Source organism: Solanum dulcamara, chromosome 5 (genome assembly GCF_947179165.1).
Source record: "Solanum dulcamara chromosome 5, daSolDulc1.2, whole genome shotgun sequence".
Lineage (NCBI taxonomy): Eukaryota > Viridiplantae > Streptophyta > Magnoliopsida > Solanales > Solanaceae > Solanum > Solanum dulcamara.
Window position 1 is genome coordinate 77398039 of NC_077241.1, and position 65609 is coordinate 77463647.

General features: G+C 30.6%; 5 protein-coding genes across 6 annotated transcripts; all 5 read right to left on the reverse strand.

Moving 5' to 3' along the window:
• Positions 1-10560: 10560 nt before the first annotated feature.
• On the reverse strand, positions 10561-13652 carry LOC129890794 (uncharacterized). The gene is made up of 8 exons (XM_055966273.1): positions 13482-13652; positions 13003-13095; positions 12716-12910; positions 12543-12599; positions 12161-12316; positions 11979-12032; positions 11024-11161; positions 10561-10938 (listed from the first exon to the last, which is right to left on the reverse strand). The coding sequence occupies exons 1-8, from the start codon at positions 13650-13652 to the stop codon at positions 10561-10563; spliced, it is 1242 nt and encodes a 413-aa protein (XP_055822248.1).
• Positions 13653-14733: 1081 nt separating this feature from the next.
• On the reverse strand, positions 14734-19434 carry LOC129890795 (uncharacterized). The gene is made up of 9 exons (XM_055966274.1): positions 19427-19434; positions 17799-17994; positions 17229-17321; positions 16948-17142; positions 16718-16771; positions 16192-16347; positions 16010-16063; positions 15209-15349; positions 14734-15111 (listed from the first exon to the last, which is right to left on the reverse strand). The coding sequence occupies exons 1-9, from the start codon at positions 19432-19434 to the stop codon at positions 14734-14736; spliced, it is 1275 nt and encodes a 424-aa protein (XP_055822249.1).
• Positions 19435-19861: 427 nt separating this feature from the next.
• On the reverse strand, positions 19862-22428 carry LOC129890796 (uncharacterized). The gene is made up of 9 exons (XM_055966275.1): positions 22273-22428; positions 21736-21828; positions 21454-21648; positions 21306-21359; positions 20902-21057; positions 20737-20786; positions 20649-20652; positions 20365-20505; positions 19862-20239 (listed from the first exon to the last, which is right to left on the reverse strand). Exons 1-9 carry the CDS (start codon positions 22426-22428, stop codon positions 19862-19864), a joined length of 1227 nt encoding a protein of 408 aa, XP_055822250.1.
• A 3153-nt stretch (positions 22429-25581) lies between these two features.
• LOC129890797 (uncharacterized) lies at positions 25582-26548 on the reverse strand. Its single transcript, XM_055966276.1, has 2 exons — positions 26261-26548; positions 25582-25878 (listed from the first exon to the last, which is right to left on the reverse strand). The coding sequence occupies exons 1-2, from the start codon at positions 26501-26503 to the stop codon at positions 25582-25584; spliced, it is 540 nt and encodes a 179-aa protein (XP_055822251.1). The 5' UTR covers positions 26504-26548.
• Positions 26549-27071: 523 nt separating this feature from the next.
• LOC129890024 (probable LRR receptor-like serine/threonine-protein kinase At1g63430) lies at positions 27072-32185 on the reverse strand. Of its 2 annotated transcripts, XM_055965511.1 has the most exons (13): positions 31482-32181; positions 30958-31096; positions 30731-30802; positions 30489-30632; positions 30242-30391; positions 29446-29562; positions 29223-29287; positions 28791-29039; positions 28439-28644; positions 28197-28329; positions 27958-28115; positions 27626-27841; positions 27072-27541 (listed from the first exon to the last, which is right to left on the reverse strand). In XM_055965511.1, exons 1-13 carry the CDS (start codon positions 31561-31563, stop codon positions 27296-27298), a joined length of 1977 nt encoding a protein of 658 aa, XP_055821486.1. In that variant the 5' UTR covers positions 31564-32181; the 3' UTR covers positions 27072-27295. The 2 variants fall into 2 exon arrangements, with proteins under 2 accessions (XP_055821486.1, XP_055821485.1); XM_055965510.1 differs by having other exon boundaries at positions 27072-27841; positions 31482-32185.
• Between the last annotated feature and the right edge of the window lie 33424 nt (positions 32186-65609).

The window sequence follows — 65609 nt, forward strand, 5'->3', positions numbered from 1 at the left end:
ATATTGGTAAATTAGTTAATTGATGTATGATTGTCAACATCTAAATTAAGTCAAATTTCTCTTTCAAGAATTTTTGTGGCATTAAGATAACTTAATATTAATGCAAAAAGTTTGGAGATGAGTACATACTTGTGAACAAATATGATTGATGATCTTTTTAAGATGGTCCTCTTCAACTTTCTTGTGAGAGATTCTTTTTATCTACTTACTTGCTAATCAACTTTCATTTTTTAAGTACATTTTTATCTTTCTATTTTTTGCTAAAAGGTTAGGTGCATTTTTAGGTAGTAATTATTACTCTATCATTATGTAATACTGACCTAACAAATAATTAAGTAGCATTGATCTACATAGACTTCTGCTAAGCTGAAAGAATTCCTAGTAACAACAGTAATGACAGAGATAGTACTAGTAAGTACTTCAAGAATTTTAGGACCAAAGCTCATAATACGTATGGCTCGTTTTGATCCAATAGACCTTATCGATTTGTTTTTTGGGTTATATCATCATCAAGTTTAAAAGCGTGTGTACTGCGTAAATTTGTGTTATATCTTATAAAATTATTTTTCATTTTTTTTAATATTCTGATGTTGTATTCACTCACATAAAATGTCATATTAATCATTTTCCATGCTAAAATTTTGTCAATCCTTTTCTCTAATCTATTCTTATCGATCCAACCTCTGTCACGAACATCGCCAAAAAAAAATCAAGAAAAGGAAAGAAGTAGATAAAGTAACATACAAATTCAGGATAGGTATATATATATATAACCACTCAAATTTCTGTAAATTTGAAAAGTTATCATATGAGTTAGATCTCAAGTTTCAATAAATTTTAAAAGTTATCATATGATCTTAGGTGTGTATAGCTTCACCGACATCTTCCATTTTTTTTTTATCAAAGATATTTCTACACTATCAGGTCTATTAATTTATACAGATAGTGTATATTTTTTTTATACCATCAAATTTTAAGTTGACTTACGATTAGCAACCAATTCAACTTCACTAAAATTAAAAAAAAATATCAACGACGTATATAATATAGACCTTTTAATATACTAATAAAGATGTTTAATTCTTATAGCAACAATTATTATTCCTATATTCTTTATATGATTAGAATCGGACAATGGAATGTTTCTACAATCATCATATTATAAAATATATAAAGATTATCTTGTCATTATAAGAAAAGAAAAAAAGAACTTCAGAAAATCAAAGAGATATTAATTCCATAATTTACAAGTCATATATATACATTTGGATTATTAAATTCAAGGTTCAGTTTGTTGCTTTCTGTCATGTGATGAGAACTGTTTCACATGACAATTTTTTGTGGAAGTTACAAAAAACTGCAATTTGTATATAATTAAGCTTTGATGATCCTTTTTTTTTTGGTTTAGGACCTTTTAGGATCTATTCACATGTCAATTAAATAAAATGAAAAGTATATTACAAGAGAGAATTAGAATAATAAAGACAGTCATAATAATTAGGTTGTAAAAATAGAACTTTATAGTAACAGGAAGCGTTACGGTTTTATTTTATATTAATCTTGTCATTTTAAATGATGACCTCAAAATAATTATGTTTATTATTCGAATTAAAAACTGAAAATGAATAAAAAAAATATAAAAATATATATGTATCACGCTCGACAAAAGGCTAATTAGTCAATAGATGTTTCACTTTTGGTCACGAGGGGGATGATTGTTTTTTTTAATATACAATAATTACGTTTTATCTTTTTTTTTTCTCTTTTTTTTTTCAATCACATGATCACATGTCATCAAAAGCTTTCATTTTCATTTACTTGTAGAGGAGGTTACCCTAAAGTGAAAAAAAAAGAAGAAGATCAGATATGATAATTTTATTACACAAAAGTAAAATTCATCAAAAGAAAAAGAGAGCAATTTAAGAAGAAAAAGATCATAAAAGACTTTTATTTTATTTTTATCTCTTTAGACAAAAACAAGAATAGAAGATGCAGAATTAATCATTAGATAATGTGCACACAAAGGAGACAACACAAGGTGCTCATGTGATGGTTCCCTACCTTAAACCCCACCTTCATCCCCACCCACCCTCTCCACAACATCGATGAAGTCAAAATTTTCACTAAAAAATAAATACGTAAAAAATTATAAAAGAATTCAAGATCTTATGTTATATATAAATAAAAAATAATCTTAATTAATTTTCTAAACATTATAATAATTTTTAACAAAAAAAAGTCTTGAATAAACCGGCCTTTAGCTTCGTCCATATCCTCTTCCTCAAATACAAAGAGACACACAGTATCACATACTATATGGTGTTGAGACAAGAGAGGAGAGGGGTCCAATGATTTTCAAGAAGACAGCATTAGATTCACAAACACATGACTTGCTTTAGCCTTAATTTGTTGTCCCCATGCATGATGAAAATGGCTCCTTCTCTCCTATAATGTTTTATGTTCTTAAACAGAAGCTGAAAAAGGGGAAAAAGTGTAAAAATGTAAAGATAGATGCAAACATAAGATACATACCAAAAACATAAAAATTGGTTGCGCACCCAATATTCGTATTCGCGACTAAATTTGATATCGTGCATTGAAGGATTTATTTCAAAGTAGTGGCTTCTAACAAGATTTATCCATTCTCAAGATATTAAATTCGAAACTTTTAATTAAGAATGGAGGAATCCCAACTATGCACCACAAATCATATTAATATACCAAAAAAAAGGTTACGCAAACGTATAACAATATATATATTGCAAATATAAAACTAAAAAAAATAATACCATAATACAAACTTTGGTGCAATTATTTTGTGTCATATGTTGCAGGCAAAAAAAATCTTAATCAATCTAGGATATAACGTTAATGATCTAAGGTTACTATGATATATATTATTTTATTTTTCGAAGGGTTACTATGATATGTGACACTTGAAAAAAGATTTAATCCTTAATGTGGGCCTCACTTGTCATATTTAGGCCCAAATATTAGCCATTTGATTGATGGGTCAATGTTGCCAAATTACTGATATTAAGGATTGAGCCCAATCCAAACTAAAACTTCACGTTTTAGCCGAATCTGGAATTTAAACATGATTAACCTAAAATGAGGAACATTTGAACCTCTTTATCATTGGAGTAGGATTTTTCCTTGTGTTAAAAAGGGGGATTCAATAGTTAATATATAGCTAAAAGAGACCATGGTTAAATTATGATTGTTTTGGAGTCGATGAGTTTCAAAATGAGTGTAACATCGAGTTAAGGCAATGAATTCAGTTAAATTGTAATACCATAAGTGAAATCTACAAAGAATACGTGTACGTAGATGAAAAAAATATTTTAGAGCAGTCCAAAAATAGAAAATAACGGAAATAAAAAAGTCACGACAAAACACTAAAGAATGCATGACAAAACATTTTGAAAAAGAACAATAAATTCAATCTAATACAGTAATTGAAGTACAAGTAATAGAAATCAAAGGATAAGAAACAATAATTACAACAAACAATAAATTCAATTTAACACGGTAATTGAAGTAAATAATAGAAATTAAAGGATAAGAAATTACAAGCGTAATACTACTCACTACAAGTAATATGGAAGGAGTCTCCGCCTAAAGCTAAGAAAAGAAAAAAAAATGTAGAAAAATATTTCTCACATACATTGAAATAGTTTTCTGACTGGGAAAAACAAGTAAAACTATAGTTCTATACATTGAATTCAGTAAGTAGTGATTAGACACTAATCAATCAAGATTAAGCAGAAAAGTATGTGAAAACTACATTATTATCCCCAAAAGCAGCAGAATTTGTTTTGCAAATATAGCCACTATTATCCTCCACCAAGTAATTAGAGGATTTTGATGGTTGTCCTTCACCTATTTTTCTTTCTTTTTTACCAGACCGAAATACCTTGCTACCTTTTCCTGTACTACTAATTTTATTAGTAGCAGTAGCAGTAGAAGCAGAAGCAATTTTTTTCTCGAGTCTTCGTTGAATAACGTACTCTTCAGAAATATACACATCCATTATTATTTTTAAAGTGAGAATAAAAAATGTTCACTCAAAAATGAATGCTATCTGTTGAGATTATAGAAGAAAGTATAGAAGGTGCAATTTATACAAAGTGAAAATAAATATTCCATGGGCGTAGGGAACCAATGTTTTGTAGTAAACCAGCAGCAACAATTTTTGCATTTTATGTGCTATGTTGGTATCAAGTATTCCTAGGTGCGCAGAGTACATGTGTTGGTTCTCGAGATTTCTCTTTACATGAAAACATGCTTAAACAAAGTGCAATTTCTTCTTTTTAAAAAAAATATAAAAATAAGAATTGTCGGTGTATTATTGGAAATTGTTCAATTTTATCATCCGTTAAACTTAAAGATGTGTTTTCTACGAAGGAAAATAGACCTTATTTCGGCTTGGTCAGGAATGGAATGAATTTATAATCTAATGGTTGAGTCGATCATGAGATTATATGTTCATAATCCTAGTCCATTTCCATTTTGGACGGAACAAATCTATTAACTCTTCAATTCTAGTTAGTAAGAGGAATATTGAACTAAGAGCTAGACATATTTTTTGGAAAAGAAATTGGTGTATTACTTATTTTTTAATATTTGTTAATCAAACAAAGAAATTATCTCAAAAGCAATATTTGTAATCTAGCAAAATATAATAGGGTGAAAATTAAGTGTAGGTTCGTGGGACTCTATCCAAGACTGAGACAACATAGGCGAGCTAACCCCTGTCCAGTGCCTGGCAGAGCTATTGAATTTCTTCCACCTTCCCTGTATCCCTCAAATCATAGGATTGAAAGCCGATTGCTACTATTCTGGGGTGAGATGAACAAGGAGATGGGTCGGTGGAAAAGAAATAATAAACTTAAGATAATATATCTTTATTTATAGAATTTGTTTTCTCTACTTTCATAAAGAAAATCATTTTCCTCAGTTAGTTAATAAATTCATTTTTCAAGAGAAAATGTTTTTCTCTATTCCAAACACACCCTAAGTTTAGTCATATTTTATATAGGGTCATATTTTTAGTGTCTCGAGTTTATATAGGGTCATTTGCATTTTGCCTCTCTATTTTGTGTTCGCCTTTAATTTACCCACTTTATAGTAAAAAAAATTATTGGACATAAATTTATATTTTTTTATTATAATATTTCACAAGTTATATTCTATTAAGAATAAATTAGACAGGCTTATATAAGAAAAATATTTTGGGCGGGACTAAATTTGATATTTAGATTCCTCTTATGACCGTAGTTGCCACTTTAACTTAGATCAATGAATTATCTTCTGAGAAGTAATGTATTTAATAATAAAATAAAGAAATTGCAAGTTATCGAATTGCAAATTAATCAAGAGTTACACGATTTCTTTTGATACAAAAATAAAAATTGTTATAGTAGTAATTATAAAAGTTACACTTATGCACCCTCACCAGGTCCTCCGTAAAGAAGATAAAAGAAAGACTCTGCACCAATCCATAGAGGTTCAAATAAAGCCTTGTACTGTTGTACATATCAGGATTGTCGACATGTGTGATCGTTTTATCTACTTCAATATTTTTCCTTTCTCGTTTAATACTACAATTTTCTTATAATAAGCATCATAACCAGAGTTTTTAATGGGAAAGAAACTTGAGCCCATGGGAGGTTCAACTACACCTGGTGGACTATATGCAACTCCTCCCCAATTAACGATTTTAACAAAACCTGCCAAGCCACCAATTTCCGTTGTCTCGATCCTTATTTTTGTAAAAAAAAGATAAAAATAAATGTTAATGTCTATATTTACGTGTTTTCTAAATTGTAATCCTTGTACATTGTGGCGGACCAGAATTTCGACTGAGGAGTGTCGAAATATAAAAAAGTTAAATAACGTAGAAGTCAAGAAGTGTTAATATATATATATAATATATATATATATATATATATATATATATATGCATAAAAATTATTTTTATCTAGCTAAACAATGTAATTTTCTGACGAAGGGTGTCGATTGACACTCCTCTCAAGTGTACGGGGCTCCGCCACTGTCGTACAAACTCAAGCAAAATTATAAATAATGAAAAAAAAAAAGATGTATCCTTTCAATGTACATTGTGTCCTCCCATATTGTTCCTCCACGTTGTGAAATATGATCCTCGTATGACACATCAAGAGGTAATTCACTACTTACTTGTATAAAGCCAGGACATAATGTATTAAAGCAATGAATTTTACCTGCCTAAAAATTATATATATATATATATATATATATATATATATATATATATATATATATATATATATATCAAATACAAGAACACTTGTAAATTAAGGAAAATAATTGAACTATAAGACATAAAGTTCTGCTCCCTCCATTTCAAAAAGAATGACTTTCTTTCTTTTTAGTCTATTTTAAAAAGAATGATCCATTTTTTTTTTGTAACACCTTTACAAATGATATGTTTCAAGCCACAAGATTAAAGGGCATTTCTGTATATTTGACATAAATTTAATTTAGAACCACAAAATTGAAAAATCTTTTTTATTTTCTTAAACTCTGTGTCAAGTCAAACCAGATCATTCTTTTTGAAAGAGAGGAAATAGTTTTTATGAAGTCAGAGTGAAAATCCTCAAAGGTACATAAGATATATATAAGTTTACCTGAAAATGTATAAAAAGTCGTGTTTTGGTATCTCTGTATAATACAGGATCAACCTACAATACAAATGGAGATAGATATTATGATAATCGAGCATGAGTGCTGATAAATTTTTCACCTCCTTCCGTGAAGTGATTAAATTAGGAATGAAATTGCAACCTGAATAAATAAATATTTTATATTGACTCATAAGGAGAAATTAAAATTGAAAAAATAAATAATATTGTACATTTGTACTGCCTTATATCCTTGTGAAGCCATGTATCTTTCTTTTGGTTCACTAATATTAATTTGTTGTTGCTCTGCATTAGATGGAAATCAATATACGATGATTAAAGACACAGTTTATTTATATTTGTCAAGAAATAGTTATTTTATTCTTATCTATAAAATATATAAGTGAATACTTTACTTGTTAGAATCTATATATAATAAGTAAAAATAATGAATTCTCAAGTTTAGGTATGGATTGCTCAAGCAATAAGGATAAATTGTTCAAGAATTATCTTAGAGCTGCAAATTGAGCGTCGAATGCGACATTTTCTGGCAGTGGCATACGTTTATGTCTTATAAGATCATCCTTCGTAATTCTCTTAATGGAAGGACACCCTCCATCTTTTGATATTTGTGTCAATGACTTAAGGCACTTGAATTTTGATTTATCCTCAATAAATTAGGTTTCATCTGTTCAATCAAATATTTAATTGTAAGTCAATATACCATATTCGTGTAAAAAAAAAAGTAGAAGGTAAAGAGGGTAGAAATATACCTTAGGATGAAAGTTATGATCCTTATCAAATTCAGGTTGTTTGTAGAAATCTACATAATCGTATATATTTCCATATTTAGTCGGTGAACATAAAAAATTCATCAAAGAAGTTACCTGAGTTATAATAAAAATACATCTTTCTATTCAGTTTGTACTTTTAAATACAAAATAATCTTACAAACAATTACCAGATTTATTGATATTTGACTTTGAAAAGGCAAAATAGGTTTCTATCTAAATCATTGAAATACCTTTTGTCCGAAAATTTGCAAAATAAAATGCAAAAAAATTAGAACATTCAAAAACAAATAGAACATTAGGTCCATTTACCCAATTAAAAAAAAACATGTGAAAGGGGAATTTTTTTTCCCTACAAAAGGGTTATTATTATAAAATAAAAATAGTACTGTCTCAAGAGACTTACAAATATATATATAACGAATCAAAAACAAATACCTTAATTGTTTTTATTGATGGTTTGTTCAAAAGTGTTAATTGTTTCTCTAACTCCATATCTTCTAATTTGGATAGCTTTTTATCTCCTCGTACCTCATTATAACTCAAAAACAAATATAACACCAATAAAGCAGTTTGTTGAACAGTTCTTTGATACATCTTGATCTATTTATTTTTGTAGGCACTAATGTAAGGCCTTTTCAAAAAATCTAAAACTTTCAAACTTGATTAATTAGGATTATGAGATCTATGAGAAGTTGAGGACAACGTTATATAATGGTGAAGAAAATATTGCATTGACTATTATAGCAAGATATTCAATTAATGTAATCGTATGAATCATGATTAGTCAAAATCTACAAAGACCTTTATTTAATAAATGTTGACTGTTCAATTTTAAGGAATAGATTTTTTTAAAGTAAATCTTTTGGTGCTTGGGTCCAACTAGTTAGGGTGAATTCATAAATATACAATAAAGTAATTTTATTTGTATTAAAAAATAGTTAAGTTTTTATTTACATACAAAAAAATAGTTCCAAATTAGTGATACATGCAACAAAAAATATATTTAACAAAATGAGTATATATATATATATATATATATATATATATTATATTATGAATCGATATCGTATAAATAGTGTATATTCATATATAGATGATGTATAACTATATATCAGAGATTATATACGTCAATATACATTGTTGATGCAATAAAACATATACGGTAGATTGATTTTTTTTCAATCCCGACTTACTCAAATCTACTCTAAACAATCTCAAAATTTAGATATGAGCGGCTCCCAATGTTTTGATCAGTCTTGATATATTATTTATTCAAAAATTCACGTTTTCGGCATATTAATTTTTAAAGTTGAGCTTTGAACATGAAAGAAGAAGAAAATAAGAAATAAGGAAGAAGAAGATATTAATGATTGAAAGAAGAAGATAAAAAAAGGCCGAAGAAGAAAGAGGGAATTGCACTTTGCTTGCAATTGAAAAGTGGGAAATGACCATTTTTAGTAAAAATTAATAATTAAATTATTTTAAATATTATTTTTTTTGACTGAATTGACATTTTATATAATTTTTCCATTATAAAATTCACTTTAATGAAAGACAAAAGTGAAGCAAATTGGGACCCAATTGTGTTTGTTAATTTCGTTTATGAAAATCTGAGAAAATTATTTGGACTATATAGTTGAAATTTTAACACTTCTGGAGGAAAACTGGTACTCTTTGCTTCAGACAGTTTGAAATTTCAATATTCCAATTTTTAAATTTTGATTGTGAAATAAAATTATATATTTAAAAATTACATAAATTATATATAAATCACAATAATTAATAATTTAAATTATTTAAAAAACATAAAAAATTCTAATAAAAAAATTATTTAAACTCTCAAAGTTTTAGGTCACATAAATCGAAACGGAAAAAATACTTCTATTGATCAAATTGAGTTAAAACTGATACTAAGAAAAATGGAGTTGGGTCAATTTTTCTAAACTAAGAATTGTGTATTCGATTATGACCCAGTATTTAGTCAATTTAATCTAAGTCTTTTTAGTTTTTTTGATTAATAGAAAAATAATACTAGCCTTTACAAGTTCATCTACTGATCTCCATTTTTTGGACATTTCTTTTTACCAAGTTGGATATCCTCACACTCAAAAAAAAATGGAATTTTTAGCATGTAAAACGAAAAATAATAATTGCAAGTTAAGGTCCGCTAAAAAGGCTATTCAATTATAAATTCATCAAAAAACTCAATATTTTAGTCGACATTTGGACATAAATGTCATTATGTTTGTATTTAACAAAACTCAGTCTGATGCACTTTTATCGAGTTCACCACAAAAAAAAAAATTAAAAGATTTTGATGGTAAAATTGCTTGAATACAACATTGTACAATTTCTAATTCTGATAAGTGCGATTACATTCTCCAATTTGTTCGTAGTTTTCTTTCAATAGAAGCCACCATTTTCCATTGACTAGTTCCATATTTTGAAGGAGATAAAACGTAAGGTTCATTTACCCCAAAAAAACAAACGTGAAAGAGGGCTTTTTTCCCCTTTGTAAGGTGATGTTATCAAATAAAAATAATAGTCCCGTAAGACTTACAAATACTATGAACCTAAAAAAAAAAATACCTTAATTGTTTTGATTGCTGGGTTGTTCAAAAAATTTAGTTGTTTCTCTAACTCCGTGTCCTCCAATTTGGACAACTTTTTTGCTCCTTGTACCCCATTGTAACTCAAAAGAAAATATAATACCAAGCAAAATTTGTTGAACATTTCTTTGATACATCCTAAATTCGTTCATCTTTTTGTAGGCTTGAATAATGTAAGGCTGTTTTTCTAAAAATCAAACTAATTAATATAACGTGAATGCTCTAAACAATTAACTTGATATTATGAGGAAGATGTTTATAAAGTTACAGAAGAGACTAAAGTTGATACGATAGAAGATATTGAATTAATGTAGTCTTCTAAAGTATGGTAAACAAAATCTACTAAAAAAATCGGGATTATTAAGCATGTAAAAAAATGCAAGTTTAAGGTTCAGTTGAAGAACTATTCAAATATCTATTTATCAAGAAAGCTTGATATATATTTATGTAGACATTGAACATAAATATCTTTATAGGAGTAATTAACAAGAATTACACTTGTGGACTATTACCAGGTCCACCATAAAGAACATACGTAAAAGAGTTTGAACCTTCCAAAAGTGTTTTGAATAAAACCTTATATGCAAAAATATTTTCAGTAAGCCAGACTATATTATATATTCCTACCGAATCTCCTTCCTCATTTGAAACTGCAATGCTCCTACAATATGCATCAAAAGTAGAGTTTTCAATGGGAAAATAGCTTGAGCCCATTGGAGGTTCAGGTACACCTGGTGGATTATATGCAACTCCTCCCCAATCAACATTTGTAGCAAAACCTTCCAACTCAGTGAAGATAGCATGCGGCCAAAAACCAACTAGTGTATAGTTTTGTCCCTCTAGAACCCACCAGTTTTTATAGACTTGATCCTTATTTTGAAGAAATTGTCAATGTCAGTATTTATGTCATGATAAAAAAAATATTATAACGCAATAAATAAAAGTATAAAAGTACCTTATAAATGTACAATATGATCTCCCATGTTATCACTCCACGTTGTGAAATGTGATCGAATGAAGTATCAAGAGGTATATCATGGTTTACTTGCACAAAGCCTGGGCATAACACATTGAAACAATGGGTTTTACCTGTCTAGAAAACACAAAAGACATATCTTTAGTGGTGGAACTAAGATTTATACTAAAAGGGTTCAAAACACACGAAGAGGTCAAATAGATTTATACTAAAAAAGGGTTCAAAACACAGGAAGAAGTCAAAGAAAACTCTACACCTATTGTATATACATAATGTTGGGTGTTTGTCCCGATGGTATAATTGGGTTTTCCTTTTCCTAAAAGGAAAACACAAAGTCTCTATATATTTGGCTAGTTATTTTTCTTGTAGGAATAGATTTATGACTCTATAAATAGATTTTCATTCCTTTTAACATGATAGCATTCACAATGTAATCCTAAGGGGTTTTGAGAGTTTTGTGGGGGGGAAGAAACTGTGAGACACAAGTGATACGTTATCACTTGTGTGAACCTCTTTTTATTCCGAGTGAATTATGTGAAGTTATTTCTCTCGATATTTTGCACTCTCATCTTTATAGTGGATTGTTCATCTTCTCTTGTGGATGTAGGTCGATTGACCGAACCACATTAAATGTTTGTATTTTTTTTGGTAGATTTTTAGTTTGTCTTCTTAGTCATGGTCATTCGAGTTTTGCTTTGTTAACTTCCGCATGACACCTAATATTTTCGATCCTAACACATAAAAATAATTTTAGTCGTATATAAATAATGTAATTTTCTGTAGAAGAGGATTCCAATTATCCATACTTGGCTCCGCCCTCTGCATATCTGATACTAAAACTCTTGCACATGAAGGAAAATGTATATCTAAATCAATAGACATAGCAGTTTCATGAACGCGATATTAAAATCATCAAAGTACTAAGACAAGTTACCTGGAAATGCACGAAAAATCTAGTTTTATTATCCCCATATAATGTTGGATCCACCTGAAATATGAAACGATGATATTGTAATAAGCGGGTATGGATTTATATCAAACCCCTATAATTGACATCATAGAGACATTTTTCTATGAAACCATTAAATTATGTATGAAAAAATCAGTTAAACTTACTCTCCAACCAGTTTGTAAGATATCCGATCCTTTTTGAATTCTTAGTCGACAAGCACTATGTTGTTTGCCTTCAACGTGAGGATTATACACACTAGCTGCCATTCCACCTCCCGTAAACTTTGCATTTGGATCTTTTGGAGTTTTAGCCATGGCACGCTGAATATAAAAGAAATTTTTTTATTAACTTTTACATATTATATATCCAAAGTATAGACCTTGACAGGACTATTTGATATTTTGAAAGGGGAAAAAAACTCCAAATTGTAAATTAAACTTATTGCATTTGTTATTTCAAATCCAATAAAAACTAAAGAATTAGAAAAACATTCACAAAAACAAAAACAAAAAATGGAAATATGACAATATTTTCATAGTTATGTACCTTATATCCATAAGAAGGCATGTAGCTTGCTTTTTGCTCAGTAATATTGTTATTGCTCTGCATTAGATGTATTGCAATATATCAGTTTTGCCACAACAATTGGAACTAATTAAACTTGTTTATGAAATGTTAAAACATATATATATATATATATTGTTCATAAATAATCTTACGCCTGCAAATTCGTGGTCGAAGTTGGCAGGTTCTGGCGGTGGCATATCTCTTTGTCTTATAAGATCATTCTTTGTGATTCTCTTAATGGGAACAGTTCCTGAAGGACAACCTCCATCTTTTGACCATATTGTCGATAACCTACTAGTTGTTGAGGCATATGAATTTTGCTTTATCATAGGTAAAGTAGGCTTCATCTGTTCATCCAAATATTTAATATTTAATTATATGTCAACAATATCATATATATGTACAAAAAAATCAAAGTAAAAAGAGAGTAGAGATATGCCTTAGGATGAAATTTATGGTCCTTCAACAATGGATGATCAAACGCATGTTGTTTGTAGAAATCAACACAATCGTATACATCTCCATATTTAGTCTGTGAAAAAAAAATCATAAATAAGATACTTAAATTATAGTAGTTATACATCTTGCTATTCAATATATGTACCTTTTAAATACAAAATAATATATATATCAAAAATAATTGTTCGTTGATCATAACATTACAATTATAAAGAAAAAAAATATTGACATTCGAATTTGAGAAGTCCAAATTGGCTTTTATATACGCCATTGTTATGTCTTTTATCTGCAAATTTGAAAGATTTGTTTTTAAAAAAATAAAGAATTCGATAATGTAGAGGGTTCAATTTTCAGATACAATAAAATTTACTAAACAAAAGACATATACATAACTCGTAAGGTTCATTTATCAATATCTCATGAGATTTATAAATACTATATATGAATTAAAAAAAATACCTTAACTGTTTTGATTGCTGGCTTATTCAAAAGTTTCAATTGTTTCTCTAACTCCATGTCTTCCAATTTGGATAACTTTTTTTCTCCTTGGACTCCATTATAACTCAAAAGTAAACATAACACCAATAAATTTTGTCGAATAATTCTTTGATGCATTCTGAGTTCATTCATCTTTTTGCAAGTATGAGGACTTTGCTACTATGAGAAAGGTGTTATATAAGGCCAGGTATAGAAAAAATTTAAAGTAAATTACTATATTAAATATTGAATTAATGTAATCTTCTCAAACACGGTCAACAAAATGTTCAAAAAGTTATCTTTATTTAATAAAAATAAATGTTGATTGCTCCATTTAAATAGAATCTATTCTTAAATAAAATCTGATTATGTAAATTGGACTCAAGCATATTAAGCCCAAGAAGTAAGAAAACAAATTGCCCTTACTTTAAGTGGGCTTGAAATTGTTATCATACTAGAGGGATTTTGATGTGTCCAAATACATTCAATACATGTATCTCGAGATACACGATGTTAAAATTAGGTGTAGTTTATTCTAGATACATTGTATCCAATATGTAATTTATTCTAGATACATTGTATCAAAACGTTAAGCGGCTTTTTTACTTCACAATATATATACTAGAATTAATATATACATGGTATTGTTTTTCTTCATCGTAATTCCATCTAAATTTTGACAGCAAAGTTAATCTTTTTAATTGATATGGACAGTGTAATCTTTTTCCTGTTACTTCTGGGAATAACTGTGAACTCGAGCCTTATAATAATTTTCATTATTTTTTGTATGTATATACAATTTCCATTGTTTGATCAATTTTAACCCACCTATCTTTTTCGTTTTCAAACGAGCTTTAATTCACTCCCAGCCACTTTGTTTAGATCAAAAAAAAATGAAAATGATTTTTTTCTCCTCTTCCCTTTGTTTTTTTTTTTTTTTGGTTAAAATGTTATCACTCAATGAATGAAAATATAAAAAAAAATATTCATGAAAAGATAACCAATAGAAAAATGAATCTATCCTTTAAAAGTTCTTCTGCCTATATCCATTTCTTGAACAAATTTTTTGACCAAATTGAATATCCTCAAACTACTCTAAAAATAATCGGCATGTAAAAAAATGCAAGTTAAGGTTCAGTAGTAGAAGAACTATTCAAATATATATTCATCAAGAAAGCTTGATATTTCTGTAGACATTGAACATAAATATCTTTATAGGAGTAATTAACAAGAATTACACTCGTGCATTATTACCGGGTCCACCATAAAGAACATAAGTAAAATTATTTAAACCTTCGAAAAGTTGTTTGAATAGAACCTTGTATGCAAAATAATTATCAGTACGCCAGACTATATTATGTATCCCAACTGAATCTCCTTTCTCATTTGAAACTGCAATGCTCCTACAATATGCATCAAAAGTAGAGTTTTCAATAGGAAAATAACTTGAGCCCATTGGAGGTTCAGGTACGCCTGGTGGATTATATACAACTCCTCCCCACTCAACATTTGTAGCAAAATCTGCCAACTCTGTGAAGATAATATGTGGCCAAAAACCAATTTTTTCATAGTTTTGCCCCATTAAAAGCCACCAGTTTCCATCGGCTTGATCCTTATTTTGAAGAAAATATCAATGTCAGTATTTATGTATCTCTCAATTTCTAATATATATATATAAAATAATGCAATAAATAAAAGTATAAAAGTACCCTATAAATGTACATTATCATCTCCCATGTCGTCCCTCCACGTTGTGAAAGATTGTCCTCAAATGACATATCAAGAGGTGTATCGGTGCTTACATGTACAAAGCCTGGGCATAATGTATTGAAACAATGGAATTTACCTGTCTAGAAAAATAAAAGAAATATTCATTGGCAGAACCAAGATTTATACTATAAGGGTTCATAACATGAATGAAGAAATAAAGACACGAAAAAGTTAAAGAAAATTCAACATCTATTATATATATATATAAAGGTTATTTGGGCTTTGTTTATGTAATGATTATAAAAATTGTAGGTTCCATCCATTTGTATTGCTGATATAGATTTTTTAAATGTTTTTAATACTTTTTCAGGCAATATCTTTTTATTTATAAGACAACTTGTACATCATGTATCTACTAATGCTAGAGTTTTATATATATATAAATTATTGTACATATTAATATTTTGTAAACTTACAAAACGCAGGCAATGAGACAACCAAAAAAAGAAAAAGTATGTTATAAATAGGAGATAAGGATGAACTTAAGAAACTTGAGGTAAATGTGTGACTACAATTAGGGTCCACAAAAATAGCCTAAGCAAGCATGTTGACGGCCACCTATGTACTTTTATATATATATATAAATTTAGTCATATATAAATAATGTAATTTTCTAAAGAAAGGGATTCAAATTGTCTCTACCTAGCTCCGCCTTTGCATATTTGATTCTTATACTCTTGTACATTATGAAGGAAAATATATCGCATAGTAGTTTCATGACAAGTAATAAAACAAGTTACCTGGAAATGTACAAAAAGTCTAGTTTTATTATCTCCATATAATGTTGGATCCACCTGAAATATGAAACAACGATATTATAATAAGCGAGTATGGATTTATATTAAACTCTATAATTGACATCTTAAATACATTCTTTCTATGAAACAATTAAACAATATATGGAAAGATTAGTTAAACTTACTCTCCAACCAACTTGTAAGATATCCGATCCTTTTTGAATTTTTAGTCGACAAGCACTATGTTGTTTGCCTTTAACGTGAGGATTGAACAAACTTGTTGCCATTCCAGCTCCAGAAAATTTTGTATTTGAATCTTTTGGAGTTCGAACTATTGCACGCTGAATATAAAAAGAAATTTTTAATTAAATTTTACATTATGACTAACCTAAAAGGCAAATGCATAGACCTTGACAGCACAATTTGATATTTTGAAACGAAAAAAAAACTCCAAATTGTAAATTAAATTTATTGCATTTGTTATTTCAAATCTAACTAAAATAAAAGGATAAGGAATACATTCATAAAAGAAAAAAAATGATAATATGACAATATTTTCATAGTTAATTACCTTATATCCTTAAAAAAAGTCCAAATTGTAAATTAAATTTATTGCATTTGTTATTTCAAATCCAATTAAAATAAAATAATTCGAAACACATTCACAAAACGAAAAAAATGGAAATATGACAATATTTCATAGTTATGTACCTTATATCCATAAGAAGGCATGTACCTTGCTTTTTGCTCACTAGTGTTATTGCTCTGCATTTGATGTATTGCAATATATGAGTTTTGATAATTAAAACTAATTAAACTTTTTCATGAAATCTTATATATATATATATATATATATATGTATGTATGTATAACAATGAATTAGCACATTTATGTACAAATTATTCAAAGAAACGCATTAAATAGTTCATAAATAATTTTACGCCTACAAATTCGTTGTCGAAATTGGCAGGTTCTGGTGGTGGCATATCTCTTTGTCTTATAAGATCATCCTTTGTAGTTCTCTTTATGGGAACAGTTCCAGAAGGGCAACCTCCATCTTTTGACCAAAGTGTCGATAACCTACTATTTGTTGAGGCATATGAATTTGGCTTTATCATAGATAAAGTAGGCTTCATCTGTTCATCCAAATATTTAATTTTATGTCAATATTATCATATATGTGTACAAAAAAAATCAAAGTAAAAAGAGAGTAGAGATATGCCTTAGGATGAAAATTATGATCCTTCAACAACGGATGATCAAATGCATGTTGTTTGTAGAAATCAATACAGTCGTATATATCTCCATATTTAGTCTGTAAACAAAAAAAAATCATAAATAAGATACCTAAATCATAGTAGCTATACATCTTGCTATTCAATAGGTACCTTTTAAATATACAAAACAATATAACAAAAATAATTGTTCGTATATCATAACATTATAAATATAAAAAAATAATTATTGGCATTCGAGTTTGAAAAGTCCAAATTGGTTTTTATATATGCCATTGTTATGCCTTTTGTCTGCAAATTTGCAATATTTTTTTTTAAAAAAAAAAAAAATCTATAATGTAGAGGGTTCAATTTTCAAATACAATAAAATTTACTAAAGACATAAACCTAAGGATAATTTACACAAAAAATCCTCCCACCCCCACCCCCATCCAACCCAACCTCCAACCCGGAGGATAAAGGTGATATTATCAAATAAAAATAATAAATATCTCAAATAAAAATAATAAATATCTCGTGAGATTTACAAATACTATATATGAACAAAAAATAAGTACCTTAACTGTTTTGATTGCTGACTTGTTCAAAATTTTTAATTGTTTCTCTAATTCCATGTCTTGCAGTTTGGATAACTTTTTTTCCCCTTGTACTCCATTATAACTCAAAAGTAAACATAACATAAAAAAAAATTGTCGAACAATTTTTTGATACATCCTGAGTTTATTCATCTTTTTTGCAAGTATGAGGACTTTGCTACTATGAGAAAGGCGTTATATAAGGGCAAGCATAGAAAAGATTTAAAGTAAATTACTATATAAATATTGAATTCAAGTAATTTTAAGGCCTGGTATAGAAAAAATTAAAATAAATTATTATATAAAATATTGAATTAATGTAATTTTAAGACAGAGAGAGAAAAGATTTAAAGTAAATTACTATATAAAATATTGAATTAATGTAATTTTTGTCAGGTATAGAAAAGATTTAAATTAAATTACTATATAAAATATTCAATTAATGTAATTTTTAAGGCCTGGTATAGAAAATATTTAAAGTAATTTATTATATAAAATATTGAATTAACATAAATTTTAAGGCCAGGTATAGAAAAGATTTAAAGTAATTAACTATATAAAATATTGAATTGATTTTATTTCTCATGGCCAACAAAATGCTCAAAAAGTTATCTTTACATAATAATAAAAAAATGTTGATTGCTCCTTTTTAAGTAGAAAGGTGTTATATAAGGGCAAGTATAGAAAAGATTTAAAGTAAATTACTATATAAAATATTGAATTCAAGTAATTTCAAGGCCTAGTATAAAAAATATTAAAATAAATTATTATATAAAATATTGAATCAATGTAATTTTAAGACAAATATAGAAAAAATTTAAAATAAATTACTATATAAAATATTGAATTAAAGTAATTTTAAGATCAGGTATAGAAAAGATTTAAAGTAAATTACTATATAAACTATTGAAATAATGTAATTTTAAGGCCTGGTATAGAAAATATTTAAAATAAATTATTATATAAAATATTAAATTAATATAATTGTAAGGCTATGTATAGAAAAGATTTTAAGTAATTAACTATATAAAATATTGAATTGATGAAATTTTCTCAAGCATGGTCAACAAAATGCTCAAAAAGTTATCTTTACATAATTAAAAAGAAATGTTGATTGCTCCTTTTTAAGTAGAAATCTTAAATAACAATCTAATTATATAAATTGGATTCAAGTATATTAAGCCCAAGAAGTAAGAAGACAAATGACCCTTACTTTAAGAGGAATTGAGATTGTTATTGTAGTATAATGTCAATTATTTAGATACATTTTAGTTTGTGATATTATGAATTTTATTATATTTTGATGCATCTAGAAATGTTTTGATACATATATCTCGTGATACATGGTGTCAAAATTAGGTGTAATTTATTCTAGCTACACTGTATCCAAGTGGATTCGTACGTATCTGAGATACATAACAAATCTCGTTTGCCTCCCTCCCATCTCGTTCGCCACTCTTCTACGTATATGGTATTCCATATACATGTGAAATCACACAAGATACATACAAATACATTTGAATCACACAAAATACATACAAATACATGCATCAAGTGTGTATCTAGTTAATTCACATGTAATTGGATACATGACCATCCCGCTCTCTTACCTCCCCATCTCGCTCGCTTCTCTCCCTATTTATTGTATCTGGTAAAAAAAATACATATCTCTAGGTGTATCTTCCTCAATACATGATAGAAATTTCTTAATTATTGGTACCATACGTAATTATTTGAAAGTATAAATACAATTAATATATATGTTATGGACAAATAAAGTAATTTTTCTAAGTAATAAGCATATTATAAGGAACACTTTTATAAAGGTGCATAATCTTTAAAAGTCTTTATTTAATAGTCATTTTTGAATGTAACAAAATTTACAAAGGGTTTTCAATCGACGATGAATGTGAATTTTCAATTCAAAATGTAAAGCAAATTTTTTACTTTACATTATATATCAATATAATGGATCTTTATCAAGAAAGCTGAATATTTCTGTAGACATTGAACATAAACATCTTTATAGGAGTAATTAACAAGAATTACACTTGTGGACTATTACCAGGTCCACCATAAAGAACATACGTAAAATTATTTGAACCTTCCAAAAGTTGTTTGAATAAAACTTTATATGCAAAAACATTATCAGTACGCCAGACTATATTATGTATTCCAACGGAATCTCCTTCCTCATTTGAAACTGCAATGCTCCTACAATATGCATCAAAAGTAGAGTTTTCAATGGGAAAATAGCTTGAGCCCATTGGAGGTTCAGGTACACCTGGTGGATTATATGCAACTCCTCCCCAATCAACATTTGTGGCAAAATCTGTCAACTCATTGAAGATAATACGTGGCCAAAAACCAATTTGTTCATAGTTTGGTCCCAATAGAACCCACCAGTTTCCATCAGCTTGATCCTTATTTTGAAGAAATTATCAATGTCAGTATTTATGTATCTCTCAATTTCTAATCAATATATACTTGATGTATATATAGTCATGATAAAAAAAAAAATACGCGATAAATAAAAGTATAAAAGTACCCTATAAATGTACATTGCGATCTCCCATTTCGTCACTCCACGTTGTGAAATATGGTCCTCGAATGACATATCAAGAGGTATAGCGGTGTTTATATACACAAAGCCTGGGCATAATGTATTGAAACAATGGAATTTACCTGTCTAGAAAACATAAAAGCATATTTTCAGTAGCGGAACCAAGATTTATACTATAAAGATTCAAAACATGAATGAAGAAATAAAGACATGAAAAAGTCAAAGAAAACTCAACAAATATTGTAGAGAGAGATTCATATTGTCCCTACCTGGCTCCGCCTTTACATATCTGAACCAACAGACATAGTGATTTCATGAATGCTATATTGAAATCAACAAAGTACTAAGACAAGTTACCTGAGTACAAAAAGTCTAGTTTTATTATCTCCATATAATGTTGGATCCACCTGAAATACGAAACAACAATATTATAATGAGTAAGTATGGATATATATTAAACTCTATAATTGACATCTTAAAGAAATAAATTAAATTATGTTTGGAAAGATTAGTTAAACTTACTCTCCAGCCAACTTGTAAGATATCAGATTCTTTTTGAATTTTTAGACGACAAGCACTATGTTGTTTGCCTTCAACGTGAGGATTGAACAAATTAGTTGCCATTCCACCTCCTGAAAACTTTGTATTTGGATCTTTTGGAGTTCGAGCTATTGCACGCTAAATATAAAAAGAATTTTTCTTATTAACTTTTAGATATTATATATCCAAAGTATGGCTAGCCCTAAAAGGCAAATGCATAGACCTTGACAACACAATTTGATCTTTTGAAAGGACAAAAGAACTCCAAATTGTAAATTAAACTTATTGCATTTTGTTATTTCAAATCCAATAAAAATAAAAGGATTAGAAAAAATATTCACAAAACGGAAAAATGGGAATATGACAATATTTTCATAGTTATGTACCTTATATCCATAAGAAGGCAAGTAGCTTGCTTTTTGCTCACTATTGTTATTGCTCTGCATCAGATATATTGTAATATGCAAGTTTTTCCACAATAATTGAAACTAAAACTTGTTTATGAAATGTTAAATTGTATATAAATTATCTTACGCCTGCAAATCCGTCGTCGAAGTTGGCAGGTTCTAGTGGTGGCATATCCCTTTGTCTTATAAGATCTTCCTTTGTAATTCTCTTAATGGGAACAGTTCCAGAAGGACAACCTCCATCTTTTGACCATATTGTCAATAAGCTACTAGTTGTTGAAGCATATGAATTTGGCTTTATCATAGATAAAGTAGGTTTCATCTGTTTATCCAAATATTTAATTGTATGTCAATAATATCATATATGTGTACAAAAAAAAATCAAAGTAAAAAGAGAGTAGAGATATGCCTTAGGATGAAAATTATGATCCTTCAACAACGGATGATCAAATGCATGTTGTTTGTAGAAACCAATACAATCGTATGTATCTCCATATTTAGTCTGTGAACAAAAAAAGTCATAAATAAGATACCTAAATTACAGTAGTTATATATCTTGCTATTCAATATGTACGTTTTAAATACAAAAATAATTGTTCGTAGATCATAACATTACATTTTTAAAAATAAAAAATTGTCATTCGAATTTGAAAAGCCCAAATTGGTTTTTATATACGCCATTCTTATGCCTTTTGTCTGCAAATTTGCAAGATAAAATACATATAAAAAAGAAACGGTAAAGAATACTATAATGTAGAGGATTCAATTTTCAAATACAACAAAATTTACAAAAGAAAAAGACATAAACGTAAAGTTCATTTATCCCCAAAAAATCCATGTGAAAGAGGAATCCCTCACCCCTCCAGTAAAGGTGATATGATCAAATAAAAAATAAAAAATATCTCGTGAGACTTACAAATATTATATATGAATAGAAAACAAATACCTTAACTGTTTTAATTGCTGGCTTGTTCAAAAGTTTCAGTTGTTTCTCTAACTCCATGTTTTCCAATTTGGATAACTTTTTTTCTCCTTGTACTCCATTATAATTCAAAAGTAAACATAACACCAACAAAATTTGTTGAACAATTCTTGAATACATCGTGAGTTCATTCATCTTTTTGTAATTATGAGGACTTTGCTACTATGAGAAAGGTGTTATATAAGGATAGGTATAGAAAAGATTTAAAGTAATTACTATATAAAATTAATATAATCTTGTGAAGCATGGTCAATAAAATGTTTTAAAAATTATCTTTATTTAATAAAAAAATAAATGCTGATTGCACCTTTTTAAGTAGTTTCTTAAATAACAATCTGATTACGTGATTCGGATTCATGTATATTAAGCCCAAAGTGAGAAGGCAAATGGCCCTTACTTTAAGTGGGCTTGAGTATAATATGGGCCGTTAGTCAAGTGCGGGTCGAAAAACTACACAAATTGAACTCATTAGCTAAAGTATTTATCCAAATTGGACCCAACCAAAACTATTTAACCAAATTGGACCCACGGCCCAAACTTTTTACCTGCTTTTTCCCTTGTTCTATTCACTGAACCACTGCTTCTTCATCCTTGATACCATCGGAGTATATATATATACTCTGATGGTATCGATATACTTTGATGATATCAAGCAGTAATACAGGGTATACTCTGATGGTATCAAGCAGTAAACGCAAATTAGAGGTTAAAAATATGGGGGGTATAAAAGTAAGGGATAGGCGTAAATAGTTTCCCTTCTTGTGATACAAGTATTCTTTTTCCGTCGATTATTTGGAAAGTAATGAGCAAATACTCACTTTTAAACCGTTAATAGTAAAGGATAAATATCTTAATACACAATAAAGTAGTTTTATCTATATCAAATATAGCCAAGTTTTCATTTACATAAGGAAATGGCATAAAATTAACAATCTATGTGCAAGCAACAACAATTATTTTCAACAAAATGGTCATTTGTAAATATAATGTATCGATATTGTATAAATATTCTATACTCATGTATTTATGATGTATAACCATATATCATATATTTATATACATTGATATACATTATTGATACAATAAAGTATACATTACAAATCGATTTTTTTTCAATCCCAACCAACTCAAATCTTCTCTAAACAATTCCAAAATTTAGATATGAGCTTCTCTCAATATTTTGATCTTTTGATATATTATCCATTCAAAATGATTTATGTTTGCAGCACTTTAATTTTAAAATTTGAGCATTAAATATGAAAGAAGAAACACAGAAGAAGAAGAAGAAGGAAGAGTAGAAAAGGTCAATAATGGCCGGAAGATCAAAGAAGACGAAGAAGAAAGCACGAATTATACTTGCTTGCAATTGAAAAGTGTTAAATGACCATTTTTGGTAAAAATTGATGATTGGGCTATTTTGAGAAATAAGTTATGTTCGAAGGATCATTTTGCTTAATTATCTCAATAAAATATTATAAACTTTACCTAAATTTCACAGTGAAAAAGCCCAATTACAATGTATCCCTCATTTTTCTTAAATTACGCGATTTCTCTTTTTTTTCAAATTTCTGATATATTATTCACCTTCCTGATACATCAGTTTTTGGGTGTAAAATAATTAATGTTTGTGAGTTATTTATGAATAGTAACGTAATTTAAGTTATTATTGATTGTTTCAATCAATTAGAGTGCTAAATAAGGTAAAGAATCATTTTAAGAACAAAACAGTTATGAAGATCAAGGAAAATTCTAAAAACAGAGCATCAGTGCGGAAAAAAAATTCAATCCAAATTTCAATTTTCATCAAGCGATTCAAGATAAATATCGCGATACTACTGATTACATGTTCTTTACAAGATTAATCATTCAAAATTTCCCAAACCATCTGAAAATAAGAGGGGCAGAAAAAAATACATTTTTTCTAAAAATAATCTGCGAGTCGTGCAAGGATCACAGATGGTATAATTTAAAATGCCTAACAATGTCAATGCTCTATGAGAAGTTATGGTATCAATATCATCAGACCATTTTTGTGATTGTAGGTAATGTCTTCAGAAGTGACGGGGAAGGTCGTCGCACAGTGTGATTGAGCAAAATCATGAATGTTAAAATAGTCAATGCTTCAGCCTGATGAGCAGTTCCTAGAGAAACTAGGACAGCTTTTTACAGTTTTAGAGGTTGTATTTGATACATATTTCAATTAATCAGAATAGTATTTGAATATCAATAATTAATACATGGATGGTTGATAATTATTTTCATTGTAAGTTACTTGGTAGTGATATAAATTCAAGTTCGACAAATGAGGATAGCTGCTACATAATCATTCGACATATTCGACATATAAAGGGTTGATACATTGAAGATTGTTTTATTTTTTTCAACTGAATTGTGGCTGATACATAACATGTATTGATATAGGTTGTATATGTATCAGAATCATTAAATATAGATACATGAAATGCTGATACATAGACAATATGTATCAGAATAATTAATTATTGATACATGATAATCTGATATATAATCAAGATGTATCAGAAGAACGAAATCTTGATACATGAGATTCTGATACATAAACAATATGTATCAGAATAATTAAAGCTTGATTTACGAGATTCTGATACATAAACATGATGTATTAGAATCATTACATTTTGATACATGAGAATTTAATACATAAACAAGATGTATCAGACGCACTAAAGGTTGATACGTGAGGTGTTGATACATAGACAAGATGTATCAGAAACATTAAATATTGATACATGATAATCTGATATATAATCAAGATGAATCAGACTCATTAAAGCTGATAAATGAGATTCTGATACATAAACAAGATGTATCAAAATCACTAAATCTTGATACATATACAATATCAGAAGAATTCAAGTTTGATAAATTATATTCTGATACATATACAATATCAGAAGAATTCAAGTTTGATAAATTAGAATCTGATACATTAACAGTATGTATCAGAAGAAGTCAAGTTTTATACATTAGAATATGATACATTAACAGTATGTATTAGAAGCAGTCAAGTTTTATGAGAAGCAGTCAAGTTTTATGAGAAGCAGTCAAGTTTTATACATTAGAATATGATACATTAATAGTATGTACCAGAATCAAGAAGCAGTCAAATTTGATACATGATAATATGATATATAAACTTTCATTTTATATTAGAGTTTCATACATGAGAAAAACTTAAAATCTGGTAATTGTACATTCTTCTAATATAAAATTCAAAAAAAAACTACTCGACGTCTATCGGTTCTCCTTGACTAGGAGATATGAAATCTCTCTTAGGTTTTTTAGGATCATCGTTATCGCTAACATAACCATCCTTGGCCTTCCGACAACCATAATTCCACAATAGTGTGGCATATCTTGAACGAAAGAATTCGGCATGTAGTCCATTATTTGGAATAGAAATTCCATCCTAAATAACTTTATACCTTCTTCACCTATTGATGATTCAAAATCATCAAGAAAATTAGCCCTATATGCCGTGCCGAATCTCAATGGGTGGGACGAGATCTTCTTGATGACGTATTTCATTTCCTGCATTGACATAAAAAATGGTTAAATACAACTTCAACTTTATAAATAAATACGATGTATCATATGCATTAAAATATTTGATACATGAGATTCTGATACATACAGAAAATGTATCAGAAGTAGTAAGGCTTTATAAATTATAATCTGATACATAAATGTAGATGTATCAGAATCATTAAAACTTGATACAATAGAAACTGACACTTAAACACGATGTATCAGAAGTAGTAAATCTTCAAAAAAAATGGCATTTAAAAAAAACCACTATGTATCAGAAGAGTTAGCGCTTGATACATGATAAGCTGATACATAAACGATATGTATCAGAATCAAAAAACCTTCATAAAAACTTCATTAAAAAAAACCTTAATTGAACCCATACCTTTGGGAGATTAGGGCGTGTTGTAACCCCTTCAATCTTGTTGTCTAGTTCTTTGGGTGCATGTTTAACTGGAGCTTTCGACTTCAATTTCTCACGTAGCTTATCCATCACTGCTGGATCGTTATGATGTTTGGATCTAACCTCGTCGTAACCTTCCCAAGATGAATCAGAACCAGGTGAAACAAGAATTCCTTGATTTTTATTCGACTGTTTGAGACCATGAACGGATTCCATATGTATCATTGAAGATATGAGTTACAAAAACAGAAAGATTTACAGAAGAAAGCAAATGATATCAATTTTAGAAGATTTTTCAAAGATTTACAGAAGAAATCAAACGATACAAATTTTAGGAGAAATCAGATTGAATGAGGATGAAGTGAGATTCCATATAAGGAAAAATTAAAATATACCTTAGTTAGAACCTTGAAATTGAGTAACAGATGTACTCATAAATTTAAAATCTCAAAAACTAATGAAGAAGCGAATTAGGGCGAGGATTTAGGGAGGAAGAGTGATGTATCAGTGAGGGAGAGAGAGTTAAAAGAAAAAGAGAGATTTTGAAAATTTTTTGGTATAATAAGGAATACAAGTAAATATGATATTACAATATATGTAAAAGGATAATTTTTCCTAAAATATTAGCAACAATGGTTCTCTCCCTTTGACGGATATGAAAATCATTTCATTCGTCACATTTGATTTAAACCCAAGATCCATTTAAAATTAAGACTCGAGGAGGACTCAAGTGAGTTCCAGTACATTATGAAATTTGAAAACTGTGGTCATTTTTCTTTCATCTGGTGCCTCATTCACTATGAACACTCAATTCATTTTAATAAGAACCAGTTGTTTACAAAGAATCAACAGTAGCATCTCTTCAACTCTAATTTTATCCTAGAGACTCAAAATTTACATGAACTCAACCATCACTCCTGAACACATTGGGAACGAAATCGAGAGGTCAAAAAAGAAAAAGGAGAACGCGCTAGACAATTACATATTTCGGATATATATACTGTTAGCCTTTGTCAGTTAGGATGAAAGTGCAAGCTCGGCCCACGCCAAAGAAGACGCCTTGAGCTCTGCAGTGATGGAAGTGTCAATGTTGCTCTCCAGAATAGCACACAAGTCCTTCATGGAAGCCCTCCTACTCGTAGTCGGGTGGATGCAAAGGTTGATCACCTCACAAATCACTTTGAGATCTTCCTGTTTGAAATGTTTCAATTCGGGGTCCACAACGTATGATAATACCTCCGGCATTTCAAGAAATTCCTTAGCCTGCACGTAAAAGGTCGAATTCAGGTCCTGCACCGGGAAAGTCATTTCACAGTCGGAAATTTTCACATGAAAAGAAATGCTTACCCAATCTACTAAGCACCCTTTGTCTTTGCAATATGGAGGTCTCCCACTGATTATTTCCAGTAGCAGTACTCCAAATGCATAAATGTTACCCTGGACATCAAGATGACGGCTCTCTAGAGTATTTGGAAGGACACATATTGCTCCTTCACTACTGATAGCACCCGAATTCTTTTCTGATCTGGAAATTATTGACTTCCAACTTTCGAAATCAACAAGCTGCACAAAATGAAATAAACATTGAGAAGATAATAATAATATGCCAAAATTTTTTGTAGACTGCTCAAGAGCATAGCGGGAATAAAAATGGGAAGAATTGTTTTGCACTGTTTTACCTTGGGAGAAAAATCTTCTGTGAGATATACAGAATTTGAATTCAGTTCTGATATAGTAAATGGGGGGTCAAGTTCTGAATGGAAATATGCCAGTCCCTTGGCAATGCCAATAACTATTTTCATCCGGCGTGTCCAAGATAGTTGGCATCCTTCTCCATCTATAATAAGTTCAAAGAGTTAGGAATTCACCTTGAAAACATATACTGAAGTTCATGTGAAAACTAATTCATGTTACTCACAATGAAGGTGTTCATATAATGTTCCATTAGATGCATATTCAAACACCAACATCCTCGTAAAGGGACTACTCTCTCTGCAATAGCCTAGAAGTTTCCCAGTGTTCTCGTGATTTATTCTGGACAATTCTGCCACCTGTAAATTAACAGAAGTTAGAGCTTGGAACTTAAGAGGCAAACTTTAGGTTCTTTTCTATTGCCTATGAGAGCTAAATAGTAATCATGAAGAAAGAATCGAGTCTCGCCTCTTTCTGAAAATAAAGTTCTAGATAGGCTGTCCAGTGCTCTTCTTTGACGCAAAGAGATATTACAGCGATTTCAGGTCCACCTTTCATGGTTCCTTTGTAAACTACGCTATCTGGTGATGATCCAATGATGTTGCTGAAATCTTCACAAGCTACCTCAAGTTCTTGTCTGCTGTATCTTACGACATCTTTCAGCATACCAGTATCTAGAAGGAAACGTCAACAGTTAACAGAAAAGAAGATCAATTTTGAAAGTACTCCCAAGACCCCAACTAGTGGGATTTCACTGGGTATGTTGTTGTTGCTTTTGAAAGTACTACGTGCCCAAGTTCAAGTGCATGATAGTACTAACCAACATAAATCGTCATATTATCTTTCTCACTTCCCGATTTCTTCCAAGGTATAATGGAGGATTTGTTCTTAAGCTTCTGAAGGCCAGTCACAAGACCTACAATGAAAAGAGAACCCACCATAACTCCTGTTACCACTTCTAAAGCCAAAAGCCAAGTGGGCTTGGAAGAAGCCTGATGTCTCGGTTCATCAACAGGCTGGTGCTTATTATTGAATGTTGATGCATGGCTAGTGGGAGGCGGAGTGCCACCTATAATGTGATGTCAACACGACCAGTTCAGTGTTATTATAATAAAAATATATTTGACTGCAACTGTTAAGAAAAATAAATAAATTCAACTAGACTGAGCTGCACAGACAATGCCTTGTGGTAAAAAATGTAATATGAGACTGTTTACTAGCTTCAGAGAAAAGCTCGAGTAGCATTACTTACCACATAGAGAAGCAGAGCGCTGCTTCGGATCTTTGTGTTGAAGGCAGTTTCCTTGAAAGCTAGATCTATGGCAACACAAAATAACAGGCATCAGGAATAGTAATCAGAGTGTTGCTTTGGATATTTGGAATATGGATTTACAGCAATGAAAAAAAAAAAGGCATTCGGGAATAGAGAAGATAAGGTAAAAAACAAGAATTATGGTGCACAATTAAGAACTGACTTTGGAAGGTAACCCAAACACTTTGGAATGCTTCCAATAAGAAAGTTGAATGAGAAATCAGCCACTTTGAGCTGGGATGTGCGACAAAAACCTGTAGCGCTGGCACCAGTGGCATACCTAAAAAGGTAAAACAGGAAAAAAATAAGAAACCAACAGTTAGATAGAGAAACATGCGATGGACATAAGGCTACACCGAACAGGTCTAAAACATAAGGCTAAACCAAACAGGTCTAACTCATTTTTCTTCATAGAAATACAGATCGTTCCCAAGAACATCATCATTAAACTTTTGAAACATACATTCGAACTCTGTAATATTGGTCAATATTAAAGGCTAGGAAAAACCACACTCTATTGGAGTCCCCAAATTCACCCATACACCCATCAAAAAACACTTATTAGTCCCAACTCCCCACACATGAAATCTGTGATGTTTCTATGCTGAAACAGAATGTACTACTCTAGATTCAAGTAAAGAAGCCATGAGTGTCAGTCAATCTGAGGGTAGCATGTGTCAAACAATGCTTCCAAAAACAATAACTTCACCACGTAACTTGTAAGCACTTCACTTCTCCAGACTCTAAACATCCCAGATAATGATTGGCATGATCAGGAGATTGGAAATTAGATTCTTTGATCACTTAATCGTCAAATAACTCACAGAACCCTAGACGAAAAAATGTTCCAAGGACAAACAACAAGTTGATAAACAGAGAATAGTGCATTACTCCTTACTCACATACCGGAAAATTCAAAAGAAAAACGACAAAGTACAAGATGTAGCTAATCAACTCACATTCCATGTACACCGGATGTAAAATCTGATCCATTATTAGCAGGCACTAGCCCTTGGAGTTTGTTCCTGTCCAACCGAAGTTCCTCAAGGTATTTCAAATTACCAAGCTCAGCAGGCAATTTCCCTGTTAATCCGTTAGATTGTAGGTTTCTGCATAAACACATGCAAGCTAGAAAAGTAAGGGAGCTTCAACGAGGATAGGTAAAGGCAAGTACAAACAAACCTACAAAATTCAAGTTAGACTAACATTTTCATAATGTTTGTCAAATTTCCAAGCTCGGGAGGAATTGGTCCTGTTAGCTGGTTAGCACCCAAATCCAAGGCCTTCAGGTTTTTCAATAGGCCAATCTCCTTAGGAATTGTACCAATCAGTACATTTCCATGCAAAATTCTGCATATTGCCGGTGCATAACATAAGCTTTTACAAAACCACTTAAAAGAACAACCAGAACTATGTTATTCTTATAAATCTGTTAGGAAATAACTTACAGTTCTTGCAAAGAGGAGAGTAGATGCAAATTGGGTGAAAGAAAACCCTTCAACGAAGCGCCAGAAATATTACTGTGACACGATCCAGTGGAAATGCGTATTAGAGATTCATTTTCACTAAACTTGAGTCCATAAAAGATCCACTAGATTGCATTTTAGTTGAAAAAAATCATTAACCAAACAACCTATCCATGTATAGCACATAAAATTGAAAACAATTAACTCACATTTTTATGACATGATCTTCAGCCATAGAACAAAAGATTCCAGCCCAACCACAAGGGTCTGAATCTAAACCATTCCAATTTGACAAAACCAGAAGAGGGTCTTCATATATAGCTTCCTTGAATGTATTGAGAGCATAAACTGTATCAACAAAGAGTCCCCAATCAGATTCACTCAGAATAAACTACCTAATCTTTGAATTACAATCTCATAAAATGCAGCAAGTATCTACAACAGCAACGACAACAACACAGTACGCAACCTTACCCTACATTTGTGGGGTAGAGAGACTGTTTCTGATAGGAACTCCACTCGACAGAAAAAGAATAGAATTTGAACCATGGTAGCAAGAAAATATGACAGCAAAATGCAGCAAGTATATCAAAACAATAAATTCCAAGATCTTTCCTAAACAACATTACATAACACGCTTAATTAAAACACTAAATGAGCAATTAAAAGACAAAAATTGAAACTTTGTAGGAGTAACTACATCAAGATCTGAGCTTGAGTTGATAGTACATACCTTCATTTGATGGAAAAGCATCACAGATCCCAAGAGACAGTCCAACAGTAACTAAAACTTGCAATAAAACACAAGTTCTCATCTTTTTTCCCCAAATAATTCCTCACCACTAGAACACACTATACGTTTCTACAAAACCCCAGAACTGAAAGAACCCATCTGAAGAAACAGTTTCCAAGAACTTCAAGAATCAACAAAAAGAAAAAATACCTAGAAAGCAAAAGGTTCAAAAGATAAACCCAAGTCGGTGGATTTTAATAACAGATGAAAACAAACAAAGAAAAGCTGGAAAAAGATAAAGTTGTCTTTTTTAGAAGTGAAGGTAGAAAGATAAACACTAAAGAAAACAGAAACAAAGCTTAAGAGTGAATTCAAGAATCTAAATCTTTAACAACCCCTTTGAGTGGAAACTACTATTAAGTGTCACCAACTTAGTTTTAAAAAAAACCTTGGGTTCAAAGAGAGATTTGGTGCCAGAAACAGAGAGAGTTCAAAGAAGAAGAATTTTGGGTTTAAAAACTATATGTTAAATTAGAAAAATCAAGCAGAAAATGGAGAAGGAGATGATAAAAGATTAGATATAGAAGGAGCGGCGGACTAAAGGAAGTGTGGGCCTTTACAAGCGTGGCCTTGATTGATCAAACTTTGAATATTTTCTCATAAATACAATTCTCTATAGCTACAATAGCTAAACACTAGTAAACTTTTTAAGTGTTTTCTCCAGATTTTCTAAATTTTGGTATTTGCTAGTCTTGATCAAGTTTAAAAGATATTTTCAACCTCGTATTTGATATTAACTAAATTTGAATTCGAATCAGAAAATTTCATGTTAATATTAAAATGATCCCCAATAAAGGGTTGTGGTATATTCGGATAACATATAATAGGATCGAGAGTTGAAAAAAATTCTAAGTACTTTTTAACAAAAATAGTTTATATGAAAAACTTAACAACATACTCACTGTAATCTCACTAGATGTGGTCTGAGATGATAGAATATACGTAAACTTTACTATTACCTCGGAGAGGTAGAAATGATGTTTCTATGGAAAGCTCGAATATAAAAAATTTAATTAAGAATAATGAAATACTTATCAGTTTGTCAGAACGCTTGAAAATTTTTTTTGTTGAAAATCAAATTTGTAATAGTAGTATTGGATGATTGGTGAATCTTTAGAACTTACAAAGCTATTTCAGACCAAAAAAGAAATTAACATGTTAGGAGTTTGTAAGTAATCAAATACTTAATGAAAATGTTGAATCCACGGAGAAGAATAAGGCCTCGTTTGGCTCCAAGTTTTTAAATATTTTTGACAGGTTAATTTTGGGAGAAATTTTGGTAAAATTGCGTCATGCGTTTGGCCCAAGTTTTTTCATGTTTTGGTGAAATTTCAAAAAATAGTATTTTGTAGCCATAAGTTCTAGATATTATTTAAAATACACATAAATTTGTGTTATAATTTTATAATGAACATGCTCCGTTAAAAAAAGTTTATAACATACTCCCTCTATTCCATATTAATTGAATTTTGAGGGATTTTTCATTGTTCAAAATAATTGAATTGCTCAAAATTCAAGATAGATGTTTGAAACTTTTTTCATATTTGCCCTTTCATTTATTGAAGTTTTATATTTTCTAGGAGATAAATCACACTACTTGCAAAGTTATATTTATGATTTTACAAAGAACAATAATGAAAAGTATGGCTCAAATTATGTCTTTGAATGTTTTTCTTAATATATATGAATTGTCTCACAAATTTCTTTAATATGGAATGGAGGGAGTAATTGATAACAATCAACAATAATAAAATAGCATTATAAGCAAGAGCAATATATTAATCTAATTAAAAATAAATTATTATTTTTTTCAAATCTTGTCACTCAAACCATTCTTTTCCGGAAGAGGTGATAAGAAACTATTCTTTTAAAATCTTGGTTGATTATATTAATGGAGTAAATTGATAGATAAATATTTAGTTAAAATTAATAAATGATTGGTATTTTTATAAAATATAAAAATTTGAGGTTATTTTAAAATTTTTAAAACTTTTCAAATTTACAAGTTCTACTTTTTTTTAGAACTTGAAAATTTTGCCAAGTAATAATAAATTATATGAACAAACAAAAAATTTCAAATATTTTTTAATTTTTTTTTTAAAATTATTTGGAGTCAAAGGATATCTAAATGTAAACATGGGATCATTCCTTGAACTTTAATTTTTAACTAATATTATTCTTGTTACGCAAAACTATTTGTCTTAAATAAAAGTTTTATTGCTAATCATTTTATTGGTGAACAGCTAATCATTGTTTTTTGGGGAAAAGTAAATTAGGTAAAGCTAGTTTTCCATTCCATGTGATAGCGACGATCTTTTATTAAATTACTTAATTACCCCTGTATTTCTTTATCCTTTTTGACCTTTTGATTTTTTTTAATGCTTATTTATTTGTTTTTAATTTTCCACCAGGTGATTGATATCAATATTGGACTCGATTAAATTTAAATTTATCTTTAAAAATTTCGCATTAATGATGATTCAAATTGAAAATCTTCAATTAAAAATGAAATAGTATATACCAATCATTTGTCCACTGTCATCTTTGTTGGTTGTTAATGTCAATTTACTCTATTGAGTACTAATTAATTATTACTCCACTGTCATCTATGTTGGTTGTAAACATTGATTTACTCTATTGAGTGGGCACAATAGTAGTACTACTCTCTAATTAATTCCTAATCCCAATTTAGTTGTTTAATTACTCCAGGAGTTTTTCTCTTCTTTGTTTAGTTTTTGCGAGAGGAAAATGCATTAAATGTACAAGAAGTTAATGTACTTTTCTCTTTTTTTTTAAGATTTTTTTTTGTTTTAAAAAAGTGTATTTTTATTAATTTATCTTCAACTCGTTTCAACGTGATTAATATTGTTTACTTTTTAAAATAATTAATTTAACAATTTTTTTGAACCACTTTATTTGTCATTCTTATTAAAAATAAAAAAATTCAAAATATTCTTGTTATTTTAAAAAATCAAGATCACATTCTTCTCATTTTGCCCTTAATAATAATTGTTCTTGAAAGCAATAAATAATGACTAATAAACATAGAAAACCTAAGTGAAGAGCACATACACATATTTGAATATTGTTATTGCTTATATTAACTATCTCTTTATTTGTTCAAGAGAGATTAACATTTTAAATGATCAAAAATAATAAATAAAAGTATGATAGTCAAAAACATAATTTCTTTAGAGGCGTATTGTAAACAAAAAATATGAAAAGTAAAGTGGTCTGAAAGAAGTATTTAATTTTATCTTATATTGTAATATTAAATTTTTTTGACTTTTTTGTGTGTTTCATTTTTCATATTTTGAATTCTCTAGTGATAATTACGTCATTGCATCAAAAATTGTGATAAGATAGTAAGTATCATTCCATCATTTATTAAAACTTTCAAGCTTGAACTATGGGAATGAAATCAGTTTTGATAAAGAACGTTTCACTATAAAGTGGAACTTTCTGATGCAAATTTAAATTTATCAAGGCTCGAGACAGATATCAAACACCGAGCGAAAAATTAGAAAAAAACATTGAGGGGTAAAAAAGGGAAAATGAAGTGTAAAGAGTTATGATGAAGGGCCTTGGAATCATGCGCAAGTAATCATGTGCCTCATTCTCAGCGCATGTTAGAAACAGCACACGCTTAATCAATCACTAGAAGCAGAGACTTGCACGGTTTATGTCTCTATTTTTTAGTGCATTATATAAATAAATTATTATTTTTCTCAACAATTATTTGAATTGCATTGGACTTGTTTTTTGAGAATATTTTAGATAAAATTTAAACAAAATATACATTTTTCCTTCTATATTTTCAAATTTAGAATAAAAAATTACACAATTATTGAGAGGACTTCCAATTTAAAGTATTTTGTAAAATAATAGGTACAACAACAACAACAACAACAATCCAGTGAAATTTCACATCGTGGGGTCTGGGAGGGTAAAGTGTACGCAGATTTGATTTCTACCAATGTAGGACGGCTGTTTTCGAAAGACCCTCGGTTCAATAGAAGCATAGAAAAAGGTCCGACAAGAATATTAAAAGTAGATAAATAAATAATAATAATAGGTACAATAACAATAATATGTTCAGTGTAATTTCACAAGTAAATCTAAGAGGATAAGAATATATATGCACACGTTATCTCTATGTTTGTGGAGATATAAACTAGAGAGGTTATTTTCAATAGAAAAAATGATGAAATCTTCAAAATGATCGATAATGTTATATTAGAAAGTTCAAATTTCTACATTTGAAAAATGAAAATTTGGTTAAGTTTCAAATTTTCTATCATTTTTTAAAATGTCATTGTCTCACTGATAATATTCAAACTTTTCCCCCATTTTTTTTTTTAAAAAAAAGAAGTGTTATAGCTACTTTTTAATTATTTTTGCTATGACTATGAGTTTACCAAACATCAATAAAGTAGTCAAAAAAGCCAACATCAACTTACCTACTCCAATAGAATTCAAAAGAAAATAAAGGAGATCATTTTTTTTTTTATTTACACTTCAAAAAAAAGATTATTTTATTATTACTGCTGCTAATTTGGATAGTAAATGTCAGCCCTCTTTGATTTTTTTAATACATGTGAAATAATATCCAAATTAAAATATTGTAGGTGTGACAGAAAAGACAAGTAGATAGTTTAAACATGAAGGGTCCTCAATGACAGTATTTCCAATCAATACAATACAAAGAAAGTGTACTTTTTTAAATTTTATTATTTAAAGAAAAAACTCAAATCCAAGAGGCACATTATTTTTTGATAGATTTTATCTACTCCATTTTTTTTTATGAGAAACAATTTTTTATTCCGCAAAGATAAATAAAATTTGTGTATATTCATTTTTCTCAAATACTATTTATGAGATTTTACTGAATATATTATTGTTAGTTGTTATTTCTATAACCTTCTTCAACTTGTATATTGTGTAATATGTTGGTGAGCACATTAGCAAAAAAGAAAGAAAAAAAGCAATAGAACCATTTTGGTTGATTTGTATTATGGTTGATAAATATCATGAATGTCAATATGATAGTAATAGATAATTTGTTTTTATTTTTTATATTAAACACAAGACAAGTTGGGTCTTCAAAAGGGGTTTTGTTTTCCACTAAGAGAGCCTTTTTTTTTTCTACTTCACAATTTGAAATTAAAGAAAAGTCAATTGTAATAGTCTTTTTAATTCCCCTATATATTTTGATCATTTCCTTTGTTTTTTCTTTTTCTTTACTAAGCAAAAGTCATGAAAAGGGGTATTTAGATCATTTCTTTGGCTGACTTCTATGGCGGATAAAGATAATAATTTTGAAATAAAACGAGAGATTATTAGAGCGTGTGATATGAGAGTTTAGATCATGTTATGAATTTGAGTTCCATCTACTTAAAGTTTGATATTCTAAAAGAAAAGGATAAAAAAAATGAATCAATTATTCATTGAGTTTTGAATTGGCTCTCAAAAAATGAATTTTTACACAAATAATTGTTTGAATTTATTATATATCTTTTAGTCGATATACATAAATTATATATTGATCATACGTGATTATGCACATATTACACATGAATTTTATATATAAACTAATTTTAATAAAAGTGGTTGAATGGATAACTATTTACATTAATTCTTCCTAAACAATTATCGATCATAAGAAAACACATCTTTTTAGGAATATTGTTAATATGTGGACCAACAAAAAACAAGAAAAGGGAAAAAAAAAAGTAGGCAAGAGATTCAAAATCCCCACTGCCATAGTCTCCTCTTTAAAATATAGTTTGTGCATAAAAATGGTTTAACATTATAAAATATGTTATAATCATGAGGTCTCAGATTTAAATTTAAGTTTAAATGGTTTCTTTTCATTTATTCTAATTTTAATAGACAGAGTTACATAATAGTTATTATTGCTAATAAAAAAAAAAACATATATCTACTAGATGAGATGCGCATAAATTGATCTGGACACTATAATTATAAAAAAAGCCCCTAACTCATGCAAGATGCATAGTTATATATGACCTGTTTTTGTTAAGTGTCATGTGATCCACAGGACATTATAACTCCATAAACTCAAATAAAAGCGCGTTAAATGCATAAATTAATTATAGAACAGTGTATCTTTTTATATACTCCTCTAATGGCAAAATAATTAAAGAATCTTAATGATTAGTTTTACACTAAATGACCATTTAAAAATGGCACCATTGGCTATACTATCCCTTTCATTATTAAAGTAAATTAAACTGCAAGAGACTGGTGAAGAATAAATTAAAAGTAATCAGAAAAGTAAGGGAAGTATATACATGGCTAATAAATTACTACTAGTACTTAATTATTACGTGTAATTTTTTACAAAAAGGAATAATCAAAATAATAATAATAATAATAATAATAATAATAATTAAATTTATGAATCTTCTGTTATTTTTTGTTTAAGGAAAAAGACTAAAATAAGCCATCAAACTTTGAGAAAAGGTTCATTTGTGTCATCCGTTAAAAGTTTGCTCATCTATGCCGTTGCTGTTTGAGAAAAAAAGCTTATCTATGCTATTATTTTTTAACTCCGATTTTGCAAAACCAACCAAACAATTTTTGACGCTTTTCTATTGGAATTTTGAATCAAATATATTCTTTTTGCTTCTTCTTCTCCAAGAACACCCAGAACACATGAATAACACCAAGAACTCCAAATTTTCAACTTTTTAAATTTTTCACGAAATCACTTTAAATTTCAACAGTAGCACACCTCTGAGCTAGATATCAAAATCCAATATAGTTTGAGCTCGAATTCAATCTAACCCAACAAGACATACTTAAAATTTCTTCAAAGTTACAAAACTTTAACCTCCTTTAATAGTGGAATTTTCGACATAACTGAAAAATTCAATCTCCTTTAATGTTAAAGTTCACTATCTCTATGTTCAAAATTTCATGTGATTTGGAGTTTTGGAAAAAATTCTACCATTAAACGAAGTTAAAGTTTTGAAACTTTGAAGAAATTTTAAGTGTCTTGTTGAGTTAGACTGAATTTGAGTTCAAAAGATATTGAATTTTGATATCTAGCTCGGAAAGATGATACTATTGAAATTTGAGATGATTTCGTGAAAAAATAAAAAAGTTGAAAATTTGGAGTTCTTGGTGTTCTTGAAGAAGAAGATTCAAAATGAGTATATTTGATTCAAAATTCCCATTAAAAAGTGTTAAAAGTTGTTTGGATAGTTTTAAAAAATCGGAGTTAAAAAATAATGGCATAAATGAGTTTATTCTCAAACGGCAATGGCATAGATGACCCAAATTTTTAATGGATGACATAAATGAACCTTTTTTCAAATTTCAATGACATATTTAAGTCTTTTTCCTTTGTTTTAAAAAATCATACAATCCGTAGTGGATTTGCGGATTGGAATTTATGTCCTTTGAAGTTTGAACCAATATTGATTGGATTTTTCAAACTCCTCCTCGTGAGGATAGATGGGGCGATTCGGGTGAGATCCAATGTAGATCCAACATTGACCATGAATACGTATTAAATTTTCCTGAGGATCCAACAAATGTGACAACATTTTTTAAAAGTTCAAGCTACATTGCTTTTGAAATAAAAACTGATATAATTCTTGGTCCATCACAGTTTGCTTTGGTGCATAAACCATTGGGGTAATCATAATTAAGATGCATGTCCAGATGGAAATTATTTGACTAATAAAAAAGGAAAAACTAGTTAATTATTATAAATAATAATTTTATTTACTGTTGAGTTCGACTCTCTCTTGATTATTCAAATGGTTAAAGGTAAGATCAATCCCTTTTGACAGATCAAAGATGCTATTAAACAGATTCAATCCATGAGTTCACTTGGTCATTTCTCTTTCACTCACACCTTCAGAGAAGGTAACACTATGGCTGATTTACTCGTGAATATGGCTGAACAGTGCAAAACAACTACCTTCTTCACCGAGGCTATACATATTCCTTCTAAAATTACATCCACCTTGAAGAATGATGTAGTTGGCAATCCCAACATTAGAATTCGAGTGAAGAAGGACAACTTCATATTCGACCCTGGCTAAGTTTTGTTTGGTTGCTTCTAGTTTTGTGGATTTTAGAATTTTTTTTGTAAGCTTATGTGATGAGGAGCAACCCTCTTCTTTTTTCTTTCTTTTATTTTGATAAGTTAGAGAGTAAGGATGTACCCTTGATCACTTCTAATTTTCTAATGCGGAGGTCAGGTTTCACCACGCCCCCCTCCATGCTCCTTTAGCTTATCTATTGAATCCCATTTGAGGGAACCTTCGGGAAAAAAAAAATTATAGTTCTTCCTTTAGTTTGAAATAATTGCATAGTACTATCATATATACACACACAACACAAAGCTATTAATATCCTCATATAATTTTTTCACTCCCTTAAAAATTTATATTGTTGACACCATTTAAGAAGGTTTTGATAATGACAACTGAGAATCAGATTATGAAAACCTGGTTCACTTGTTGGATGGTGCAGTAGGAAGACGCGGGAAACTGGACAAATCCTTGTATAAGTCAAAAACATAGAAATAAAGGAAAGATGGCACAATAGGACTCATATAAGGAAAAATAAATAAACAAAAGTTGTACAGTCCTTGTAGGACTCAACTAGGTCTTCAAAAAACAATGCTATAAAAGGAGAATGGCGTACAAAGGATTCTCGGGGCTTTGCAAATCGGTAATCGAATTTCTCAGACAAAAGGCAAGACAGCGTTCCAAAAGGAAAACATTGAAGGAAGAAGAACTAGAGTTAGGTTTTTCTTTCCGAAAGATAATTTTTGTGTTTAAACTCTACTTAAGAATATTATTGAGTTATAATTTTCTAAGGTAGAAAGTGAGGCCTGTAACAAGAAGTGGGTTTGGCTTTTTTGGAGAGTTTGAGCTGTGATTATAGTTAATCGTTAGAGTTAGGAGTTTGAGTTAGTTCGTTGATTATTGAGTTGTAATCTAAACTGCTCTTTGAAAGTTAGTGAAGTTTGGTGGAAATCCTATGAGGTGTAGGTTGTGGTTTTTCTTCCCTTGAGCAAGGAAATTTTTTACAATAAATTTTGTATCTTGTCTTTGTTGTTTACATTCATATCACTAATTCAAGAACCTGGTTCTTAAAATCGTTAGGTGGTATAGATTTCTTCATATATCTTCTCTGATCGTTGGAGTGCACATTGCGATATATGAAAGTTATGGAACAAGGAATTCCACTGACTTATACGGTTATAGTCGCAAACATTTAACACTAGCATTCCATCAGCCACGTAAGTGTTAATAATAAAATGAATTAAAATACTAAAATTGTGTAACTATAATTTCTAATAAATACTAATATTTAGAATGATAATTATATGATCGATCTCTAGAGGACAACGTAACATTAAGTAGGAGCGAAGGCAAGAAGACCTAAGCCAAACTTGTAATAAAATTATTTTTTGTAATAATTATAACATTATGTGTGCGTTGTACGTGCATTTCATGCATCACACGTACATTTTGTGCGTTATATGTGCATCAATTAGTGCAAATTAACGAGAAATAAATTTCTCTTTTGCTTGGAATAGATTGTCATAGTAAACTCAAATTTAGTATGAAGGGTATATTTGAATTAGTTTACTAATTAAGAGGACATATTTAAGCAAAAACAGAATGACAGAGACATTTTAAAGCCAAAAACATAGTCGAACGATTTTATTCTTCGTTATGTTTTTGGATTTAAAATGTCTTGGAACCAATATTGGTAAATACAATATGAAAAGATACTATTATTTCTTGGTAATTAAATAAAATATCAAAATTATTACAATGAAACTAGAATTAAAAGCATACAAATTTCCTGAGCTACAAGATGGCTATAATCACGACGACATTTAGGACATGTCATGTTCGTACTCATCCACCTATATATGCAGTCATAATTGGTATATATGACTACATGGAAGGATAAGTACGTACTCAATTTGTTCAAACTCATTCAAATAGACGCGACATGTACCATTTGTGAAATGAATTCCTTCTTGTATTAAATAGGGTACATGAAGGAATAAACTAATAATCCGCCTAATACGTCTCACAGCGGCATCACATTTGATCCTATAATGGACCTCTCAATAAATTAAAAGTAGTAAAACTAGAATTAATCTGATAATTCCCACGATATGAATGATTAAATTTGATCCATTTTGCACTTTACACAATCAACACGACAAAGGGCAATGAAAATCTGTTTCATGACCACAAGAAAGAAAGAAAGAAAATAGATTTTAGTTAATTGAACGACAAATCTAAAGCAATTGCTTTAGACCTCATCATAGGATGAAAAAGATGAAGCCTGATAAATGAGACGTGCTGGCTCAAGTCATCTAGTGCGCCAAATGTGCATCTGATTATTGGTAAGATAACAAGTACGTACTTGACAATTATTTTATAAGATATCAACCCGAAGACGGAAGAGAGGAGATGAAGTGGCCGCGGTGTCTGTCGGTTCTCCAAGGGCCGGAGAGGGGGGAGAGAAATTAACGGTGAGAAAATGAGTTAGGGCTAACGGTGTGGTAAATAGAAATTAAGGGAAGAGAGGAGAACTAAAATTGGGTCAATTGGCTCAAATGTGGTTAGAATTAAAATTGGGCAACAATGGCTTGGAGAGGAAAAATTCAACAGATTGTTATCTAATTAAAATACTATATATAATTAGTAAATACAATAAGTAATAATGTAAAACATTATTAGTATATAATAATTTTTCATATAAAAATAGGCACATCGTTAATTTATAAGAATAAATATACAAAATTATTATTCTAAATCGATAATTGATAAATGTGAATAGCAATAATAATAATTTTTTTGTAAAAATTATGAGTATTAAGGTACTATTAATTAAATTAAAATTATACAATATTTTATATACATAAATAAAGAAAATTAATTTAGAAAGCATTTGTTTAATCAAATAGCAATCTGAATGAGTTATAAATCGTTTAAAATTGAGTGTCAACAAGTACTAAAGGAAACGAGATGTAGATTACGATATTTTTTTGGGAAAAATACTTGGTTTTCCATTCTCATGTATATGCAATGAGGGTCCTGAGAAAACATGAATTTCTGGTGGGATTGAATTTATGATTTAAGTAGTGTAATATCGAGATGACCATACATTTTATTTGAGCTAATAATAAAATCGTCTTGCCTAATACATCCCATTTTATACATTACTATAATTTCTTAGAAAGTATATTTACTTATGTGGTCTTACTGAAACTACGAATAACATTACTTTGACAATGCAATGTGACCGATAAACACATTTTTAGTCTAAAAACGTCACTTGAAGTTACACTTTTTACTTCTATTTAGTCCAATTGCCGTTAGTTTTTGACCAAAAAACCTTTGAATAAAATAATCTATACAACGTGATTGAAAAATATATTTAGTTTATTTTTGGTTAAAATTCAAAAAATCTATATTCTCCTCCTTAATAGTTTTTTCATGATTGCAAGAAATGAATTGAGTGGTAACGTAATTTGTGCAAATATGAAAAAGAATATTTCAGTTCTTGTATCACTATCGAGAGAAACAAACAATACTACCACTGTACAATTAACAGCAGAAACGAATATCAAATTAAATTCATATTTATTATGTTAGTGGATGTTAGTGGGTGTTAGTGGATGTTAGTTGCTCACTAGCATAATAATTTACTTGTTTCATAGCAAGTAATTTCCCTATAAATTGCCAATGATCGGCAAGATCGAAATACAAATATAATTTAAGATATATACTTCTACTCTGTTTTCCTTCCTTTCTTTACTTTCTCTATATACTCTTACTCTCTTTATGTTATAATTTGTCAAGTTAGTATATTTATAACACGTTATCAGCACGAGCCTCCGGCTAATTTTCAAGGTAACAAAAGTGGTAAGAGTTTTATTTAATTTTATTTTTATAAAATGGCAAATATTTCCAAAATTGAATTTGTTGCTTTGGATATCTCTGGAAAAGATTACTCCTCATGGGCACTAGATGCCGAAATTCATCTTGAATCAATGGGTCTGGCAGACACCATCAAAGATGATAACACGGCATCTAGTCAAGACCGTGCAAAAGCTATGATTTTCCTCCGCCATCATCTTGACGAGGGTCTTAAATTACAATATCTTACATTAAAAGATCCCTTGAAATTGTGGAAAAATTTAAAAGAAAGGTATGACCACCTGAAGTTGGTCATGCTTCCACAAGCACGTTATGACTGGTTAAATCTGAGACTGATGGACTTTAAAAATATAACTGAATATAATTCTGCTTTATTTAGAATTATAGCTCAGTTAACTTTATGCGGAGATGAAATCACGGAACAAGATAAACTTGAAAAAACATACTCCACATTTCCACCCGCGAATATGCTCCTGCAGCAGCAATATCGCGAAAAAGACTTTAAAAAATATTCTGAATTACTTTCTCACCTTCTTATTGCTGAAAGACATAATGAACTATTAATGAAAAATCATGATAGTCGGCCAGTTGGTTCTTTGTCACTCCCTGAAGTGAATCAGGCAAATTCTAACCAACGAGAAAGAGGTCATGGCCCCAGTCGTGGTCGTGGTCGTGGTCGTAATCCAATAAGAAATTTTAATCATGATGCTCGGCTGGCACCGAGAAATAACCAGCAATATAAAAGGCAGGGTAAAAAGCCAGAAGCTTTACCAAAAAATAATTCAGAAACAATATGTCATAGATGTGGAGGTGTGGGGCACTGGTCGCGTATTTGCCGGTCATCAAAACGCTTGGTTCAGCTATATCAGGCATCTCTGAAAAGGGCAGAAAATAATTCAGAGACAAATTTTATCTCTGAAGATAATATTGAGCCCATGCATTTGGATGTAGCTGATTTCTTTAATTTTCCAGAAGTAAATATGAATGTTGATAAGCCCGATAATATTTAAACAATTCTCTTTGTTGTTGTATGTATTAAATATTATGTTTGTATTTTTCTAGATCCATGTAACAAAATAAATGTATTAAATATTATGTTTGTATTTTTCTAGATCCATGTAATAAAATAAAATTTTGTATAATAAATTATGTATTAATTATAATATTGACTTTCTTTCTTTGTGAAGAAAATATGGAAATGCCTCAAATCTTGTTTGGATCAATGATAAATCACGAGGATATTTGTGTAATTGATAGTGGAATAACCCATGCTATATTTAAAGACGAGAAATATTTTTCCAATTTACTTAGAAGAAAAGCTAATGTTACTACAATTTCTGGTAATTCAAAAATGATAGAAGGCTCCGGAAGAGCTACTATAATTCTGCCTAAGGGGACAAAAATTGTTATAGAAGATGCACTATTTTCTTCTAAATCCCCAAGAAACTTGTTAAGTTTTAAAGATATCCGCAGAAATGGATATCATGTTGAGACATTAAATGAAATGAATATTGAATATCTTGGTATAACCAAGAGTGTCTCAGGCCAGAAATATATTTTGGAAAAATTATCAACTCTGTCATCTGGCCTATATTATGCAAAAATTAATGCAATTGAAGCACATATGATCGTAAACCAGAAGTTTACTAATCCAAAAATATTTGTGCTATGGCACGATCGAATAGGTCATCCTGGATCAATAATGATGAGACGAATTCTTGAAAATTCAACAGGACATCCGTTAAAGAACCAGAAGATTCTTACGAATGATGAATTTTCATGTGCTGCTTGTTATCAAGGCAAATTAATTGCCAGGCCATCGACCCTGAAGGTTGGCATCGAATCTCCTGGATTTTTAGAGCGTATACATGGAGATATATGTGGACCTATTCATCCACCTAGTGGATTATTTAGATATTTTATGGTCCTAATAGATGCATCATCTAGATGGTCTCATGTGTGCTTATTATCATCTCGCAACCTGGCGTTTGCAAAGTTGTTAGCACAAATAATAAGATTAAGGGCGCAATTCCCAGATTATCCAATTAAGGCCATTCGCCTTGATAATGCTGGAGAATTTACATCCCAAGCTTTTAATGATTATTGCTTATCAATTGGGATAAAAATTGAACATCCTGTTGCTCATGTTCATACTCAAAATGGCCTTGCAGAGTCATTTATAAAGCGCCTACAATTGATAGCAAGACCTTTACTAATGAAAACAAAATTGTCAATTACTGTTTGGGGTCATGCTATCTTACATGCAGCAGCACTTGTACGTCTCCGACCGACACATTATAATAAATATTCTCCGTCACAATTAGTATTTGGTCATGAACTAAATATAGCCCATTTAAGAATTTTTGGTTGTGCGGTATACGTGCCTGTAGCACCACCACAACGTACAAAAATGGGCCCTCAACGAAGGTTGGGCATATATGTTGGGTTTGACTCACCCTCCATTATTCGATACCTTGAACCGTTGACTGGAGATTTATTCACTGCTTGATTTGCAGATTGTCGGTTTGATGAAATAATTTTCCCGCCATTAGGGGGAGAGAAAAAGGAACCCGAAAAAGAAAAAGAAATTGCGTGGAAAGTTTCATCACTATCACATTTTGATCCACGTACCCGCACATGTGAACAGGAGGTCCAGAAGATCATTCACTTGCAGAAAATAGCAAATCAAATGCCAGATGCATTTACTGATTTGAAACGGATAACTAAGTCACATATCCCTGTAGTGAATGTACCTATCCGGATTGATGTCCCTAAAGGACCATCTACTAGTATCATAGCTTCTGAATCCCAAACACGCCTGAAGCGTGGTAGACCATTGGGTTCAAAGGATAAAAATCCTAGAAAAAGAAGCATAAGAAATAATAAAGATGATACTACACACGAACTTCCTGAAGAAGGTCAAGGTTTGAGTAATCCTGATATTCCTGAAGAAATCAGTGAACCCGAGACTCAAGTGAATGAAGAACTTTCAATAAGTTCTACCGGTGATGAGATAAATTTAGATCGATCAAAAATTACGGTGGATAATGTTTTTGCATATAATGTTGCAATTAACCTCATGCAAGATAGTGAAAGTCTTGAACCTAAATCCGTTGAAGATTGTCGACGTAGATGTGATTGGCCAGAATGGCAAAAGGCAATTCAATCAGAATTAGACTCACTTGCTAAACGTGAGGTTTTTGAACCTGTAGTCCAAACCCCTGAAGGTGTAAAACCAGTTGGCTATAAATGGGTTTTTGTGCGTAAACGAAATGAGAGAAATGAAATTATAAGATACAAGGCACGCCTTGTTGCACAAGGATTCTCTCAAAGACCCGGAGTCAATTATGAAGAAACATATTCACCAGTTATGGATGGAATAACTTTTCGATATCTCATCAGTTTAGCTGTACATAAAAATCTTGAAATACATCTAATGGATGTAGTTACAGCTTACCTTTATGGTTCACTTGATAATGAAATTTACATGAAAATTCCAGATGGATTAAAATTGCCTGAAGCATGTAAAAAGTCTCGGGAAATATATTCAATAAAACTACAAAGATCATTATATGGTTTAAAACAATCAGGACGTATGTGGTATAATCGCCTCAGTGAGTACTTGATAAATGAAGGCTATATAAATGATGTCATTTGCCCATGTGTTTTTATTAAGAAAACGGAATCAGAGTTTGTGATACTCGCCGTTTATGTTGATGACATAAATCTTATTGGAACCCCTGAAGAGGTCCAAAAGGCGATTGAATATCTAAAGAAAGAATTTGAAATGAAAGATCTCGGAAAGACAAAACTTTGTCTAGGCCCACAAATTGAACATTTAGCAGACGGAGTTTTTGTCCATCAATCTGCCTACACTGAGAAAATCTTAAAAAGATTTTACATGGACAAAGCACATCCATTAAGTACTCCAATGGTTGTTCGATCACTTGAAGTGGAAAAAGATCAATTTCGACCTCCAAGAGAGGATGAAGAAATTCTTGGTCCTGAAGTACCATATCTCAATGCTATTGGTGCACTTATGTATCTTGCTAACGCAACTAGACCTGACATAACATTTTCTGTTAATTTGCTAGCAAGGTATAGTTCATCCCCAACGCGAAGGCATTGGAACGGTATCAAACATATTTTGCGATACCTGAAGGGTACTATTGATATGGGTTTGTTTTATACTAACAAAGGTTGCGTAGACCTTATTGGTTATGCAGATGCAGGTTATTTATCAGATCCACATAAAGCTCGATCTCAGACAGGTTATCTGTTTACACACGGAGGGACTGCTATATCATGACGATCTACAAAACAGTCCATTGTTGCTACTTCTTCAAATCATGCTGAAATAATAGCAATTCATGAAGCAAGTAGAGAATGTGTGTGGTTGAGATCGATGATACAGTTCATCAAAGAAAGATGTGGTCTGGAAAATATTGTTAAAGTACCCACAATTATATTCGAAGATAATGCCGCGTGTATAGCTCAATTGAAAGGTGGCTTCATAAAATGAGACAGAACGAAACACATTTCACCAAAATTATTCTTCACACGTGATCTTCAGAAGAACGGTGAAATTGATGTACAACAAGTTCGTTCAAGTGACAATCTTGCAGATTTATTCATAAAGGCATTACCAACATCAACTTTTGAGAAACTAAGGCATAAGGTTGGAATGCGCCGTCTCCAAAATATCAAATGAAGTTTTCATCAGGGGGAGTAAAATACGCGCTGCACTCTTTTTCCCTTAACCACGATTTTGTCCCACTGGTTTTCCTGGTAAGGTTTTTAATGAGACAGCACTCAAGGTGTATTACCAGATGTGTGTATTTTTTTTTACTAGGTTTTTTCCCACTGGGTTTTTCCTAGTAACAAGTCACAACATCTATATAGATTTATTCTTTCACTAGATTTTTTTTTGTGAACATCCAAGGGGGAGTATTATGTTAGTGGATGTTAGTGGGTGTTAGTGGATGTTAGTTGCCCACTAGCATAATAATTTACTTGTTTCATAGCAAGTAATTTCCCTATAAATTGCCAATGATCGGCAAGATCGAAATACAGATATAATTTAAGATATATACTTCTGCTCTGTTTTCCTTCCTTTCTTTACTTTCTCTATATACTCTTACTCTCTTTATGTTATAATTTGTCAAGTTAGTATATTTATAACAATATTCACAATATTCATAAAGAATCTAATAAAAACTTTTATTACAAAAATAGAGTTACTACAATAGAAAGCAAATATATATATATATATATATATATATATATATATAAAAATATCTTAAGCCACTAGCTGGCAATAGTCACGATGATATTCAGAACATGTCCGTGAAATTTATTCCTTTGTTATTTTGGTTTCTCTCAGATGAAAAGATGCAATTCTATAATATATTTTTCTTCTAATAAGGTCCAATTCATCCCAGTAATTTTTCAGGAGAGGTTTCACAAGTCAAATCTTACAAGAATTTATTAACTATGGACAAAAATTGCTATGCAAACACAAGGTATGAATTCAGTTACAGTTAGCTATTCAAAGCTGAAAAATTACTGGGATGAATTGGACCTATTGGCTCCTTATCCTCCTACATGTAACTGTGCAGATTCAGGTGAATATGTCATGTATCTGAACCACCAAAGATTATTGCAATTCCTTATGGAATTGAATGAAAGTTATAGTCATGTGAGGAGTGATATTCTCCTTAGAACACCAGTCTTAAGTGTTAATCAAGCCTATTTTGTGGTAGTGAACGAGGAAAGTCAAAGGAGGTTAGGTGTAGTGGATGTCAATCGAGAATCCTTAAGCTTGCTAGTTGGGAGGGATAATGGTTTCAGACCACCTAGAAAGCCTATGACTGGTGGAATAATAGGAACTATTCCTGGAACAATCTGTGATCATTGCGATTATAAGGGATATTTGAAAAAGAATTGTTATAGATTGGTTGGATATCCACATGATTTTAAGAGTAAGAAGTATCTAGCACAACAAGGAGGCAAGGACAGTGAATCAGGACAGCAGAAGTCCCCATATGCACATCATGTTACTGTGGAAGAAGGTGAATCTAGCTCAGGCTCAGTAGCAGGATCAGCAGCTGGACACTATCTTTCAAAAAAACAATACCAACAATATATGAGCTTAAAGGTCAAAGGACAAACTCAAGAGTCTACAGGTGATTATCACTGCAATTTTGCAGGTATATCTTCTTTATTATCAAAGTAAAACAATGTGATTGGATTATAGACTCAGGAGTCTCTCATCATATGACACCACTTAGAAAAGTGTTGAATAATCTTAAAGGTATTGATAAACAATAAAGCAATGGTCTGCAAGTACCTACAGGTGATAAGTGCAAAATAACTCATACAGGGGAGACCATTATTTTGCAGAACCACCAACTTAAAAATGTATTGTATGTGCTTGACTTTAAGTTTAGTTTATTATCAGTGTCCAAAATAACCAAAGAGCTTTGTTGTTCAATCAATTTCTATCCAGAATTTTGCATGTTTCAAGAATTTTATAATGGCAAGGTGATAGGTATTGATAGAGAATCTGATGGATTATATTGAATACAAGAAAATGATTCAATAAAATCAGGAAAAGTACTAAAAGACCAGTCATCTAATTCAGTATTTTGGCACAATAGACTTGGTCATCCTTTTATGGAAGTCCTCAATAATTTTACTAACTTGAATGTGATAATGTGTAAAAAAATACAACAACATTGTATAATATGTCCTATGGCTAAGCAACACAAACTCAAATTTCCAATTAGTAGTTCTTGTACCACTAATTATTTCCAATTAGTTCATGTTGATGTTTTGGGACCTTTCAAAATTCCTACATATGATAGAAAGTATTACTTTGTGATAATTATAGATGATTACAACAAATACACTTGGGTATGTTTGAATCAATCTAAGTGTGAGGTTATTGTTGTGTGGAAAGATTATCTGTTTAGAGTAAAAACTCCATTTTTATGGTTGTTAAAATACTAAGATTTAATAATGGGAAGGAGTTTTTTAATTTTAGTTGTCATGAACTACTATCTTCACTTGGTATTATCCATTAAAGTAGTTGTCCTTATACTCCACAATAGAATGGAGTTGTGGAAAGGAAGCATAGGCATATCTTGGAAGTGGCAAGTTCCTTGAAGTTTCAAAGTAATCTTCCAAATAGATTCTAGGGTGATTGTGTAAGAACATTTGTTTATCTTACTAACAAATTGCCTTCTAGTGTAATGAATGAAAAGTCTCCTTCTGAAATCTTGCATCATAAACCTGTTGTGTTTGATCATCTAAGAGATTTGGATGTCTTTGTTTTGCTACTATGTTACCTAAGGGAGACAAGTTTGCATCCAGAGTTAGAAAAATAGTATTTCTAGGCTATGAAGAGACACAAAAAGGATACAAGTTGTTTGATATGGAGGCTAGTACTTTCTTTGTTAGCAGAGATGTTAGTTTCAGAGAGAAAATATTTTCTTTTAAAGGAGCAAAATGAGATCTTGATGACATCTTCTATCATTTACCTTCGGAGTGTAGGCAGGAAACTTTATTACTAGTTACAGTTGCTGAGAATAATGTGGTTACTATTAACACACCTAGTCAAGACATAATGGATTCAACTGCCTTGCCACTAGAGGTACCTGTAGAAGAAGTAGTTACTACAATAGCAGATGAGACTGTAGTAAACACTATTCCACCAGCAGATGAAGTAACCATTCCACCAATAGGTGTTGTACAAAATGACACTACTGAGGATGAACTAATAACTATAAACTTGTGGAGTTTGAGCAATTAGTCCCAAGAAGAACTAGTAGTAGATCAACTAAGCCTCCTATATGGATGAAAGACTATGTGTCCAGCACAAGTACAGCTGGACAAACTTCATTATTTCCCATTTCATATTACCTATCTTATTCTACCCTATCATCTATCTATCAGACATACTTAGCTACTTTTTCAACTAATCTTGAACCTCAATCATTCAAAGAGGCATCTCAAGATCAAAGATGGATTGAGGCAATGAAACATGAGATTAAGGCTTTAGAAGACAATCATACTTGGGACATAGTTAATCTTCCAATAGATAAGCAAGCCATAGGGTCTAAATGGGTATATAAGATTAAACATAAGTCTAATGGTGAGGTAGAAAGATTCAAATCTAGACTTGTGGCAAAGGGCTATAGTCAAAAGAAAGGCTTAGATTTTCATGACACTTTTTCACCTGTAGCTAAGATGGTTTCAGTGAGGGCTGTGATAATCATAGTTACATCTAAGAACTGGTCTATCTTACAAATGGATGTAAGCAATGCTTTCTTGCAGGAGGATTTATATGAAGATGTTTATATGCATTTGCCTCAAGGCTTCTCTAGGAAAGGAGAGAAGAAGGTCTGTAAATTGGTCAAGTCTCTTTGTGATTTGAAGCAAGCTTTTAGACAGTGGAATATCGAGCTCACTGATGCCTTTATCACTACATGATACTCTCAAAGTGCTTATGATCACTCCTTATTCACTAAGAAGAAGGACATAGATATAATCATTATTTTGGTATACATAGATGACCTCCTAATTATAGGTAGTACTCCCGAATTGATTGAGGAAGCACAACAGACCTTGCATCATAACTTCAAAGTTAGAGACTTGGGAGATTTAAGATACTTCCTTGGCATTAAAATTATGAGGTCAAGGAAGGGCATACTTCTAAACCAAAGGAAGTATAGTTTAGAGCTGATTTCAGAAGTAGGACTTAGTGGTGCTAAGCCAGTCCTTAAACCACTAGAAGCAAATCATAAACTTACCACAGTAGACTATGATATTTAGATGGGAAACAAGAGTGATCTTAAACTAGAAGATATAATTGGTTATCAAAAGCTAATTGGGAAGTTTATTGCAAGTGCTTATCCAATTCATGCAAAGGCCAAAGCAATCTCATTTAGAAGCTACACTGAGAGTAATGAAGTATCTCAAGGGATCACTAGGTCTTGGTCTATTTTTCCCTTTTAATTCAACACTTGAATTGAGTGTCTATTGTGATTCTGACAGGCCAGCTTGTCCTAATACTAGAAGATTAGCCACTGGCTATGTGGTGAAGTTAGGGGAAGCTCTTCTTGGAAGTCCAAGAAATAACATACAGTAAGCAGGAGTTCAGCAGAAACTGATTATAGGAGCATGGAAATGGCAGTAGCTGAGTTGACATGGGTATATGGTCTTTTAATATAACTGAATTGTTCAATTTTCGCTCATGTTGCATTGTATTGTGATAACCAGGCAGCCATACAAATAACTTTCAATCCTATTTTTCATGAGAGGACTAGGCACATAGAAATTGATTGCCATTTCGTAAGAGAAAATATCAAGAGTGGTCTGGTTCAACCTCAGTTCATTTCCACAACTTCACAACTTGCAGATGCGCTGACTAAAAGTTTAGGAACTGCTCAACATCAAAAGCTAGTATCCAAGCTTGGTTTGTTCAATGTCTTTTCACACACCAGATTGAAGAGGTGTGTTAATTAGATGGTTAGTTGGTTAGTTAATAGACTGAGTTAGTTAGCAGTCATAGAGTTAGTTAGCAAGTCACAGAGTTGAGTTAGTTATAATAGATTCAGTTAGTAGGCTTACATATAAGATTGAGCTATCTTAGAGCACACATTATTGATCTCTATAAAAGGATCATGTCATTGTATGATCAGCTGATTCAATAGAATAAGCAATATATCCTCTCTTCTCTCAGCTTCTCTTGTTTCAATTCTTCTCTTATTCATCAACGATAGATTAGGAAGTTAAAAGTTCACAGTTTATATTGCTTCTAATTAATTAGTGTCTCATATGTGCATTTAGTGCACCTAACGTGCATCTTATTGGCCTTATGTGCATCTCGTGCGCCTTATGTATATGTGGTTTTAACACTACTAGCTAGTTATGAATCATATATGTGTTTGTTTTTGTTTTCCTTTTTTTTTTTCAGTAGAGAAAGTAAAGTAGTATTAAAACCACATACACATGAGGCGCACGAAATGCATGTAAGGACCACAAGATACACGTGAGATAGTGAGAGATACACATAAGATCCACAAGATGCGCCTGAGATGCACGTAAGACCTATAAAATGTACGTGAGACGCACTAAATATGTTATGAGACACTAATTTTTAAGAAGTAAAATTTGTTAAATATTACTGATACCAAAAATTCATCCACGATCGTAACTCATACCAATTAATATTATTGCTGTAATGGACAAGGAATGTTAAATTGTCGCCAATATAATGGCATTTCATGTTCCATTACTTATTGAAAGACAATAACAACGAATGTGAAATCTTATAGCGTGCCTCCCAATAAAGAACAAGGAGTATTAGTGCAAATATGCCGATGAACCCCACAATATACACGGTCAAACTTGGCTCGAAATTATTGAACAAATTTTCTTTTTTGGCACGAACATGATCAATGCAGCAGAGAGTTATGAAAATCTATTTTTAGCCAAAAAAGAGAGAGGGGGGAAAATAGTTGATTGAAGATAATTCAGTTGAACTTTCTTTTTCTTTTTTGACAAAGTTAATCAGTTAAGAAAAAGGTGAATTTTGTTACACCCCTTCTTTTCCAATTTTCGTGATATATAGACACATATCTTTTCTCAACGATATATACATATATACGCACCTCCTTTCTTGGGCCTAAGGCCTAATCTGAACTTTCTTACCCTCTTCATTTATATTCATTTGATTTGTTGCTAGCATTCACTTTATTTGTTTTACTTGAATGAATTTCCATGGAGCTTATTTTAAATTTTATATATTAAGTGCTTTTAATTCTATAGAGACTTATTTCAATATTTTTATTTGTGCAAGTATTTATCAAATTTGGTTTAATAGACAAGAGGTAGTTGTTCGGATGGTAAACACTCCTTATTTTCAATCTTAAGATTGTGAGTTCGAGTCACCAAAGAAACAAAGGTAGGAGCTCTTGGGGGGAGGGGGGAAACTTGGTTTTATAGACAAATAAACGTAAAACTTTGTAAAATAGTCATGTCAATTATTATTTTTCTTAATAGGTGTGTCAAGTTCAAATATAATAACTAAAAGTGAATGGGAGGGAGTATTTTTTATTAACAGTAGCCTCGGTTTTATTATGTTGACTCTATGACCAAACTATCCTTTTGGATTTTACTTGGAATGAGCAACCAACATTTATTAAAATAAAACTCTTTTAGATTCTGTTAGTCAATGTTTCAAAGATTACATTAATATCATGTGCAATAATAATAGTCAATTCAAAATTCTACTTCTGTATAAGATGGGGAAGTCATTAATATCATGAAAAGCCAAGAAACAGATCACAATATCAAGGAGTTCAGCTGAAGCTGAATATTGAAGCATGACTTTTACTGTGTCAGAACTTGTTTGGCTGCTAGAAATGTTGAAAGAAGTGGAGGCTGAAGTTGAAGAACCAGTGCAAATGTATAATGATAGCAAAGCTGCAATTTAGATTGCAGCAAATCCAGTATATCACGAAAGAACAAAACATATAGAGATAGATTGCCACTTCATTAGAGAAAGATTGCAGCAAGACATGATCAAAGTCGACTACCTACCAACTCAAGAACAACCAGCTGATATATTGACCAAAGGGCTGCCTAGAGTTCAACATGAGTATCTTTTGTCCAAGCTAGGAGTTTTGAACATTTTTGCACCTTCTAGCTTGAAGGGGAGTGTTGAGATGTAAAGAAGGTAATTAAAGAAACTAACAGAATTAGTTAGAAGCAGGGGCAATCTGGTCATTTTCAGCCCTTTTTAGTTAGAACTAATTAATTACAAATTAGTTAGTTGGTTAACACTCTAACTATATATATATCTAAATTGTACTGTGAACGATTAGGGCATTACTTTGAGCCCAATGTTGAAAATGTTGTTTCTCTCTCTGTCATCTTCATCTTCATCTACGTATGCTTCTTCTTCTTCTGTTGAGCCTAAAGTACGTTACTGTATTCTTGGTCTTGACATACATCGTATGTCTTAAAAGTATAAATGTTTCTTTGTGCGAGTGTCTCAAACCTAATAATCTATATCTACACATTTTTAATTTTTTGAATCAATAAAGTTAATTACTAGAACAATTTGGTCAAGGTGCGTCAAGTCACCACATCCTTCAATTTATTTTAAATGTTCCAAAAAAAAATGTGTAACTACAATATTCTTAATTTAAATCATTTTTTTTACCTATACTCATCTAATGTTAGAGGCGGTTATTTATCTCTTTTAAATTTGAGACAGCTATTCTTTTCGTTCTTCTTTTCATTCATTTTTTATAATGAGTTTTGATCTAATCCGCAACTCATTTCACTCCGTTACTATGTTAATCGATTGTGCCTTTAATTAAGTTAATCCCTGATAGAGTAAATTCAAGTTCAACAATATCTTAAATTTTAAGGCATTTAAGGCACAAGGCCTTGAATTCCCCCCCCCCCCCCCCCTAAATTTTATTTTTAAAAAACATCTATTGTGTATGTGCTATTAGAGATCGTAAGTGCATTTTTTGAAATACTATAATGAAATTTAATATGAATTCTGAGAATAGCTTGCTTCTTAAACAAAACGTGAGATTGTAATTCCATTACCTATTGTTGTAATTCCATTAGCTATGTTGTTTGTTTAACTATAATATTTATTTTGATTTATTATTTAATTTTATTATATCATTGGTGTAATCGTGTCGTATTCCTTATATTAAAAGTAGAATTCAGGAAAATTAATATTTTCTTCTCTACTTAATTTTGATTACTCTTAAATATTAACATTTTCTTGTGACTATTAAATATATGAGAAGGAGAATTACTACTTCTAAAGTATATGAAAAGAAAAATATCATGTTTACTTATGTACTAATATTAACTAGATTCCTAAAATATAAGAAAAGCAGAAACGTAAGCATTAATTGATATAGATTCTTAAAGTATATGAAAAGGAGAATTAATTAAATAGTCCAGATCTACGTACGATAGAGAAATATTCAATCCAAAATGTTTAGTGCTTGTATTAATATTAAGTCGATCGAAGTCCCTCCAATTTAGCAAATATCAAAATAGTAATCTGAAAATTTACTCATGATTTCTATTGCCTTTGTGGCATGCTAATACATTTATTTTTATTGTTAATAATTAAGATCATGCGCAAAACATTATTAGAGCAGCAAGCAATAATGAGCAAGTAAATCTAAAATCAGAATTAGAGCAAGCTAAGTGCCTTAATTATTAGGAGTTTCATGCATGCATAATGTGGTGTTAGATAAGTTGAAGAATACTAACCAAACATCCAGCAAGCCATCTCGATCGGGATCTATCAAAGTCAGCAAAAAAGAAATTCGACGTACAGAATATATATTTATATGTATGTGCTAAAATCTTGCATGAGATTAAAAGAATTGCAGAAACAAGTAGGAAAAGAGTGAGGAATTGAAAGAGTGAATGCATAAAGAAATACAAGAGTATTAATTTTGGTAAGGGAAAAAAATGCACGTAAGGATATTAAAGATATGTAATCTAGAAATTAATACTAAATACAGAATTATATAAGTTGATTGCATAAAGAGATTTTTCATAAAACAGCTAAAGGATTAAACTGATTCTGTTAAGAGACATGTAATCAAGTGATGAAACACTTGTCAATTAAGAAAGCCTGTTATTTCATAAATCCAAGGATTTTAAACTTTTCAAGACATTTATTTCAACTTTAATTTGGCCTTTGTTTAAGGATGGAACATAAATATGTACTGTAGTTCTTTTGTTGTTAATATATACTCTCTTCGTCCCTTTTTAGTTGTCATGATAAGGTTTGACATACTTTTTAAGAAAAAATTAATTAAAAGTGTTGTTTGACTAATAAATCCTTATTAATTATTTAATTTTTATCTATATATGTGTCTTTTAATTTTAGAATAATTAATGCTAAGACAAAAGTGAAAAAAAAATAATTAATTCTCTCTTAATTGTTTAAATTGACAATAATTTTAAAACAAGTATTCTTAATATACATGACAACTAAAAAGGGACGATGAAAGTATTTTCAGTGAACGAAGATCAGAGAGAATATTTATTAAGGATATTTTAGTCTACAAATCTTTATTAAATAAACAGTAAAACAAAAAATAAAAAATAAAAATAATTTAAGAGACAAAAAGTAAAGATCAGCTGAAAGTAATCCCGATAGAAACTTGAAACGTATAGCTTGTTTGGTTGGGAACCAGTTATCCCATAATTAATTATTTTGAGAAAAATTATCTCGAAGTTATTATTACAATCTCATTGTGGGATAAAAATTAACATCACAATTTCAGAATAACTAATTCCAAAATAGTTATCTGGTAATTTTATCCCAATCAAATATGGAATAACTCATCCTAACATTAATCAAAAAATGGTCATATTTGTCCTTTACTCTCATATTTGCTCTCCGTCATACTTTTTGATATATTTGTTCTTACCATCCAACTTTAGGCATATATTTGCCCTAAGTATCATGTCACAATTTTATTATCCTACGTAGTGTCAACAAGGCTCTTACATGAACCATAATAGCAATAAAAGCAGAATATGACGTCGATTGCGTGCTCTTTGGATTCCTCAGAGCCGCTTTTAAGAAGATCAATTAGCAGAGAGGTAATTTCGACCCATACAATATTCACTTTGTTGACTTCTGCTAGCGAGAGGTTGACCAATGGGGCAACGACGTTTGGCTGAACTCCAGCGTACCCCGAGACTAGCAACGGCTTGAGAGACGATAAAAGCTGCAACATGCATTGTGAAATCCTAGCTTCCTCATCGGTTCTGGTGCTTTTTCTTTGTGAAATTACAACTTGTTCATGTTCATAAATGTCCAATTTCTTGAATTGAGCAACATAATAATCATCTTTTGATGACGTGGAGGCAAACGATGGAACTTCATCGGAGATTGTCTCCGACAAAATTGATTGTGGCGACGAAGGCCGAAGAAAAATAGCAGGAGGGACGAGTAGTAAAAGGGAGTAGCAGTGAGTTGTTGGCGATGACAGATTCTTTAGAGCTCGAAGAAAATCAAGTAGAAGGGATGATTATTCTTTGATTTCAGTTCTGTTCTGATGAGGAGTAAGGAGTCATGTAGGTGCCACCTAGGATAATTAAAATATATCCATAGGAGCTATGTAGGTGCCACGTAGTATAATAAAAATGGTGACATGATACTTAAATGTGCGAATACAAATATGTGTCCAAAGTTGAATGTTAAGGATAATATATCAAAAAAATATGGCGAAGGATAAATATGACCCTTTTCTATTGTACAAGGACAAATATAAATCTTTTTCATTATTTCAAAATTAGTTATCCTTTATCCTTCGTCAAACGAGCTCTTAAATTATACCCGGCCCAAATTGATAACCTTCAACAATCGACTCATTAAAAGACCACAAAGAAAACTTCCTAAAACTCTATAGATATTGTCATCGTCGGCTGTCAAAACTCTCTAAAACTTTACTGGTAAAATGGCGGAACTTGCAGTCAAATTAGACATACCCAAAAAGCTGAAGATGAGAAAGATGACGAATTAGAGGAATTGGAAGAGGAAGAGTTAAAATATATCCATATAGGGGTTATGTAGGTGCCACGTAGTACAATAAAAATGGTGACATGATAATTAAATGTGCAAAGACAAATATGTGTTCAAAATTGAATGTTAAGGATAATATATCAAAAAAATATGGTGAAAGATAAATATGACCATTTTCTATTAGTACAAGGACAAATATAAATCTTTTTCATTATTTCAAAATTAGTTATACCTTATCCTTCGTCAAACGAGCCCTTAAATTATACCCGGCCCAAATTCATAATTTTCAAAAATCAACCAATTAAAAGACCTTCAAGAAAACTCCCTAAAACTCTATTGGTATTGTCGCCGGCGGCTGTCAAAGCTACAAGGGCGGCTCAATAGAATGAGTGGCCTAAAGCCAAAATTTAGAAACGTGAGCAACGCTTCTATAATTCCTTTTTAATATATTTTATTCTCATAAATTCTAAAAAATATTGTAATATATTATAATTTATTAATTAATTTTTTAAATTGACAGTAAGACAAGAATAAATATATATAAATTATTGTATGTTATATAACAATACAAATGTTTAAATCTCTCTTATTGATTATAGTTTTGAATTTTTTTTAATAGAATGAAATGTTACATAAATTATCAAAAATATTCTAAAAGTGTTTAAAAATAAAATTAAGACTTTATTTCATTAAATATGCCAATTAGAGTATCATTTTTTTCTTATATAATATTTCGTAATACTTTAAATTACAATAATCAATATTATAGTGATTGTTACCTTTAGAAGACATTCAAAGTTACGACATTTAAATTTAATTATTTGATAATTTAATTAGTTTGAGTTTGAAATGTTTAATGAAACATCTCAAAAAATTGAAAACAATTGTACAAAGTCAATATTAAAATATGCTTGATTGAAATTGAAGTGAATTAGATAAATTAAGAAATAAAAAGTAACTGTTTATAATTTTTTATTATAATTATATCAATAAAAAAAATTAAAATTATGTGCATAATAATTAGCAAGAGATTAGCAACAACCTATAACATACAATTTCTTTTTATATTTGTTACAAAACAAACTAATTTAACAAACTAACAAGAGGGATAGTAAGAGAAGGGGAGAATTGAGAGATATCTTTTTCTGTGTGCTTGTATTACATACTGAAGAAGGCTATTTATAGCCTGAAGAGCAAGAAGATAAGGGAGAGAGCACATTATTCTTTTAAGTGAATTCCACAGAGAAAGTGGAACAGCCACTACTTTTCATAACACTCCTCCTTGAATGTCCACGTGTAAAAGAAAAATTCTAGTGAAAGAACAAATATACATAATTATCTTGAACATCCATAAATGTTGTGCCTCGTTAAAACCTTACTAGGAAAAATTCAGTGGAAAAAAGCCTATTGAAGAAAAAAGAGTACACACATCTGGTAATACGCCTTGAGTGATGCCTCATTAAAAACCTTACCAGGAAATTCAGTGGGACAAAACCTTTGTTAAGCGAAAAAGAGTACAACGCGTATTTTACTCCCCCTAATGAAAAACTTCATTTGATATTTTGGAGACGACGCATTCCAATCTTAGATCTTAGTTTCTCAAAAGTTGATGTTGGTAATGTTTTTATGAATAAATCTACAAGATTATCACTCGAACGAACATGTTGTACATCAATATCACCATTTTTTTTGGAGATCATGTGTGAAAAATAATTTTGGTGAAATATATTTCGTTCTGTCTCCTTTTATGAAGCTACCTTTCAATTAAGCTATGCACACGACATTCTTTCATCTCAAATTCTTTCTTTAGATATTCAATCGCCTTTTGGACCTCTTCAGGAGTTCCAATTAGATTTATGTCATCAACATAAATGGCGAGTATAACAAATTCTGATTCCATTTTCTAAATAAAAACACATAGACAAATGACATCATTTATATAACCTTTATTTATCAAGTTCTCACTAGGACGACTATATCACATACGCCCTGATTGTTTCACATCATATAATGATCTTTGCAATTTGATTGAGTACATCTCCCGAGACTTAGTACATGCTTTAGACAATTTTAATCCTTTTGAAATTTTCATGTAAATTTCATTATCAAGTGAACCATAAAGGTAAGTTGTAACTACATCCATTAAATGTATTTCAAAATTTTTATGTACAACTAAACTGACGAGATATCAAAAGATTATTCCATCCATAACAGGTGAATATGTTTCTTCATAATTAACCACGGGTCTTTGAGAGAATTCTTGTGCAACAAGATGTGCCTTGTATCTTGTAATTTCATTTTTCTCATTTGGTTTTCGCTTAAAAACCCATTTATAGCCAACGGGTTTTACACCTTCAGGGTTTGGACTACTAGTCCAAAAACCTCACGTTTAGCAAGTGAATCTAATTCTAATTGAAATGTCTTTTGCCTTTTGGGTCAATCACATCTACGTCGACATTCTTCGATGAATTTAGGCTCAAGACTTTCACTATCTTGCATGAGGTTAAGTGCAACATTATATGCAAAAATATTATCCATCGTAATTTTTGATCGATCTAAATATATCTCATCACCGATAGAACTTATTGATTCAGTGTCCGGTTCACTGATTTCTTCAGAATATCAGGATTACTCAAATCTTGACCTTCTTCGGGAGGTTCATTTGTAGTATCATCTTTATTATTTCTCACGCTTCTCTTTCTTGGATTTTTATCATTTGAACCCAATTGTCTGCCATGCTTCAGACGTGTTTTGGATTCAGAAGCTATGATATTAGTAGATGGTCCTTTTGGGACATCAATCCGGATAGACATTCATTGCAGGGATATGTGACTTAATTATCCGTTTCAAATCAGTAAATGCATCTAACATTTGATTTGCTATTTTCTGTAAGTGGATGATCTTCTGGACCTCTTGCTCACATGTGCGGGTATGTGGATCAAAATGAGATAATGATGAAACCCTCTATGCAATTTCTCTTGCGGGGTTCTTTTTCTCCCCCCTAATGGCAAAAAGGTTATTTCATTAAACCGACAATTTGCAAATCGAGAAGTGAATAAGTCCCCAGTCAATGGTTCAAGGTATCGAATTATGGATGGTGAGTCAAACCCATCATAGATGTCCAACCTTCGTTGAGGGCCTATTTTTGCACTTCGTGGTGGTGCTACAGGCACGAATACCGCACAACCAAAAATTCGTAAATGAATAATATTTGGCTCATGATCAAATACTAATTGTGATAGAGAGTATTTATTATAATTTATCGATCTGAGACGTACAAGTGTTGCTGCATGCAAGATAGCATGACCATAAAAAGTAATCGGCAATTTTGTTTTCATAAGTAGAGACGCTTAATAAATGACTCTGCAAGACTATTTTGAGTATGAACATGAGCAACATGATGTTTAATTTTTATTCCAATTGATAAGTAATAATCATCAAAATTTTGGGATGTAAATTCTCCAAACATTATCAAGGCGAATAACTTTAATTGGATAATTTGGGAATTGCGACCTTAATCTTATTATTTGTGCTAATAACTTCGCAAACGTCAGGTTGTGAGATAATAAGAGGCATACATGAGACCATCTTGATGATGCATCTATTAGGACCATAAAATACCTAAACAATCAACTAAATGGATGAATAGGTCCACATATATCCCCACGTATACACTCTAAAAAGCCAGGAGATTCAATGTCAACCTTTAGGGTTGATGGTATGGCAATTAATTTGTGTTGATAATAAGCAACACATGAAAATTCATCATTCTAAGAATCTTTAGGTTCTTTAACGGATGTCTAGTTGACTTTTCAAGAATTCATCTCATCATTATTGATCCAGGATGACCTATTCGATCATGTTATAACACAAATGTATTTAAATCAGTAAACTTCTGGTTTACGATCAAATGTGCTTCAATTGCACTAATTTCTGCATAATATAGCCCATACGACAAAATTGGTAATTTTTTCAAAATATATTTCTGGCCTGAGACACTCTTGGTTATACCGAGGTGTTACATTCCGTATTTTTGCATTTTGGATTATTCGTAAGCTAACGATTATAAATTCAAGGACTTTTAATTTTGAATTTTAAAATGACATGATTCGTTGTAGATGCCAAGTTATATGAATAATTTATGTGTAGTAAAATACATCTCAAGAAGGACCCTTAAGCCAAATCAAAATAGAAGCCATCAAATATGTTTTTCTTAAAGTCACGTTTCGGGTAAGCTGACTTCGGGAGGCCATAACCTCTTTATAATTTGAGAATTTGGGAAAACTCTCAACATGAAAGTTGTAGATAATTGAAATATATTTCCAACCATAGGTCGTGGGACATAAGTTCATAATATATTTTGAAGGTTGATAACCATGAGGTAAATTTATTGTGTTGTAGTAAAGAGTTAAGAAATACCCCAATGTCATCATTAAGGGACACCATTTTTATTTGGGAAATTTTATTTCGGAAAAAGCCTATTTAGAATTGATTTAAACGAACCAAGATAACTTCCAATCGCATGTTTTCCTTAAAAGAAGCTTTTGTTGAAGGAAAAAAAAATACGTCTCATAATTAAGTTTTACTTCCATTGAGAAGTACAAGGCACTCAACAATTAGTTTGTGAATTAAATAATTCATTCAAAATTTAAGAATAACCTTGGAGGTAAACCAGGTGCATCAAGCACTAAGAGGTCCGGTGGTGCTCGTTGGATTCTAGCTTCCTTTTGGTGGTGGTTGAAGAATGTCTTATGATAACATTTTATTAGTCCTTAACCAATTAATTGGAGATGGAACTGGTGAATGGAAAACATAAACTTGTGGAATATTCAGGATCATGTATTTCATGTGTTGTTCATGAAATGCTAGGATGATTCGAAAGGGGTTTTGATACTAAGGGATAATTTACAAAAAGGTTAAGTACGCTTACTCCACCGAGTATAATTGACCCTTAGTAAGAATCGTGAATAAGGTTAAAAAGTGTTACACTATGGGATTGAGTAAAAACAGAATATAATGTGAGTATGATGAGAATCGTTATGAAAATAAGTAAAGTCTAGCGGAAAAGTGGCTAATGGATATGATTTTGAGTAAGATTAAAAGTTAGTATTGGGTACACGACAAGGGTGAAAGCGTATAAGGCATAAAGGAGTATTGTGTATATGTGACTTCACCTCGAAAAATAGTGAAATCCTTAAATGATAGGAAATGTAGATTTGCAAAAATAACGGATGTATTGTGAGTTTACTAGAGGAACATGTGATATCTATTGAGATAAAGATAGCGTTATAAGAAAGCTTGGAACACTGATCACTAGAATATAAGTGCTACCGAATAGAGAATTTAAAACAATTATAAACACTAGCTAATTACTGATTAGAATAAATGGAATGTGGCTTTGAATGAATTGCTACATTAATTATATCATTTGAGTACCATTTATCAGACGAGATTTTGTACTATATATCGAGAATTCTCATCACCTTGTGATTGTGTTAATGTTTCGTACATGGGTAATCTAAGTTATTGATGATATAAAGAAAGACAGAGATAATGTATTGGAAAAGAATCGCATGAATTTGAAAATTTGAAATGGGGACATAGAGTAGAATATAAATAGATAATGATATGAGTACACCCTAAAGGGGGGAAGTGGATGAGAAAAATATAACTGTAAGATGAAATTAACTGACACTGCAACACGTTAAGGTGAACACCTAAACTTCATATGAGATCCCATGCTGGAACAAGTTAGAAAAATTTGAAAGTCAGCAATAAATGGAAAAATAAAACCAAGATGATATTTGAGACGGTGCTCAGAATTATTGGTAAAGATCTTGGATAGTGTGACATCAAAAGATGGATGCTTATAAAAAGGACGAATACAACATGAGAATAGTAACAAGTAGCTCGAAGATATTATAAATGATAGCAAGGTTATACTGGATTAGAGGTTGAGATGTTGGCAACGTAATTATCGGCTAATAAGATTGGGATATACAAGTAGCAAAGGAGAGAAATCTCTCATATGGTAGAATATGAGAAAACTTAATAGTAAGTAAAGGAAGGGATGCAAGTATGACAAAATAGACAGCAAGTGAGTGTTAGTACAATAAGAAATTTATAGCAGAATAAGCCAAGAGAAGGAAAGACTATGATTAGAATTGAATACACGTTGTACAAATTCTACAAGATTGGTTATGCAGCCTATGAATATTGGTATGCTAAGGGTGATATCAAGTGATTACTTGATAAGCAGAATAAGAATTTAGTAACCACAATGCGATTGCAATATTCCGGATACATCAAAGAAAAGTATAAGATGGTTTGAGGAAAAACTATAGAGATATAATTAGTATTGGGGGCAAAAGCCATAGGTGAGTCCTGATATCAACTGAAAGAGGTAAGAGAAAATATAGAGACTGCATAAAGACTAACGTGGAGACATTTAGGTATTTTCTGGGCTGATTTAAGCACCTACACATATTCGTATAAAGATTGCAATAGTATGTGTGGTAAGAG

Excerpts from the sequence above, each read along its gene's own strand:
- LOC129890795 (XM_055966274.1), bottom strand. Across the intron at positions 15,350-16,009 it reads GACTTTTTGTACATTTCCAG|ACAGGTAAATTCCATTGTTT; the intron begins GTAACTTGTTTT and ends TTATTTTTCTAG. Across the intron at positions 15,112-15,208 it reads TGATAATGTACATTTATAGG|GATCAAGCCGATGGAAACTG; the intron begins GTACTTTTATAC and ends CTTCAAAATAAG.
- LOC129890796 (XM_055966275.1), bottom strand. The coding sequence starts at position 22,428 with ATGTATTCAAGAATTGTTCAACAAATTTTGTTGGTGTTATGTTTACTT. Across the intron at positions 21,058-21,305 it reads TGCCTTCTTATGGATATAAG|CGTGCAATAGCTCGAACTCC; the intron begins GTACATAACTAT and ends TTTTATATTTAG. Across the intron at positions 20,787-20,901 it reads TCTTACAAGTTGGCTGGAGA|GTGGATCCAACATTATATGG; the intron begins GTAAGTTTAACT and ends TTCGTATTTCAG.
- LOC129890794 (XM_055966273.1), bottom strand. The coding sequence starts at position 13,652 with ATGAATGAACTCAGAATGCATCAAAGAATTATTCGACAAAATTTATTG. Across the intron at positions 12,600-12,715 it reads TCGACCACGAATTTGCAGGC|AGCAATAACAATATTACTGA; the intron begins GTAAGATTATTT and ends CATCTAATGCAG. Across the intron at positions 12,317-12,542 it reads TGCCTTCTTATGGATATAAG|CGTGCCATGGCTAAAACTCC; the intron begins GTACATAACTAT and ends TTTTATATTCAG.
- LOC129890797 (XM_055966276.1), bottom strand. The coding sequence starts at position 26,503 with ATGATACATATGGAATCCGTTCATGGTCTCAAACAGTCGAATAAAAAT. Across the intron at positions 25,879-26,260 it reads CACGCCCTAATCTCCCAAAG|GAAATGAAATACGTCATCAA; the intron begins GTATGGGTTCAA and ends ATGTCAATGCAG.
- LOC129890024 (XM_055965510.1), bottom strand. The coding sequence starts at position 31,563 with ATGAGAACTTGTGTTTTATTGCAAGTTTTAGTTACTGTTGGACTGTCT. Across the intron at positions 31,097-31,481 it reads TGCTTTTCCATCAAATGAAG|TTTATGCTCTCAATACATTC; the intron begins GTATGTACTATC and ends TTGTTGATACAG. Across the intron at positions 28,330-28,438 it reads AACTTTATTTTCAGAAAGAG|GTGGCAGAATTGTCCAGAAT; the intron begins GCGAGACTCGAT and ends GTTAATTTACAG.